Source organism: Castor canadensis, chromosome 2 (genome assembly GCF_047511655.1).
Source record: "Castor canadensis chromosome 2, mCasCan1.hap1v2, whole genome shotgun sequence".
NCBI lineage: Eukaryota > Metazoa > Chordata > Mammalia > Rodentia > Castoridae > Castor > Castor canadensis.
In genome coordinates this window covers 184933326-185005414 of record NC_133387.1, presented here as the reverse complement: position 1 = coordinate 185005414, position 72089 = coordinate 184933326, and positions in this window count along the sequence as shown.

Below are 72089 nucleotides of genomic sequence, written 5' to 3'. Positions count from 1 at the left end.
TATACAAGAAAATCACAGCATGCTGGAGGTAGAGGAGACAACCCCGGATCAATTTAATTATAGTTACACCTTGTTTTAAACTAAAAATGGTGTTTTCCAACCTTAATCTCACTCTCTGTTCACCATTCTTGGCAGAGGGTAGCTTTGGGTTGCTTCCAACCATCAAATCCACCCTCCTAGGTTGAAGCTGTGCCACCAAGGAAGCTATGTAAAGTCATGTGCAAAGCAACAGGTGCTTCTAGTGCTCCCAGAACGGGAGCTGAGTAATGGGGTAGGTAATGGAACCACTTTTGGAATAAGCCCTTAGTCTCACTTTGAAGTTATGTTCTGTCATGATCAGTCATGCCAAGCCTTGTTCCACAGAGTGAAATTGCCAGGAATGCGTCTCCTGGGCACCTTGTAGATGCTGCAAATGACACACTATGATGGCCACCCTGTATTCAGTGGTCCTTTCTCAAATATAGGAAATCCAATACAGCTGAGAGGGAGTTGAATATGATAGAAGTACATCATTTTTATTACATATATAATATATATGTGTGTGTGACATATACATTCATATTTTGAAAATAGCATAATGAAACCCATTAAAAACTGTTTAAAAGAAGGGGAAGTGAGGGAGAGGATTAAGAAAGGATGTAGACAGTGAATTTGATCAAAGTACATTATATGCATGTATGTAAACATCACAATGAGACCCTCTGCACAATTAATTTATGCTAATAATAAATTTTAAAAAGCAAAGAAATAATGCATGGACAATTGAATATCCATGCATAAAAAGGTGACTCTTATCCTAACTTACACCGTGCACAAAAATTAACTCAAAGCCGGGCACAATGGCTCACCTATAAACACACCTATAATTGGAATGTGGAGATAGGGAGGCCAGCCCAGACAAAAAGTTTGTGAGACCCCATCTCAGCCAATGGTTGGGCATGGTGGCATGCACCTGTCATTCCAACTATTCAGGTAGCGCAAATAGGAGAATCACAGTCCAAGCCAGCCTAAGCATAAAGTGAGACCCTATTTCAAAAAATAATGAAAGCAAAAAGGGCTGGTTGTATGTCTCAAGAGGTAGAGTGCCTGCCCAGCAAGTACCTAGCTCCTGAGTTCAAAGATGCTCATGCTGTAGTCCCTAGCACCTGGGTGTAAGTTACCTTACATGGCAAAAGGAAGCGTGCAGTGTGACTGAAGTTAAGAGTCCAGGAATGGGGAGGTCCTCCTATATTATCCAGGTGGGGTCAATTTAATCACACGCATCCTTAAAGTCAGAAATCTTTCCAGGTTGTGTTCAGAAAAAAGATGTGACAATGGAGAAAGGAAAGAGCGATGCTACTTTGATGGCTTTCAAGATAGAGAGGGTGCTACAAGCCAAGGAGTGCAGATGGCTTCTAGAAGCAGGAATGTCAAGGAAATAAGAGTCCCTCAGAGCCTGCCGACACTTTGATGTTACTGCAGTGAGATCTGTGTCAAACTTCTTTTTTCACCTTTGGCGGTACTGAGACCCTTGTGCTTGCTAGGAAAGTGCTTTACCACTTGAGCCACACCTCTAGCAAGTATATCTGTGTCCCACTTCCAATCAGTAGAACTATAAGGTAATAAATTTGTTGTTTTAAGCCACTATGTGTGTGGTATTTGTTACAGCAAAAATATAAATCTAATTCACAAAATATTTTTAAAAGACTCGTAACTCAATAAGAAGACAAATAATCCAACATAAAAACCGGCAAAAGGTTTGAATAGTCATTTTACCAAAGAAGATACACAAATAGCCAGTAAGCACAAGAAAACATTCAACATTGTTAGTCATCCAAGAAAAGTAAACCAAAACCACAGAGAGGACACACTTTACACCTCCCTGGATGTTTATAATCAAAAACGCTACAGGACAGGGGGTGTAGCTCAGTGGTAAAGCCCTTAGACCTCGTGAGCAAGGCCCTGAATTTGATCCTCAGCAACACACATGCACACGCACACACACATGCATGCACACACCTGGGCACACACAAAAGACTTATAGTAACAAGTGTTGGTGAGGATGTGAAGAAACAGGAGAGCCCAAACACTTCTGGTGGGAATCAAAATAGTGCAACCACTTTGGAAAATAGCTTGGCACTTTGTTAAAGTGATGAATACAGAGTATATGAATACACAACTCAGGAATCCCATTGCTAGGAACATCTACCCAAAGGTCTAGTAAGAACATCAGTAGGCAGTGTTGCACCTAACAGTTAAAGAGTGGTTAGCGGAGCATTGGTTGCCCTCAACGCAGAGAAACTAAAGCAGATACCTTAAAAGCAACTGAGGCCAATAGGAAAAGGGGACCAGGAACTAGAGAAAAGGTTAGATCAAAAAGAATTAACCTAGAAGGTAACACACACACACAGGAAATCAATGTGAGTCAACTCCCTGTATAGCTATCCTTATCTCAACCAGGAACACTTGTTCCTTCCTATTATTGCTTATACTCTCTCTACAACAAAATTAGAGATAAGGGCAAAATAGTTTCTGCCGGGTATCAAGGGGGTAGGGAGGAGAGGGAGGGGGTGGGGTGGGTGGTAAGGGACGGGGTGGGGGCAGGGGGGAGAAAGACCCAAGCCTTGTATGCACATATGAATAATAAAACAATAAAAATTATTTTTAAAAAGTGGTTAGCAGAAAAAATCAATTGGTGAGCAGATAAAAATAAACAAATAAATAATAGTGTGTGAATAATAACAAAGAACAAAGTACTAGCACACACTCCAGTATGGATTGACCTCAAAAACATGCTGAATGAAAGAAGCTAGTCACAAAGGCACGCATATTGTAAGATTCCATTTAAATGAAATGTCCAGAACTGGCAAATCTGTATTAACAGAAAACATATTAATAGTTGCCTCACACTTGGGGGTGGGAGCACTAAGAGTTTCTTTCTTTTTCTTTCTTTCTTTCTTTTCTTTCTTATTTAGGTATTTTAAAACAGGGTTTTTCATTTAGCCCAAGTTAACCTTGAACTCACAATCTTCCTGCTCGGCCTCGGCAGCGCTGGGACTGCAGTTGTGTACCACCATGCCCAATTTGAGTATAGTATTTCTTAGTGGAGTTATAAAATGTTCTACAGTTACATTGATAGTTGTACAACTCTGGAAATACACTAAACATTAGTGAATTGGACTGTGAAAGAAAGAGGACAAGTGGAACTCTGCACTGTAGAGTTGCCCAGCCTGCCCAGGGAGGCCTTCCTCCAGGCAGGGATAAGTCTTTCAGCCCAGGAGCCTGTACACACATTCATGAAGAACTAGCTGGGTGAATATAAAATTGTCTTTTACTTCAGCAGCCTATGGCAATGGACCAGTTTAGTGACAGCTTCCCAGGGATAAGTAAGGAATTTCTTTTGGGAATTGATTGCCCAAACAGATGAAGTTGAGCGGTGAATTTGGCAAGAGAAAACGATATGGCTACTGGATCCACAATTCCCAACCAGACAATAGGGCACATGCGAACACACTCAGGGGACAGTGACAAACCATATGAAACCAGGACTAGCCAGACAGGTTCAGTCATGTTAGCCTCTGCCTGCAGTTTGTCTGTCCCTCATTGGTTCAAAGAAGAAAATCCAGGCTGGCCTGGTTTTAAAAGGGCTCAGCTTCCAAGCCAGGATGTAGTTTATACCACCACCTAGTCAATGGTGCCATCCTCAAAGCAGGGACCATACTGAGGCTGCCTGAAACTCATCCTCATCCATCTACCTTCACACCTAAGAGAGAAGGTGCCATAACAAGCATCTTGATATATATGTGTCTACAATCTGGTTATGAGGTTATCAAGCAAAAAAGACGCCCCAGGGGAGTGCATATGGTTTTTTCATAGAGGAAGCTGAGAGTAAATAGCTGGAATTTATCTTGAGGGAGATAATAGAAACGCTTTTTTTTTAAATGTAGAAAAAACAATATTTTCCTGCAGAGCATTAGAGCCTTTCCAGGTTTTGATCATGATTCTCATTTACGCACCTCCTGGCCAGATTCATCTCAGGTGCATGGGACAAGGAGGGAAGAGGATTTGCCGGATTTGCCTGGTCAGTGGTTTTAATACAAGCCAAGTAGAGGAGGGAGCGGGGGGAAGCAAGTGCTACCCCAGACTGGACCTCCATTTCTGCCCGACCCCAAGGATCTTTGGAGATAACCCAAGGGCACACCCTGCTCATGACCTCAAGGTACTGGAAGTTTTTGGAAGAAGGCACCACCTCTAAGTCTGCCTGCTGGCATCTCTCTGTGTCGTCCCTTCCTCCCCGCCACCATAATGTAAATAGTACACTGAACTGTTTGTGTGGTAACTGAGTCTGTGGCCTGAGACATCGTCAATGACAGGATACATATAGAAGCCTCAGTGAACAGAAAGCACTGGAGGGGATGGGGGAGAAGTGGTGGGGCAAGCATTTGTTGAAAACATTTTAAGTGTCAAAGACTTTTCTGTAGGTTATTTCATTAAATTCTTTTTAAAAAAAAACTCATGAAACAAGCATTTCCACTTACATAAGGAGAAACTGAAGCTCAAGAATGTAAATAGCAATGAAGAATTTGAACTCAGGTCTATCTGACTCTAAATCTGAAGCTGATTCTGAAGGCTGGTGACTATGTGACTGAAAGCCTCCTGGGGCTGGTGGGGGGTGGGGGTGCTGGGTTCACTTTCTGAAGCTGCAGGTGAACCACAGAGCTGCCTGGTATACAAGGATACCCTCCACACACTGTCCCTATCACATGGTCCTGGTGTCACTGCAGCTCTACTTTAGAAATCCCATTGGCTCCCCTGTTGGGGAAGGAGTCCCTGCTTCAGTCCCCTAGTAAACCCCACCCCCTGGAGAGAGGCAAGGGAGGTCCTGTCCCTGGCTTAGCCATCGGGTCCTTTTATAGGCACATTCTGTCACCTTTCTGAGCCTTTATCTCCAAGTTAGAAAATTGGACCGGGTGGGTGGTTTTCAAACTTATTCATCATGACTCACAGTAAATAGTGTATTTTCCGTTATAACTCATTTCACATGTAACTATGTTTTTTGGCACAAAACAAAGCTAATTCTCACTGTGTGTGATACATCCTCCTATTTTTCTATTTTATTCTGTTTTTTCTATGCGTTGGTTTTCACACTGGTCACAGCTCATTAATCCATTTCACTACCCTAGTAGGTCATGACCCACAGTTTGAAAGCCACTTCTAGATGCTCTCTAATGACCATTCCAACTGTGACATTTGATGGGCCCTAACCCAGGCTTCTCCTGCTCCAGAGAGGCCCTCAGAGCTGATGAGCTCCTCTAGGCCTGCCCCTGCTCTGCTCCTTCTGCTTCCCTAGAATGTCTCTTCTGGCCATCTGTTTCATATGTGTGCACGCATATCTTCATGAATTCCCTGAGGTTAAAAGACTTTCTCAAGGTCACACTGCTTATTGGAGAAAGGACCTTAGCTTGCATACCCTGGCCTCAAGGTCCCAAGCTTTCCACACTGTCATCTGCATTCTGGGACAGTGTCAGGTAGTACCCGGGTCTCTGAGAAGAATGCCCTCCCCCTCACCTGTGCAGGCCCTCTGGCTCCTCCAAAGAGCAGAACTTAGCTTCTTGCCCTTCTGCCTCCAGCACTCCTCCCGTTTCCTGGTTTCCAGGACACCCTCCAAAGCCTGTCTCTCATTTCTGTTCAGGTACACCAGAGTCAGACGTGTGCTTGGGGATGAGGGACAGGTAAATAAAACCAGTCTATTTTGATTTGCCCTGACCATGGGCAGTTTTCTTTATTTCCAAGGGAGCAGACATTCTGCCTTGAACAGATTTTAATTGGACAAACCAAATGTATGTCATTTAACCTATGCTTCTCTTCTATCCCAAGAGTGGACTTTTGACTCTTCCTGTCAAAAGTTCTCCCTGGATCTGTGATGTGATATCCAGGATTCTCATGGATGCAAGAGCTAAGGATGCTGGGAGGGGTAGAGATGGTCTGTGGCCTCCCTAACTGAATACATAGGAACCTACCATGGGTAGTATGACCCAAACTTACACAGTGTCAAAAAGGAACCTCTCCTCTCACAGGGACTTCTGTAAGCAAAATAACAGCTGTGCTGGCCTTAGGTAGAGAGGGAAGATGGGGGATGATAGCTAGACAACACTTGATGGATGTTAGATAATGGATAGTAGCTGTTAGATGGTAGGTAGCTATAGACAGTAGAGAATAAAAAGTGGCTCATAGACTGTAGCACATGGCAGATCATAGATAGTAGCTGGTAGTAGGTCACAGATAACAAATGGAAGATACTGGATAATGGCAGAAGATAATAGAAGCTGATAGCACATAATAGTAGAGAGTTGATAAGAGTTGCTAATAATGGATAATAGGAGGTAGATGATAAGAGAAGCTAATGGTGACTAATAGTTGGTAAGTGGTAATAGTCGCTAATAGAGGACAGAGCTAATATAGCAAGTACTGTAGGTCAGAGCAGAAAGCTCATAGGTAGTGGTCCTTCAGGCCACTACCTACTGAACATCTCCAGGTTCCATCTATCATTCTAAAATGGCTTCAGGACAGCCTTGGACACCCTAATCTAAGCCTGTTTTGAAGTTTCTCTAGACCAAGGTGGAGGGAGCAGGGGACACCAGCCCACTAGTCACACAAGCTTGTTTCCATTTTAACTTCTTTCATTAACCAGCTGTGGGATCTTAGACTCACCAAGTGACCCTAGGTTTCCTCATCCTCAGGGGAGGGAATGGGTCATAATCCCTGCTCAACCCACAGCAGAGTGCAAAATGCAGACAGATCTATGATAGGGGTAAGCACACTTTGATATCTTACAGTGTGGTATAAGAATAAAGTCAATAAAGAGGTGACAGGCCAGCCCTATAGACAGCTGGCCCTGGACTATGGACAGAGAGGATAAACGTGTTTCCCCTTCTTGGTTCCAGCAAAGAGGCTCATCTGGGGCAGGAACAACACGTGACTGAGAGGCTAGCCCAACTGCTGATGGACCAGAGGCACCTTTCCTGGCCTTCCACAAATGCTCCCAAAACCGCTTCTGCTGTTTTGCTGACAGCTTCCCCCACTGTACTTGGAATAAAACCCAAACACCTCAGCAGATTCTTTCTGGTCTGGTATTTTTCTAATTTTCTGACCTGGGTCCTACCCCCACCCCCCTCATTATTCTCACTGCTTCAGGAACTTCCGCTTGTTCTTCAAATGAGCCAACCTTCCCACAAGTCTTTGCACTGATGCTCCCTCTTCCTAGGATGCAATCCCTACATCAGCATACCTGAGCTGTGGGCATGGCTGGCTCCTTCTCACCATTCGCCTCCTCTGGGAAGCCTGCCTCACCTTCTCACTCTCCATGTCAGTCTCTTGGTTTCCTCTGTAGCATTTAGCCCTATTTCAAATTATCTTCTCTATTTACTTGTTCACTTGTTCAGTGTCTCTCTACCCCACTCAGATGTGACTTCCATGAATGCAAGGCCCTTCTATCTATTCACCAAGGTTTCCCCAGCACCTAGGCACTTCCTGGCACACACTACCATCTCAGCAAATATTTGTTGAATGAATCAATGAACAGAGAAAATGTCATCACAACTGCTGGAAGGTGGCAGCCATGGGGCCAGACAGGCCATGATGCCGAAACTACTCTACTTCAAACTGTTTTCTCAACTACAAGCACTGGGGTGATATCAACAACACTGAACTTGATCAGAGTCCCATGCTCTGAAAAGTCAGGAAATCTCCACACTGCTTTGTGTTGCCCCAAATGGCTAACCTCAAAGGACCATCCTGATTCATCTATTCTAGGTAAGACCCACCTCCTTTGTTCCTCGGTGAACCAGAAAAGACAACCTTCATCCTTACCACGACTTCCACGTGACTCACCAATGGTTCCATTTTTTACCCGCCCGTATAAAACCCAAGCCCCCCTTCCTTTACTTGGAGATGTTCCTCATTAATGAACACTCTCCCCATTGTAAATAGCCTTAATAAAACCATCTCCTTAATTAACCTGTGCAGTCTATCTTTCACAATATTTTCCCCTTGCAGAGTTAATGTGAAAATTAAGTGAAATAACACACGTAGAAGTTGTATTGTACAACACCTTCAACAGAATTTTCCTCTGTGGGATCTGAATGCTCTCCAGTGACTCTCCAGATTGACACAGACTATTAGATCACCCACAGGTCACAGAAAAATAAACCACAAAACATAATTATAGTTCCTCAGGAAGTCAGCCCCCCCAATACCTCTGCTCCCACAAAAAGGAAAGGAAAATGCCTACTTAATTTTATTTTACATCTGTGTATCTTCCATTTACACATCCATGCATGTGTATTTTTCCACGTGTATATATCCATACACATCTATGCATATAAACACTTTAAAATATTTTTCCAGTGTGTATATATATATGACATGCATTAACATACAAGTATCATGCTTAATACATATTATATTAGGAACCATTTTGGTATCTCCCATATACCATACGATAAACACCATGCATTAATTATTATTATTCCCATTTTCAGGTAGGGAAACAGTCTTAGAGAAAGTAAGTGACTTATTTGTCCAAGGCCACACTACTAGTGACAAAGCGCTGGGATTTGAACCCAGGGCTAGCTGACTCCAAAATTCATGCACTTTTCCTCTCTTCTGTTGTCTTGCTAAATGTTATTCATTTAACAAATATTTTAAGTACCTTCTCTGGATTTGCCATAAACAAGACATAAAGGATTGTTTATACAAATGTTGCCCTCAGAATGGTCCTGGTTTGCTTTTCTGGGGCAGGGCAGAGCTCCTGGGACCAATGAAGAGATATACAACAGAGTGAGTGAGTACAATCTCAGCAGTGAGGGTCAGAAAAGGTCAAGATCAATGAATACCAAGGAGACTGGCAGTGTACTGCTTTATGAGTGTTCTCAGTGGACAGATGGACGAATAAATGATTTAATTAATGTTTGGTGACAGGTGGGCTTTAATTTGGACTTTCCTTATAACTCACCCCACCATGTCTGGCCCTTTCTTTGGATAAGTATGGAGTAAGGAGCCTTATCCTGCCCTCAGTGGACTTTCCCATGTAGCCTCTTCCTGCTGCTGCTCCCCAAGGGCTGGGTTTCCTTTTCTGGGGACAAGACCCTTGGCTAAGAGCCCTGAACCTTTTACAGGCAGCACTGTTTCTTCTTGCTCCCCACACGTCTCCTAAGAGCTGAAGACTTTTAAGTTATGGAAATTAAGGAGCAGGCATATTCTTTCATTCCCTGCATGCCACAATGGTCATTAACCAATTAATGGCTGGGCAGGTGCCAGCCAGTACCAGGTAATTATTAGATGGTAATTACCCTATCATTAGAAGGTAAATATGGGGTGGGACTGTCATCTACCCTGTAGAGGGCAACTGGGAATTCATTTTATTCCTATTAAGCATAATTACTCCCCAGTCTCTGGGAATCTGTGATTTCCAACATAATTATATAGAGTTTACCAACTCCATCCAAGAGGGAATGAGTTCAAAAACAGACAATGAGGGGCAGCTAGAGAGGGATGGGGCAGGGGTTTAAAACTCACATCAGAATTGGAATTTCAAAGTTAAGTCAGTTGGGCACAGCCAAAGACAAAAGAGCAAGTAAGGAAGGGCAGGGAAAAGGAAGGTTCATTGGGATTTAATGGAATAGTCCTCTCAGGATGTCTAGAACAGGAGCTACACAGGCCTGCATGACCCTCCCATAGATGGTATCACTCACTGGTTCATTCCACCAAAGCCATCAAGTAAGCATTATCAAGCATTGTAGGTAGAAAGTAAAACAAAACACAGGGCCCTTGTTTTTAAGAGTCCAAGGGTGTGCTGTCTTCATTTCACAGGTAGGTAAACTGAGGTTCCCTGGTTAGCAACCCTTGCTTAACTCTCTCCAAAAAATAGAATTTATAATCCAAAAGCAGAAAGTCATCTGTAGTGCTAAAAGTTCTTCTAACTAGCAAGATAGGAGCCATGCAGATGTGACAATTGGGACACAAAGTTGATAAAGAACCATAAGTGCTGAGAGGCAAAAGCAACAGGAAGTCATGTTCCCAGTCATGGCAGATGTGAAACTCTGACCAGGTGCAAACTGGGAGCTCTGGAGACACCACTTTCCACACTAACATGCATTAATGCCATCTTTCACCTTTAAAGCAAACTTGACTCTAATAAACATTTACACCAAAACTATTTCCTATAAATAAAGTAACAAATCCCTGGCCTTTCTGAGACTTGCTTTGTATCTGGGAATCTCACTTTTAAATCAAGTATTATAATTTGCTTCAGAAATCTTTTGCTGAAAGGTTAAAGTATATACACTCAGAGCTTGTCAATCTCGTGGGTTTGTGGAAAACTTTCGGGTTTTTTTTTTTTTCTTTATTATTCAAGTCTTCTTTCAACTTCCCAACCGGTTACCCAGTAGTTCTCTCAGGCCATAGGTCCTGGATTGGACAGGGTGGGTTGGAGGTTTACCTAAAAGAGGGAGGGGATTAGCTAAATCAGAGGCCTTTGATTGCCTGTCAGTGATAGGAGGAATAGGAGGAAGTGAAGAAGAAGAGAAGGAGAATTATAACAGCAGAAATAGTGTACATGAATAAACACGCTAAGAATCAGCGTAGCAATAGGAATGAAATACAGAACTAGGAGCCCTGGCCTCATGGAATTTATGGTTAAGCAATTTACAGAGACCTTTATGACTACTGTCACATTTAATCCTCACTACCTGGTAGGATTATATTCATTCTGTTGATGACATTAGGCAAACCATTCAGCTTTCCATAGCTAGAAATGGGCAAAGGAGGAATTTCAACCCAGATCAGTGTGGTTTCAGGCCTGTGCTCTTCCTACAACCCCGCATCCCTCTCCTGGTACAAGGAACCGTAGTTCTCAGAACATAAAACAATCCTCTACCTCAATTCCCAGGTGGCTACAAGTGTGACGTGTTGTCTCCTGTCTACCCAACCTGCCAATAACTACTCTTCAATTGTGTGTTTATTATCTTTGTGGCATACAGTTACCGTAGCAGTAAAATTTATGCTCAACAATACAATACCACTATGATTTTCAACTAACGGAATTACTATTTTTGTTTGTTTTAAAGCCATAGCAATAAAATTGGGTCCCAAAAATACTTTTACAGTTTTTTATGTCTTTAAAATTTACTGGAAGTGATAACTATAACAGCAGAATGCCTATAAGCATGCAAGTGGCCTTCCTGGAAACAGAGGGGCCTTAGCTTCTTTCATGGTGGGACCAAGAGAATGAAAGACTGATAGAAGTTTAGACAGTAAAGGTTGAGTACCACAGCAACCATGGAGGTCCAGAGGAGCCAAGGTCACATGAATCCAGTCTTTGATGTTTGATGATCTGAGACAGAAAAAGCCATCCATTCTTCCTACCAGGAGCATCCAAGAAAGCCCCAGGTAGAAAAAGAAGTTGAGGAACTGTTGGATGTACCAGGAGTTTGACTCTTCCTCGTCATGGTCTTCCTATGGGGAGAGCCAGTGAAAGCATGCAAGTAATATCCTTGTTGTTTCTATATAGAAATCCTGATTTCTAGTTTGAGAGGGTCAAGTAAAAATTGGAGGGCAAAGGCAGACAAAGGAAAATCATAGTGACCAAGATGGTAGGCCTGATCTTGAACTCTTGCTGGGATTATGACCACCTGGAATATAACAATTTCAGAAGATGTCCTCCCCAAGAATGTCAATCTATGGCTTCAAAATTTAACCTGGAATGCTCATCAGTTCATTGAGTTAAGACACATCTCCAGAAAGGCTATGCCAAATTACTACCATTGACATAAAATATTCCAATATAGCTCAAGTGTATTTAGGTACATGGGCCACTGGAGACCCTAGAATGAAAACTAGGGGGCCATAAAAACCAAAGCTTCGGTGAGGTGTTCAAAGAAATGAATCAGAGGGGAGTGCTTTGGAAAGAACTATGTCCAGCACCGCAGAAGGGTACAAGGATAGAATAGCCAAAACTCAGATCATAAAGAATAAATCAGCTTGCCTCATTAGTTTGGTCATCTGAGTCAAGCTGAATTAAGTGGCCAGGATGTGATTATGAAACTTATCAACCAGCAAATATTCTACACCAAGAATTTCCTTACTCACAACTGATGGACCCAGCTCTGGACACATGGTGTACTTCTAGGAGGTGAGGCAAAGTATTCATGTAAGAGGGCAGAAGTCATTGTTACCCTGTGGTCCTCCTTAGTCTGTTTCAATATCAGAAATGGGGTGCAAAGGAAAAAGCTGAAGACTAGACATCTTTCCAACCTCGTTCTTCTCTAGCAAGAGCAATGCATGCACCTGCTCCCAGGCGCCCACAGTCTGTCTGTATCATCTATACCTTCATCCCCATCCAGGTCCTGAAATTATCTAAATCCACCCACGGTTCACCAGCAACATTCAAGCCTGACTCTTTCATCCCCACCATGGGGCTTCAGATGGCTGGGAAGAAACCATGCTCAAAGCCTTCTCTGAGGGCCCTTAGGAGCCCCACTTAACTGGGCCAGGACTCAGCAGTACACGTACTACCTCCTCTAACCCAGCCTTGGATGATGTCAGCTTTGATCAAGCTAAACCTGAGATTTGATGAGCAAGAGGTCCAGGCTGGGAGCCACTGGCTAGTCTGCTTCAAAGCACAAAAGCAGACATAGCACAAGCTAAGCAGCATGGAGAAGCAATTTCATGCCCAATGCAGCAACAATCTTCCAAAAACAAGAAAGAGGCAACCTGGTGCATGTTTTAGTACACACTTGTATCTGCTGCTGAACCGGTTGGTGTAACCAATAGTCACTTCTGCAGCTATGAGGGAAAATAACCAATGACCAACTTTTAGCACTCCCCATGCCCAGATTCTCTTCCGATGGTCCAACCCCCCACTAGGATCACCTACCTCCTCTGCCTCCTCAAATACATTCTTTACTTTAATCCCTCTCCCTTTATGAAAACTTCTCAAAGATTCCAACCCCAGAAATAGCAGCCTTGCAGCCTCCCCCTGCCTCTTTTTATCATATGGTAATTTTCTTTCTTTCCTTTTTTTTTTGGAGGAACAGCCACACTGTTTCCCCATAATGCCAAAGCAGCCTCTTGTGACCTGTAAGAACCCATACTGAGTGTCTCAAGTGGTAGTGAGCCTGCCTGGCAAGCACAAGGCCCTGAGTTCAAATCCCCAGAATCACCACCCCCAAAAAAGGAACTCATATTGAGGATCTCCATGTATGGCTTTGTCATGGTCTCTCCTGATTCATTTTTCATGTTCTGTTGTCACAAGTAGAGTGTCAGCTCCTGAAGGTCAAGGACAATGCTGTAGTATACTGCTCTAGTGTTCTCCATAGCATATAAATAAATGCTTGTGGTACCTAATATTTCGTGTAGCTTGACTAGGCTAAGGGATGCCCAGCTATCTGGTAAACCATCGTTTTGGGACATCTGTGATGATTATTAGCATTTGGATCAGTACACTGAGTAAACAAAATCACCTCCACCAATGTTGGCAACACCATCCAATCATTGAGGGCTTCAAAAGAACAAAAAGACAGATGGGCGAATTTTTTTTGTCTTTTTGAACTGGTAACACCCATGTTCTCCTGCCCTTGGAGATCAGCACTCTTGGTTCTCAGGCTGAGCTATGCCACCAACTGCTTCTCCAACTTGCAGGTGGCAGCTCATGGAAATTCTGGCCTCCACAATCACAACTCCTACTTCTCTCTCTCTCTCTCTCTCTCTCTCTCTCTCTCTCTCTCTCTCTCTCTCTCTCTCACACACACACACACACACACACACACACACACACACCCCACTGGTTCTATTTCTCTGAAGAAGATTGACTACAACAATGCTCAGTAAAAAGTTCTCTGTGACTCAGTATCAATAAGGATGGTGACCTCTTCAAGATAAGGCCCTGATAATAGGTCAAGTTCTGGCTGTTTTCTGCTCAGAGAGCTCAAGCAATTTATTTGACATCTCTAAGCTTCCTTCTGTTGATGGGTACAATGAAGAAATTAAGCCCTCCCTCATGATGTTTCAAGCCCAGTGCAATAATACATGTTAAAGAGTTCACACACCAGTGGACATGAAACAGATGCTCAGGCAGAACCAGTCTGGTCTCCCCACGTTCGCATTTGTTCAGTCCTCTCTATTTCACGCAACTCTTTCTCATGCATCATCTTAGATGACTTTCACAACAACTCTGTGAGGTTTATTCTATTCATAGGCCCATTTTACCAGTGAAAAAGTTGAGGTCTGGGGAGCTTATGTAATTCTAAGCCAACATGATACAACTAGGGAATCTCAGAAACAGCCTTCCATTGGCATCCACCTGACTTCAAGGGAGTGCCTATAGGTGGCACCTGATAGATGCCATCTTAGGTCAGTGCATGATCAACACATGAATACAGAGAGCTGGGCAGGGAGTCAAGGGCTGTTGATTATGCTCCAGCTGGGTGGGGGCAGCCTTCTCACTCTGACCCACAATCCTGCAGCAGTAAGGGTACAGGGCTAGCAAGACTCAGGTATCCCCAGCATCCTGCATCAGGTAACATGGTTTGTTTTACGTTAGTTGAGTGCTGAGGAATTCAGTGTATCACCACAGTGATGTAATAGAAAAGGCACCGAGCCCTCCTGCTAGGGACAGAGACAAGACTTCCAAGCCTCTTCCTGACACCCACACCCCAACCCACCGATGCTTTTCCAGATTCTAAGCCATTCTTACAGCAGCACCATCACACCAGCATAGGGGAAAGGGCAAAGTAAGAAAATCCAGTGGAGCTAAGAAAGTGTCCATGGTCCCAAATGTCTCCTCCAAAATGATGAGTCATTTTAAGGCTTCAAGAAGGTGGGCGAGGGGAGGGGGCATGGAAGGAAGATTTCATTGATGGACACCAACTATACGTCAAGCATTGTACTACATCCTTTGGGTCCATTATCACCTTTGATTCACAGCTCTGATGAGGAAGAATTACTATCTCCAATTTATAGGGTAAGAAGACAAAGACTCAGAAAGATTAAGCACAATCAGTGTTTAACTAAGCTAAAATTTTATCCCAGGCCTGTTGGACTCAAGGGACCCAAGATCTCTGACTTTGGGGCCAGGGTGTGTAGTTCAGTGGTGAGGCACTTGCCTGCACAAGGGCTTGGGTTCAATCCCCAGCACCAAACAACAACCAAAATCTGTGATTTTGAAGGAGTAACACATTTCATTTCATCATCCTACCCTTTTGGGTTGGGGCTTATAACTGTGGTTGAGAAAAAAGCTGAGGAAATAGAACATGTGCACCAGCAGAGCAAGGTTACAGGGGGAAGACAGAGAATTGTCAAGGAAGTACCAAAGGCAAAGTTCAACTAGAAGGTCATAATTTAGCCCGTACTCCTCTTCACCTTAGTCCCTTTTCCTGGGATGGTAAGACACAGGAGGAAGGTGAGAGATGGAGTGTCTATGTTGGCACCCCCTTGGACAGATCAAGTGGGGTAGAAGGGGAAGAGAAAGGTCAGACCCCTCTCTTTGAGGCCCTGTACCCTCCCCTGCTATAGCCAAGGAGAGACCATTCCTCCACCCTTCTACAGACTTGCATTAAAAAGAATCAAGGAAATAATTACAGGATAGAGAAGATTTATTAAATTGGATAAGTCCTGGCTACAGCCTTTCTTTTAGGCTTTGAGTGGTGTGTGTGTGTGTGTGTTTTTTATTAAAGCTGCATAATAAAATAATTGCATAATTAATGAGGAATTTGTTACCTTTCTAGGAAGCGACTTTAATTCCCCTGAAGAACACCAGGCTCTGTCTCTATGCTGGTGTGAGGAGGAATTAAGAGGAGAAGAGGAGGGCCACACAGCCCATCAACAACCCCGAGGGATGGGAGAGCGTGACCACTACCCCCACCACCACCTCCAGACTTGCCAAGTCTCCAGCTGAATGACAGAAGCAATGATTGCTGAGGCGGGTCATTATGTCCACCATCCTATGAGGCCCCTCACTGGCCTCTACCAGGGTTCTCAAATACATGAGAGTGCCCATCACAATCCAGATAATATGTAAGTTCCTGGATACCAATGCCTACATAACCCAGGTGAGGAGCAGAATTGCAGGTGTCCCCATGAATCACTACTTGACAACTATTGTTCATATCAAAGCTTCATTATCTCTTGTCCATTCAGGACTCTATGCAGTGAGACAGGGTGTCAAAAAGAGGAAAACCTGGCACTTGGGGGGAAGAGAAGAGTTGTGTGCCCCCTACATTTCCTCTACAACAGGAACAGTTGGGAAGATCCTTATTTATTATGAAACCAAGCTACCATCCCTTCTTCTATTTGGTCCTCACCTTTCCCACCAATATAATGGGATATTGTGCCAGGTATTCTAAGGTCCTTTCCTAGTCTGCAATTCTTTGACTCCATGTCCTACTATCAATCAGCTCTTATCATCTATACCTTCTCCTCTGATATGTTATCCCTCTGGATTCAAGAGGTGACCTTGTGATGTTTTAATGAAAGAAAGGCTCATGCCTGCAATCCTAGCTACTCAGGAGGCAAAGATCAGGAGGATTGCAGTGCAAAGCCAGCCCAGGCAAATAGTTCTTCGAGACCCTATCTCAAAAAATCCCATCACAAAAAAGGGTTGGTGGAGTGGCTCAAGGTAAAGGCCCTGAATTCAAACCCCAGTACCACACACAAAAAAAAAAAAAAAAGAAAGAAAGAAGGAAAGAGAAGTCAAGACGGGCTAATCCTAAAAGAGCTCTCTCGCAGAGCATCTAATCAAACAGAAACATTCCTGGGAAGGGCTACAGTTTAAGTTGTCACTAGCTTCGTTGTTTTGACCTCAGGTCTTATAGGAGGCGAATGGAGGGAAAGATACAGATTGCTCAGATATGAAAGAAGTAAGAGGATGAAAAAATATGCTAGAGGTCCTGAATTCCAGTCCCAACACTGCAATATATAACTGCATTTTATTACTCAGCTTTTTGTTGCTATAGCAAAATACCTGAGCTAGGCTACTTTGAAGAAAAAAGGCTTTATTAGCCCACATCCTGAAGACTGAAAGTTCTAACAGCATAGCATCAGCTCTGGTGAAGACCCCATGACAAATGGCAGAACATGTGCAGGAAGAAGGAATCATATAAACAGACAAGAAGCCAGGGAAACTCAGGGCTCAAGCTTCTATAACAATAATGTTAGGCAAAAACTATCTCCAGGCCAAGCATGGTGGCTCATCCCTGTAATTTCCACACTCAGGACACTGAGGCAAGAAGATCACAAGATAGAGCCAGCCTGGGCTACATAGGGTGACCCTGTCTCAGAAAAAAACAAAGAAAAGAAAACAACCTCTTTCCAAGAACAGTCCTCCAGTGATCAAGGAACTTCCCACAATGCCCTACCTGTTAAAGAGCACATTACCTAAACACCAGCACCCTGAGGACCAGGCCTCCAACACATGAGCTTTTGGAAGGACACACTAAAACCATAGCCAAAGTGTAACCTGCCCTGTGATCCCAGGAAACAGTCATGGTTCAGAAACCCCCACCCTCTGTATCCTGGAAACCAACTGACTACAAAAAACAAGCTCTTTCCCCATGACTTACATAATTCAGATGTCCCCATTTTGCCTGTGACAAGCCAGAGACAAACCCTCCAAAATCCCTTTCTTTGCCTCATAAATGATTGGCCAATCAAGATTACAAGTTCAAGGCCAGCCTGGGCTGTATAACAAGACCCTGCTTAAATGAATAAATAATAACTGGCCAAACTACTTGTCCCCACTGATCAATTAGAACAAAATGCTTGTTAACCAAACATTGGTCAAGCTTCTCTCCTTCCTCCAGGCCCCTGAACTTTGGCCACTCTCAGCACCTCGGGGAAGAAGTCGCTTCCTCAGCAAATACTATGATCAAGATACCCTTTTGTCCAACTTGCTCATGCCTAGTTTTTTTCTGGCTTGTTTGCTCCTCTCTATGAAAGAAAACCCTTAGCCTCCAAGAATTGGGATACCTATGGATCTCAGGGTCAGAGTCCTTTATCTTAGGGGATCACCCTATGCCAATAGTCCCTTTCCCACCTTGCAATAATCCTTTTGAATAAGGTCTCCTCTTACTAAGTCTAGGTTTGTTTTTTTTTAACAGTGGCCATGAGCTGGCAGAGTGGCTCAAGTGGTACCACGCCTGCCTAGTAAGCCTGAGGAACTGAGTTCAAACCCTAGTACTGCCAAAGGAAAAGAAAAAAAAAAAAAGTGGCCACTGGGTAATCATTTCACTACAGTTTCCTCATCTGTATAGTAAGCAAAATAGGTCACAAAGACATAAAATCAAAGATATAAAATGAAAGACACAAAAGTGCTCCTAAAGCCAGTATATTTCCAGAGGATGCTCAAGTCCTTGGCCTGGATTCCTCTTCATAAATATATTCCAGGACCCCCCCCCCTTCTTCCACCTCTCCCCCATTCTCTGCCCTCTGGCCTCAGACCATCCAGGCTCCCATCCAAACTCCCCAGTTTCCAACCAGAAAGCCACCATTCCCTTGCCCAGGCGCATCCATCCCTCATTCATCACTGTCACATCCTACAGAGGACTTTTATTTAACAACCAATTTATTTCCAATTTAACTAATCTGAGGATGGGCCATCTCTCCCTCACGCAAAGCGACGATACCTGAGTTGTAAATAGACTTACAAACACGCCTGCTGCATAGTCTAAACTCTAACCACAGTGCCTCCAGGAGGGAAGGCAGCTGAGGTGGGGGTCACAGAGTGCTGGGTGATAAAATTTGCAAGCCCCCAAGATAAACAACCCCTCAGCCCTCCTTCCTGGCCCCTGCAACTCAGCACTGCCTGGAATTATTTATTTATTTGTCTCTGATCCCTGGCTCACCTTGAGCTCAGGACAAATGCTTCGTAAACAATGGATGAGATGCTAATGAAATCCAGGTGGGGTGGGGACACGCAGGTGGTTGGGGAGGTGGCCATTATCTGGCCCCTACTCCATCCTGCCTGGCCTGGAACTGTGTCACATACAGCATTTCTGTACTTGACAAAACAATGGCCTCTGTTAAGGGTGTCTTTGCCCTTTGAAGGGACAGATAATCTGTAGTCTACAAGACCCAGCCTGCTCATGGAACACATACTGATCTGAAGACACCAGAGAGCAGAAGGGCTGTGTTTACAAGCTGGGGTGCCCAGCAGCTGACTGGGTGGGCTGAGGTTTGTCTCCAGCAGGCCTGAGTGCTTCTGCTCCAAGGCCTCTTCTTCCTCCCATCCAGGTTCAGATCCCCAGGTCAGGGAGGAAATATCCAGTTAGAAATCAATCATGTTTTAGGTGGAGTAGAGCCTCTTTCTAGCTTCAGTAAAACCCCTCAACTCCTGCTTGGCTCCCTATCCTGAAAAGGAAGGCCTTGAACTAGGATCCTTTGGGGCCCCTTCTGGCTCTAACCTCTTTGGGAAATCACAGAGAGGCTGACCCAGCTGCCAACATGACTTTAAATTACACCTAAACTTTGCTTCACTCGGCACTTTCTCAGGCCACCCTGGAGGGCAGAGTAAGTTTATGTTAAACAAACACCTCTTAGTTATTAGAAACATATTTATAGTGGCTGTGCAGCTTCTGGGATGGAGACAGATAGATTCCCAGGCCGGGCCTCCAGGGAGGACCTCAGCAGCTACACATCTCCCTCAGGACCAGGATGGAGGGGCTCCGCAGCCCACATCAATTGCACTTTTGTTTCTTCTCTCAGCACCCACGGTAACTGCAGGCCTGTATCATGTGCCTGGAGTTGTCAGGGGTGGGGGAGCTGAGAAGGAGGCAACTTCCAGGCCTGCTGATTCCATTTAAGAAGGATGATGTATGGGAGAACCACTTTAAGTCAGAGAGTCAACTCGATCCTAAGCCAATTAGAAAAGGGTGTGTTTATTGAGAGTCAGGAGCATCTTTTTCTGAACTGCCTCAGGATCCTGGTTTGTGTTAGAACTATGGGCTTCGAATGAGAACCCTGTGTTTCCAGAGTGGGAAAAGGGCCCAGGAATAAGAGAAGAAGGGCAGTGGGCCCTCCTAGCAGAACCATAACTCTTTGTGAGGAGGAAGCTGAGGACAGAAAGGAGAAAGAAGCACCAAGCCTCCACACCCCTCCTCCCTCTACACCCCAATGTTACATGGCTGGATTCCTCTAGTGGACAGAAATATTTAATCGAATGCTTTTGTTTGGATCTTGCATCCCTGGTAACCTGAAGATGTTACCATGGCAATCCCTGAGTAATACATCTCGATTATTTATGGCCTTGCAAATGGGGTGGGGAAGCACTGCAGGCCCCACAGAAACAGTGGGAAGGTGGAAGCTTCATTTGGAAGCTTCATTTCCTCTTCACACTGTTCGCTGGCAGCCTCAGAGGAAGGGCAGAAGAAGATGCCATCATGGTTGTCTAGAAATAGTTCAGAGCCTTTCAGCACGAGGGCCACCTCCACATTCCCCTTTTGTGTCTCTTAGAATCCTCCTGTTTCCCATCCTTTACACAGTTCTCCTAAGCCATTCACTATTCCCCAGAACAGAGGCTCAGGACACATGAGGAAGCTCACAAATATCTTGGGCCCCCAGTTTTAATGTGAGCTGAGCTGGCATCTTATTTACACCACCTACTGCACCTGTGACCTCAGGCACAGGACTTGACATCCCAAAGGTTTTGTTCTTTTTTTATTATTTATTTCTTTGGTGGGACTGGGGTTTGAACTCAGGGCTTCACACTTCCAATGCAGGCACTCTATAGTTGGAGCCACACCTCCAGTCCCTTTTGTTCTGGTTATTTTAGAAATGGGTTCTCACAAACTATTTGCCCAGATTGGCCTCAAACCCTGATCCTCCTGCTCTCAGTCTCCCAAGTAACTAGGATTATAGGCATGAGTCCCGGAGCCTGGCCAAGGCTTGGTATTTTAAATGCCAAATGAGGATAAGCAATGATAACTTGTGTCTCAGACTTAGTGTAAGGAGTACATGAAATAATGCATATAAAGTCATTATAGACTGCCTCACACACAGTAAATGCTCAGTAAATCATAGTTGTTTTGATAATCATTACATCTGCCATCCTAAAATACCAGTGCTTGTGGACAGAAGTCAGTGTCAACAAGGGACAGGAAGACAAACTGGGGATAGACATGTGTGTGCCTGCGGGAAAGGGAAAGTGGATTTCCAATTTTCTTCTCTTGACCAGTCCTCCAGAGTCCTCCCTGCCAGCCTAACCAGGGCCTGCTCCTCTTAAGACTCCTGGCTCAGTTACAAAGTTAATCCAGAAACGCACCCTTGCCACCATTCCTCCGGCAAACCCTGATGCCGCCAGCCTTGTCTTCCTCCTCACTTGGGGTCTCCTGTCTTTCACACTCCTTCTACTTTCCCACCTACTAACTCCTTCTCATCCTCAAGTTCTCATTTCCAGGTGGTCTTCCCCAGATAGTCTCCAGGCTGGTAATATTCCAGCCCAAGTGCCAGCCATGAGCTCCATGAGCGCAACGGCCTTGACTCCCTAGTTCCTAATACATCCCCAGTCATCCACCCAAGATTGGCCTGGCACACACTAGGTGTTAAATATATTTCAAATGAATGAATGGTTCTTCAAGGCTTATTGTGCTTGACTCATGGTGTAAGAAACAGAATTCAGTCTACACATAGTCCAGATGTGAAGAAAAATCCTCTCACTTACATCAGCTCATGCCTCTATGGGTCTATGGTGAGGCGAGATTAGAAAGTTATGTTTCTGATGAAGACTAAAGTACACTCTGTTACACTAGAGCACGATGCTCGTGGGCACACGTGATTGTATGTATGCACACAGATCCGTGCGTGGTCTATGTCTGCATGCATACACACATGCACAGATCAAGGTGTAAGTGTGTGCACCCATGCATATGTGTGTGTGGATGCCACACTGCTGTTCTGTCCTTGGCAGTGGTGGTGGTTGGGGCCAGGGCATCATGCAGCCCCCTGTCTGTGGAGGCAAGCCACCTGCACAGGTCACAGAGTCATGGATGCCTGAGCAGAGAAGATAATGGACATCTGAAAGATCTAGACCACTGGTCCCAATCTTCAGTCCTCAGACCCCTACAGGTGCCCACAGGTAGTAATAGGGACTTGTGAGCTATTTTACCATTTCTGTATGCCTAGCAGAAACGACACATTTACCAAAGATAAGGCTGCATAGACCCCTAACTGAGACGTCATTTCTCTGCTTTTGGCTGGAATCATATCAACGCAGCATGATAACACTGCTAATCTCATGCTGATCAGAACCCCTGATTGGCAGTCATACATGGCTATGATTAATAAAAAACAGAAAAACAAATTATTACTTGATAAAGGCAGTTTGTTTGGTAGACAAAAGTCTTTTTTAAAAATGTGGGGCACATGGTACAGAAGGAGGGAGATTATGTGACTGTTAAAACCACAGGCTCAGGAGATCAAACGCCTCTGCACGATTCACTGAACTAAGCCTCAGTTTTTCATATACAAAATGGGAGTCAGAATAATAGCCATCTCAGGCTACAGTTCTCACAATGACTTAATTCTCAGTCATTGGGAGAATTAAGTGAGATGATACAGACGGAGCTCTTAGCTCCTTGCCTGCCATATAGGAAGCATACATTAAACAGCTGTTCCATTGTTACCACTTTTTCTATTAGTGGAGATGAAAAAACGCCACCATTATTGAGTTTCAAGACACATCTGTTGAACTGGGCATGGTGGTACATACCTGTAATCTCAGCATTCAGGAGGCTGAGGCAGGAGGATCATGAGTTCAAGGCCAACCTGGGCTACATAATGAACCCTTATCTCAAAAAACAACAACAACGAAAGATGCATCTATCATCACTGCTCTTTAGGTGAAGTAAGAATGGGAAGTAATTGACACTCAGTCATAGGTAGGAGCTCATCGGGTTGTAGGAAGTCTCAGAGGCCTGAAATATTTGAAGAAAAGAGATGGGCACTTAGCTTACCTGCCCCCGTGGTGATAACGGCATAGATTTTATCTGCCAAGTGAGGCAGAAATTAAGAAGGATGGATTCCAGGCCAGATGACTGGGTAGTTGATTTCATGTGTGGGTTTTCTATTGCTGCATAACAAATTATCCCACATCCACTGATTCAACAACACCCATTTATTTTCTCGCAGTCTGCAGCTCAGACAGAGAGGCAGGCTCAAATGAATTCTCTGCTTAGAGTCTCAGAGGCCAAACTCAAAGTGTTGGCCAAGGTGTGTCCTTATCTGAGGCTTCAAAGCATCATTCGAGCTGTTATCAGAATTCAGTTCCTGAGCTGGTAGAGTGGCTCAAGTGGTAAAGCACTTGCCTAGTAAGTGTAAGGCCCTGAGTTCAAACCCCAATACTGCCAAAAAAAATGCAAGACAGGAATCAGTGAGTCACTCCTATAATCCTAGCTACTTGGAAGGCCAAGATTGGGAGGATCAAAGTTTAAGGTCAGCCTGAGCAAAAAAAAGATTGCAAGACTCCATCTCAACAGAAAAAAGCTGGGTATATCGGTGTGTCATCCCAGCTATGGCAGGAAGCATAAGATAGAAAAACTGTATTCCAGGCCAGCCTAGGCAAAATTGAAACCCAATGTCCAAAACAACCAGAGCAAAAAGGGCTGGCAGCATAGCTCAAGCAGTAGAGCACTTTCCTAGCAAGCTCAAGGCCCTGAGTTCAAAATCCCTGTACCATCACCACCAAAAAAATCTCAGTTCCTGCTGTTGCAGGACTAAGGTCTGATGCCCTTGCTAGCTATCCTTGGCAATGGGGAGCCCTCACTCTGTCATTGGCACTGGTGGTTGTTGGGGGTGGTGGAAGAGCAGTACATCCCTCATGTTGTCCACACCCTGAGTCAAGCCTCTCAATCTTCAAGCCAGCAATGACCTATCACATCTTTCCTGGGTCTCTTCTTGTAAGTGGCTTGATCCAGAAAACTCCATAAAAACATGCAAAACAAGAGGCTTAAATCTTTGTGTTTGCTTTAAGAACACCTGCCTGGACCATCAGGGGTATGCAGATCCAAAAAGCCACCATGTAGCTGAAAGATGTCACATGCAACAACATGTGACAATTTGTGGTTATTACAATGGTGGAATTGGCAGGTATGCCCAAGTGGGGCTGGTTGCAGGGTTAGTGCATCTTTAAAAATGCAGAGGGGTTGGGAGGGTAGCTCAGTGGAAGACGCCTGCCTAGCATGTGCAAGGCTGGTCCTAGCACAGCCAAAAAAAAACAATCCCAGAGAGTAATGCTGAACTTAAGGGTGTAAATCTTGGGTGTCACTGAACAAAGCACACTAAATGCACCACTGTTCTTGTGGAGTTCTGGATGAGCTTAACCCACAGTGAACTTCCCCTGCCACACTGAGATAATCCTGCTGAAAACTGTTCCCAAACCAGAGTTTGCACAGAAGAAAAAGTTATCCCAGAAGAAACTAAAGAATCAAAAACTTCAGCACCAGAATAAAAGCAGCATTAAATAAATGCTAATAAAAAGGTTTTTTGGGGTGATATTGGGATTTGAACTCAAGGACTCACACTTGCTAGGCAGTACTCTACCACTTGAGTCACTCCACTAGCTCTTTTCTTTTGAGTTGGGTATTTTCAAGATAGGGTCTTGCAAACTATTTGCCCAGGCTGGCTTTGAACTGAAATCCCCCTGATCTTTGTCTCCTAAGTAGCTAGGATTACAGGTGTGAGCCACAGCACCCAGCTAAAAGTTGCTTTTTTCTAAGTCCTTCTTGTGCTTCCCTCTCACTTCTTTTGCCACCAGCTGGAGAAAACACTGCTTTTTAAAGGACTTATTTTAATCAGATCGGCCACCCGAACAATCCCCCTATTGTAAAGTCCACTGTGCACAGGAATGCCATATGTGATATGGTATTCCTGGTTTCCACTCCTACAAAGGGAAAGCATTATCCCAGGGTGAGGGCACAGGGCTCTTGTCAATCCTGCCTCCCACAGTCAGGATGTGAGAGAGTTGTGGGCCCAGGATAAAGGATGGGGTTCAGCAGCCCCTGTCTTGCTTGCCCCTGAGGGACTGTGAATTTTCCCTCATTTCAGGGGGAAATAGTCATTATGAATAGGAGAGCTTTCCCCCATCCACCAATTCCACCACCAGGGACCCCCAAAGCAAGTGGAAGCTCAGGGTTTTGGGAGCATATGTGTGCTGGGGGTGACAGTTGCTCAGATGCTTCCTGGCTTCATTCTCCTTCCCTTTGTCCCTCCCATCTTCCCATCCTCCCTCTGTCAGCTCAGGCTGAGCTACAGGGTCTTCTTCCCTTCTGGCATGGAGATGGAAGCCCTTTTCCTTTTTTTATTTAGTCACCTTCTTCTCTTCCTCTCTGACTTCTGTTGAAAGCCTGGATAATTCCCCTCCCCGTGGTGGTCATGGTCCTCCACTCTGTCAGGAGAGTTTCTCTTATTTCCTGGGCCCGCAGAGTCAGCCTCGAGCTAACCCCTAGTGGATCCAAAACACTCCTTCTTTTGCCAGTTCATTCTGGTATAAATCTTCTGTGTCCAGTGTGTACCTCCTATACTACCTATGTGCTATGTGCCCAGCCAAATCTCACACACTCTCCAACCAACCCTCCAGATCAGCCTTCCACTCAGGCGTCTTCTGAACCACGTGATCACCCTCGCACAGTCCCCCTCCACCCACTCCCAGCCCGGTATCCATTGTGTGGTCAGTGTCCTGCTGCATAATTCAGTCATCTGTCCAGAACCTGCTCTCTCTATTCCCCTGACACACATCAGATAAGTCACCTGACTATGCTGGTCTCAGTTTCCAGATCTATAACATAGGGACAGGGACAAGACTAGATCAGCAGTTACCCATTCCAGTTGTTTCAGAATGACCTGTGGAACGGCTCAGATACAGATTACTGGGGCTCACTCCAAAAACTGATTTGAAGCTCTGAGGTAGAGCCCAGGCAGTTCTGTGTCTGCCAGCTCAGGAGCACTGGCCCTTCCAGATCTAACTTATTATCTTTCTGAAAGCCTTTGATACATGGACGAGCTGGGCAAGTCCAAGACCTCTACCTAGAAGGCCCTTGAGCTGGAGACACACAGCTCTTGAAGAGCCAGGGGCATTTGGCCACCAGGCTCTCTAGAGTGTTCTGTCATTCTCCATGTCTGTTTTGCCTTGGCAACAGGACTGCCTGAGTAAAATGGCATCTTCCTGTTCTCTGGGATGAAGGGAAGTGACCTCACTATTGGGAAGTCTTGTTGGGGAAGGACACAGGGCATTCATTCCACTAGAGTCATCCTCCAGGATGTCGTCCACACCCATTCCCGTGCTTTGCTGGGAAGCTGCTTCCAGCCAAACTGCTCTGGATTGTCTCATTCGCCTGGTTGTTATGGAGAGACCCACATTCAATCAAAGCCCGCAGCTCACCTGCAGGAGGAAGCGAGTGAGGGCCAAGTGTAATAGTGGAGAGAGGACAGACATTCCATGTCACTCTGCTCACATTATCCCCATACTAAGCTCTGCTGGACTGCTGCTCCCCCAGCTCACACAGGTACAGCACTCACTGCCGGCCCTGCCTGGGAGCCTAGAGGAAGCCTCTTGAGGTCTCTGCCACTGGGGCTGTGGCTCTCCCTCTGGGCTCAAGATTCCCCCTCCCTCATTCCCCAGCACCGTGAGCAGCAGGAAAACAACCATCCATTAGACAGAAGGCTGATTACCATGTGGCAATGAGCAGGGTCACAAAAGTCCCTCACTTTGCACATGGGGAAATCAAGGCACCTTGGCCAGTCAGATTGGAGCTATGAACCACTGGCCTCTGAGCTAAGATACCTGATATGTGTGCAAGTGGGGGGATGGGGTCTCTTATTGTCGGACAGACAGACAAAGCCTGTGATCACACAGCACCTGATGACAACACCCAGTATTTTAGGAATTGTTCCTTGAAGTGCCAAATTCTCAGAGAAGACCAAGAGCTTGGTAAAGATTGCAGGGAGAGGAAAGTGGTGCTCGGCTCTGGAGGAGAAGCCAGGTGGCCAAATCTGGCTACGGTGTTGCTGTAGGGGAATAACCAGTCAGTGCCAGCTGTGGGTGACAGAAGGGCCAACCTGGGTCCCCAGTGTCATCCTTAACCAGCTCCTGCCCCAGGACAGGCAAAATATAGCTGACTGGGTCAGGCCCAAAGTTCTAAGAGATCTGGAGGCTTTCTACAAGTCTAAGGGTGGAGCCAGGAGATGGGTTTCTGAGCCTTAGGTGAGCTACTTAACCTCACTGTACCTCAGCTACCTCCTGCAAAAGGAGGGTGGGGCTCTTTCCATGGGTGCTAGGCTGCTAGTGGACCTCAGATGCAGCAGTAACAAGGACACAGCTCAGGCCTGCCCGCAGTCTGCTCTTCTTTGGGGCACCCAGCGGCACCTACAGTGCTTTGGCATTCCTTGAAAGAGATCTCTCCCCAGCTACTACACTAGGATTTCCCCAGCAGACCTCAGAGGAGCCTGCAGGTTGCAAAATATCAATTCTTTGTTTTCTTTCCTCTCCCACAGGCATAGCAAATCTCCCCTCTGAGTGTGCTGCTACAGGCAGCCATGTCTCAGATTCTGAGGGGAAGCCCTGGAGAGCAGAGACCTGGGATGAAGCAGGGCATGGAGGGGCAGGGAGGGACCCCTCAGCTGCCTGCTGCCCTGGAAATCTGCTGTCCTGAGCTCCCAGGGCTGCCCATCTCAGTTCTGCCTCTCCTCCCTCTTACGAAGATAGGGTAGACCCATTGAGGCCCAGCCCAAGCAGGCCAGGCCTTTCCAGCTGGACCAGCACAGAAGGAGAGGGAGACAGACAACCTGCAGAGAGCAAGAAGCAAGGGCTTGGAAGAAATCTCAGTCATTTCTGAACATTAAATGAGTTAAGTTCAAATGAGATGCAAATGGTATGCAAATGAGCCTGTAGTATTTTTTAAAAGAGGCACTAGTGGTTTGGCTAAGAGAACAGCAGTTGTTAATCTCTCAGCCACCAGAGACATCCAAAGTGACCTCCCCTAGAGGACAGTCTACCTCATTCAGGAGCTACCTGAACTATCAAAGCCAGGTACCAACCCCTTGAGGGTCAAAGTGTACCCCACCCTACCTGCCCACTGCATGGAGCGTCCCACAGAGCACCTGCCCAGATACCAACTCTGTCTTTGATCTCCACAAAGGACTAGGGTAAAGGCACCCCCAGATCTAGAGTTCACAGGACCATGAAAGTCTAGGAAGGGGCACAGGCATCACCAGGCCTCTATTCTACACGTAAGACTTGACTGAGGCCACACATCAGGTTTGTGCCACAACTAGGGCTCCAAGTTCCACCCACTGTTCACTTCAGGGTGCTGTCTTGCCTGGACCTCATTTGCTGAACTTGAGTGAGAGTGGAATTTCCCTTCTGAGGCCACCGGGACGTGGGTCCTCACTGGGTCGCTCAACTCCTTGCAGTTCTTACAGCTTCCAGGTCTCTGTGGAGACCTAAACCCACAAAGCCTCTTGCTTTCCCAGCCTTCCTCAGCCTAGACCTGCACACACATTCCCAGATGGAGCCTCCAGCTAGAGTCTGGGAGTGCCAGAAGGAAGACAGAACACAATCAAATGGCAAAGAAGTGTTCCATTCAGGCAACAGGATTGGGGATGGACCTTTCTCTTTCAGATACTGAGGTGCCAGAAAGGCCCTCCAGAGGGCACAGGGGAGCTGGCTGAGCCTCTTTCAGAGACCTCAGAGAGCAATGGGGAGGGCTGGGTGCTGTTTGGGAAAGAGAATCCCACAATCTACAGCTGCTCTGGAGGCTCCCCCAACCACAAAGTGCCAGGTGCCCAAAGGCAAGGGCCTCCCCACCCCCAGCCTACTGTCCCCCTTCCTGCTCTCAGTGCTCCTGGCTCTGCCCTTCCCTGCAGTCAGTCCCATCCTTGGACTCTGATTCCCCAACTGAGCACAGGAAGAAAGGGACCAGGGAGAAACCAAAGGATGGAGCCCTGAGAGTCACAAGCTCAGAAGCACTCTCTGAAAGGCATCCCTTGAGTTAAAGGCTGGCCCTCAGTGCACTTAGTGAAAGATTGATAAGTGAATATACAAATTGATCGTTAAGAGCTTCCTGCCAGTGAACTCTTACCCCCTCCCCAGCTCCTGTAGTCTTCTCACAGAGCAACTCCCTCTGGCCACCCAGGGTGCCCCAAAGCCACCAGGGTGAGGGAAGGGACATGGGCTCCAATCATGCACACATGTTGCAGACTTGCATGAGTCAGCCTTGACCTCTGCTCCCCAAAGGCTCTGAGAACTGGGGGTCACGGAGAGTGGGAGCAGATGCCACCTCTCCATGATCCAGACATGATTCTCTAGCCCATGTTTCACAAACTGTTTTATTCCCTCTCACTAGGGACAGAGGAGGTGGCACCAAGCAAAGGGGAAAACCCTCCAAACTCCAATCCTCTCATCCTCAGATTCAGTGAGAACCTGGACCCCAGAATGCAAGATTTGCCCCATGTCACAGAGCTGGCCAGCAGCCAGAGGGCCAGCATGAGAGCAGGAAGCAGAGAGCTGGAAAAAGAGAGTTTTCTGTGTATTCCTACCCGCCAGCCCACTTGGATCTGCTCTCCCCCTGCAGACTGCTGAAGTGCTGGGAAACACAGAAGCCACATTGCAGGCAGTCACCGGCCTGGGATTACTGGGTAATTTATCATCCAAATGGGGGCTCTTTCAAAAGTGAAAGAGGGGTCCTATTAATACTCCCACTAGACAACAGGTACAGACCTAAATGTTCCAAGGAAGCAGGGGCAGTTGGAGCCTCGCACCTCTTCATCATTTAATAGTCACCAAAGATAGTGACCTCTTCTGGTGGGCTCATTGTAGGGAGGTGGTGATCAGCCTGGGATCCCACTTAGCAAAATGTACCGTGAAGAGTCGGACAGCTGTTCACAACACAATTTGCATTTTCCATTCATTCTTTGGTAAATATTTGCAAGTGTGCAGTATGTCCAGTAAAATGCAAGGCATTGGAGAAACACCAGCAACCCTGTGTTTAGACACCACTAGATACACTGAACATTAATTAAAAATCAAGTTGTGTTCTCAACAAGGAAACGCTAGTGAATGTGGGAACATTCACAAAACACAAGGGCTGGGTCTTGACAAAGGAAGTCTTGATTGATTCTAGCTCCAAATTCAAATCAATTCAGTATGGAAGATAACACTTAGGAGTCATGTGACTTTGAGGTTTCGCACTTTTTTGGCAGAGAGGGGGCAATAGTGGGTTTTGAACTCAGGGCCTTGCACTTGTTAGCCAGGTGCTCTACTACTTGAACCACACCCCTGCCTTATTTCTTTTCTTTAGCTACTTTTCAGACAGGGTCTTGTTACATGGCCTCCCATATAGCTGGGACGACAGGCTTGAGCTACTATGCGTGACCTCTCTGAGCCTTACTTTCTTTCCTTGGAAAGGAGACTCATATCTACTTAATCTGAAAATTAGATGATGAATACGAAATGCTTTGCATAGCACCTGGCATAAAGTAGGTACTCAATAGATATTAATTCCCTTTCTTTTAATTTCCAAATTGGTTTACACCTTAATGCCTCCATTTCTGCTGTTTTCGCAGAAAATATTCTCTCCTTTCCAATATCTAGCCCAGGAAACATTTACTCGGTCTTCAATGCATAGATTAGTGAAAGCTAGTATAGAGTAGTAACTAAAAGTTCAAGCTTTGGACACAGTGTTCTTGGGTTTGAATTCTGATTCTTCCAATTGCTGTATGATTTTAGGCAAATGACTTAACCTCTCTGAATATCAATTCAGATATTGATATCTGAATATCAATTCCCCTATTTCATAGGATTACTGTGAAGATAAAATGAGATATGCATAGTACACTGAACCAGAATCTACTTTATAACAGGTGCTGTGTGAATGTTTTTTTAATAAAATGGCCAGCTGTGGCACCATCTCCAGCTTTACAAATCTGAAGTGTTTCCTGGGGTGGTATGTGCATGACAGGGCAGGGTGACAGCAGAGCAAAGGGCAACAAGTGGGCCAAGAACTCAGAAAGGGGACAGAGCATGGCCTTTAAAGAAGAATGGTCTCACCTTGAACTGACTTGGGTACACAGAAGCCAAGGGTTCTATGCAAATGCCAGGCCTAACTAACACCCCCCCCACACACCCCAGGTACAGTGCAAAGTTAAAAAGCTGACAAACAGGGCAGATGCTTCTCTGAAATGACCTCTCCTTTCAGAGATAGCTTCTCAATGTCATTATAAAATCCTGGATCCAAGGTCCCTCCCTGCAGCCTCTGCTTTCCTCCACAGCAATGCATCCCGCCAAGACCCAACTCTAGCTCAAGAATTCACTCTCAGGCCATCCTCTGCACACTGCCAGCCCTCTGTCACCCAGAGCTGGCAGCAGTGGCTGTCAGAAGATCCTATCTGGTCCTGGCTTGACATTTCAACAACCCAAGACCTGAAGATAAAAGTTGTCACTGAACAAATTCCTTCACCCTCTCCTTCTCCCTCCTCCTTGTCGGAGACTGGACAGGTATCAGAGTGGGCACTGACATGGTTTCTGCCTCTTGCTGATGCGTTTGGGGGGTGAGGAGAGACCTTCACAATTGATGAATAGGAAAAAAACAGTTTGTGCTTTTATGATTGCAGCCACTAAGGGGGAAAAGATGTCCTTTCAGATAAGCATTTGAAAGAGGGGGAGAAAGATTTTCAAAGCTTCCTTTGTTATCCTAGAGAGCCATGCCATGGAGTTCTGGCAGACAGCCCAGGAGAAAGGAGGATTCTAAAACATCATTCGAGCTGGCTTCCAGACCGCTCTACCATCCCTGTCATCAATTAGGGCTGTTACTTAACAAGGGGTTTGGGCCAGCATCTCACTCAGCCTGCTCTCCCTAATTGGTTGGACACAGAGTGGTGATAAGTTCTTGGAAAAAGGGCTTCATGCTGCAGAGGGCTTCACCTGGGTCCCCTGGCACTCAGGCCAGCTTAGGCTATGCTGGCAAGGGCCTCTGGGACACAACGCTGGCAGGGAGATAAGGAAGGACTTTCTGTAGCCCTGCAGCAAGGAAGACAGTACAGACCCAGAACTGGGATCAGGGCAGGCTGCCAGCCACACTGAAAACAGAAAGTGGAAAGCCAGGGGGAAGAAGGGAGGTTGATTCTGAGTCCCTGGACATTCCTGTTCCTGCTCCACAGCAGCCAGAGGCCCTTCACTGAAGACCTTGCTCCAATCAAAGCTCATGGAGCTTTAGGGGCTCAGACCACAAAGGAATGGGTCTTGAATCAGATTGAGCTGCTGCATACACAACAAATATTGCACCCAAGAAGCCTGTGGACCCTGAGTCACAGCCCCACGAAAGATCTAGAAATGGCCATATTCCTTCACAAAGTAAAACCAAACATCCATGGTGTGCAGAGAAGACAAGTCCTTGGGTACAAGGGAATCTGGTCTCACAGTTCCCTGAGAGTCTCACCTTTGGAAATGATGCAGCCTGGGGTTTCATGATGCTCCCCTTCACCCTGCCTAGGGTGGGCACAGGCCTTTTTCTTTCCTCTCTGCAGCATAACTGAGATCAGGCTGGGATGTTTAAAGAAAACTTTAAACTAAACTAAACTCTCAGGTGCAACGGAAGAGGACAATACAAATCCAGCCAGTCATGTCAATTCATGTTCAACTCAGAGCCTTCGAAATGCTGCCTCTGTAGCAGGATGGACTCCAGGATGGCCTTCCTTGACAGAGGCCACCTTTCCCCAACTCTCCCAGGATCCTGGAGATTCAGCTGAGCAAGTACAATGTGGTTTTCCTACCAAGCTTTTCAAGCCCTGCCTCTGCATTCTATCTCTGCCCCAGCACACACCTCTTGACTGGATTATTAAAGTAGAGAATCTTCACCATGATTCATATGACCTTGCAGGCCTCTAAATATCAGCACACAAACCCACAGCCTCACACATATTCAGGAAATGCATGTGTGCTTTAAAGCAAGAGGTTACTTCTCTAGTTCAAGTAGGAATAGCCCACTTGGTCTTCAGCCTAGGTTTCTGGCTCAGCTCTCCAGTTCTCTTTGGCAATAGAGCACTGCTCTGCCTGGCTGGAGCCCTAATGCCTCCCTGCCTAGCTCTTGCCAGTTCCCTGTCGATAGTGTCCCAATGGTCTGGACACTATTGCCTAGAACTCCTGTTTGCTGACAGAACCACTGCACTGACCAAACGGACCATCCCTATCCACAATGCAAGCACCTGCTTGACTCCCTGAACTAACAACTCCTGGCCACACTCTACTGCTGTACCCCTCCCCCATTCCCCAGCTCACTGAGGTTACTGACATCAAAAGAAACCTCAGGTCATGCCAACCTATGAATCAAGTGTTGAGCAGCCCTCACCAGGAGCTGCCATATTACCAAGTCAGATAATAATATGAAGTAACCAGAAGAGTGCTTCATCCTCTTGAATTCTCCTCAGGACAAACATTCTATAAGTCCCTATACAACATCAATGGCCCAATAATCCTAGAAATGAGTAGAGTTATTGTATATGAGGCAAGGGTCAGGGTTTACTTGAAGACAGAAGAGAAGAGAGAGAAGACAAATGGACAGATGGGCAAAGGCTGTGTTTTACCAAGTGAATTGAACAATATATTATTCAATTCCTGATGCTTCCAAATTTTCAGGAAGTCTACAAAACCCAACAAATACCAGATGTGCTCAGATAGCACCTGGAAACCAGGGAAGGGGGTTCAGGCAGTCTTGGGAGTGGAATATCAGAAGAATGAAAAGACAGAACTCAATAAATTATGGGGAGGTTAATGTCTAAGAACCTCCCAGAATTGAGGTCTCAGTCAAATTTAATAGACTCTGAAGGTCAAGAGATCCTAGTTCATATCTTCTACTTTCAAATTCAGGGCCTTGCAAATGCTAGACAAGCATTCTACCACTAAGCCACACCTCCAGTCCCCCCACTCCCTTTTCTTTTTTTGAAGCAGGGTCTCAATTATTGTTCAGACTAGCCTCAGACTTACAATCTTCCTCCTAAGTGCTGGAATTGCAGGCATATGCCACCATGCCCAGCCCCTGTCCACATCTTATAGTACAATCATTATAATCACCATTTTACTATACACCTCCCATATAACATAGCCAACTTCATATACTTTTTTAATGCTAAGAACCCTATGAGATAGGTATTAAACCCATCTTAGAGTTGAGAAAACTGAGGTTCAGAGTGATTAAGTAAATTCCCCCAAGATCACACAACTGTTGCCTCATAGAGCTAGGATGGCAACATCCAAATTCATGTTCTTCTATTATAATGTGTTGGGCTCCAGAGTCTCTTAATTCTCTTCCATCCTCATCTTGGTCCCTTCTCATTTCCTCTTAATCTGCTCCAGTCAGCCTAGCATGGTTCTTTGCTGAGATTACCTAAATTAGACCATAGTCAGTCAACACATATTTTTCAAAATTTTACCATTTGCCAAGAATTGTGCAAGGGATTAAGGATCCAAATGCAAGTGTAATATAAACAATAACCAAGTGTTGGGTGCCATGACAAACTGCACATATGGGACAGCATAAGGGGAGCCTAGGTTCTGCCTTGGGACACATAGCAGAGAACATGTGATTGGAAGTACAGAGGGGTTCTTTGGCCAAGATGGACTACATAGAGTCTCCTGATGCCAAGTACCTGGACTTAGAGTCCCCAGAAAATATAAATAGTCCACACACACACACACACACACACACACACACACTTCACCCTTTGCCAATTAGGGAAAACCAGAAAGTGTGCAGAGCATAGACTCCCTAACATACTCAACTTTCCATTGAAGGGAGAAAAGTCAAGATAACATTTTCTGAGTTTCTCCCCAGGACTCCTTACAGCCCCACTTTGCTGAAGGAGTAAGATTGGTGAGATAACTGGACCAAGGTGTCTTCCTGCTAGAAGTCCAGCCCAGTCCCACCTATTCCAATCCCCCACCCTTCGCCAGGGCTGATGATGTCACTATCACTGCCTCACTGTTCTGAACGACTGAATGATAGAACTGCAAGTACAGCAGGTAGCAAGTGCTACATGGGGTGTTGCCAACCTTGCTGTGGTTCCTCCAGTCAAAAGACATGAAATAATGAAAACTCTGAGGGCTTGTGGCCCCTGCTGTTCCCTCTCTTCAACCTCCTCTGCACCTGAAGACCCTCTCTCTCCCCCAGACAACCTCCATTCCCTTTATCTCCACCTCCCCTTCCCAGCCAAGAAATCTGAGTACCAGCCTCAGGAAAATGTCAGCCAGACCTGGCCAAGCATATGCCTGTGTTGTTGGCACCACAGGGAGCTCCAACAGTCGGGAGGTTTAAGAACCCAGTGCCAGGGGTGGGGCAGATGGCATTTCATCAGCCCTGTCACCGCTCTGAGAACCCTCAAACCTAATTTTGGCTTCCCCTCTGAAACAAGGGCTGCCTGGGAACCTTCAGCCTCCATGCCCACGGCAACCCACACAGCCCGCAGTGGCATGCCAACCCATGAGCTGGCAGAGACACCAACACAACACGCTTCTCTCTGCCACCTGCCTGTTGTCACTCTTCACTGAGCATCGTTGGCCTTCCACAGGGCTGTGCTCCCAGGCTCCAGGCTTCCAATCTGCTCTCTAGGAGGCTGACAGAGGACAGGCAGGCTGGGGGAGGCCTCCCTGCCTCATTCCCACCAGCTCCTTGCCCAGGGCCTGGATGTTGGAACAAATACTAGGAACCCAGATGGTAATTGCTGCCATCTAATTATGCATGCATTTGATATTAGCCAAAAGCATTTGACTAGCTCCTGCGGTCTTGGGCAGATCAAATGGAGAGGCCGCACGGGTTCGAGGATTACTCCAGCAAGATAATGGTTGACAAGACTGCCTGCTGTCACTCAGGCAGCCACTGGCAGGCTGTGGTCCCCTACTAGAGCCTTTACTCTTCACCTGAGGAAAGAGAAAGGGGGTGCTTAGTTCCTCTTGGACCAGCAGGAGCTGGCATCTCCCAAATCTCAGAGCGCTTGGTCTTTCTCTTATCAGTCCTACCAGTCACAAATCGAAGACCAGGACAGCACTCTGTGCTCATGGGGAATTCTGCGCATGTCTTAGTAATCACTAAGACACCGCCTATTCTGAAAGCAACATCTCTAGCTCCCCAGTTGATACCCATTTGTCTAGAAGGAAGCTGCTGCCCACAGGGGCTTCCATTTCAGTAACTGGAAACACTATTGCCTTTGCCTGGTCCCATTTGCTGATGGACAGATACTCTGTCTGGTTGGTTGGTTGTTTTTTCTGGAATGTACAGTGCCTTGCACACATTAGGGGTTCAAGAGATGTTTATTGTGCTCAATTTCATAATCTTAGTCAGCTATTCTCCCTCTCAACTCTGTAACAGGCACCATACTAGATACTAGGGACAGAAATATGAACACACCATTTTCTGCCCTAGATAAATAGACTATCTGACCCACTAGCATCAAATGTTAGTCATATTTTGGATGACTTGGGGAAGGGAAGAAGAATCCCCAATAAATAAAAAGGTAAGTGAAGCTAAAGATAGCATAAGGCATTATAAAAAGGATGAGTTTTGCTGTTAACATTTGCAAGTCAACAAGCACTAATTGTACCCCATATGTAAGAAGCAAGTAATTCACAGATATGAGAAGATATTCCTATAATCACCATGAACAATGTAAGAAGGTAGTATGGCATGGAGAAGCCCTGAAGTTCTCCTGGGCTCTCAGGATTTGGCAGAGAAAGCAAGGCCCTAAGAGCTGGATGGGGAGGAAGAAAAGAAAGAAGGAAGAGAGGAAGGAAGGAAGGAAGGAAGGAAGGAAGGGAGGGAGGGAGGGAGGGAGGGAGGGAGGGAGGGAGAGAGGAAGGGAGGAAGGAAAGAAAGGAGGAAGGGAGGAAGAGAGGGAGGAAGGGAGGAGGGAAGGAGAGAGGGAAAAAGGGAGGGAGGAAGGGAGGGAAGAAGAGAGGGAGGGAAGGAGAGAGGGAGGGAAGGAGATGGAGGGAAGGAGAGAGGGAGGGAAGGAGATGGAGGGAAGGAGATGGAGGGAAGGAGAGAGGGAGGGAAGGAGATGGAGGGAAGGAGATGGAGGGAAGGAGATGGAGGGAAGGAGAGAGGGAGGGAAGGAGATGGAGGGAAGGAGATGGAGGGAAGGAGAGAGGGAGAGAAGGAGATGGAGGGAAGGAGAGAGGGAGGGAAGGAGAGAGGGAGGGAAGGAGATGGAGGGAAGGAGATGGGGGGAAGGAAAGAGGGAGAGATAGGCTATGAACTGGTATTTTCTTACCCTGGGTGGCTAGTGCTGCAGAAGTTGTCTTAGCTGAAGGTAATAACCATGAAGCCTCAGTCTAGTAAACAAGCAGTACGAAGCAGCTGCCCTTAGTCCTGATGGAGGTCCAAGAAGATATGGGCGTAATCCTGAAAGATTCATGTTTGAGGACTGGGATATAGTCCTAAGAATGGTAATTGGTAGCAACAAGGGACAAGGCTCTGAGCTCACTGCTACAACAGAAATTGAGGCACATAACCAGTCATCAGAACTTACTTATGGCCTCAATGTGAGGATCAGCAAAGAGAATGTAGCAGTTCTCTTCTGGATCCCCTTGGAGCCACTCACCTGACTGTGGCTGAGCCCAGGAAGGGTCTTCAAATGATAGGTGGTACCTTAGCCTAAAGGATGTAGCTGCAGGGGAACGCATTGTTGGCAGCAGCATGGACTAAGAGTATGCACAGAGGTGGGTACATTTCTGGTCCAGATAGAATGTGTTCTGCTACAGCATGGTATTTACATTAAAAATGACTGTTGATTACATTTGGGGATCGGGAATGGGCTAGACTATGAGGAAAGTCAAATATCAGACTGAGGAGTTGGAGAATCACAGAGGAACTCCAACATGGAGGAAAGAGCTAAGGTGGAGGTGGAGGAATAAATAGAGATAAGGTGGCTCTGGAGATGTCAAATCATCCTTGGGAAATCCGTGAAGTAACACACTGCACCTCTGTGTATTGCTGCAAACCAGGCAGAGAGTTCCAGGTACAAAAGAAAGACATTCACCCAGACAGCAGGGAGTTGGGGTGGAGCAGGGTGCAGAAGGAGCTGAACAATGCTTACATAGTGCTCACTGGGGTCATTCCATACCTGGTTTTGGGCCTTAGGTTCAACTCCAGGGATTAGACGTGTGATATAAACAAGGTCATGCCAAGGTCCAGTTCCCACTTTTCCCTCTAGTAGCCATGTTCACTTCTGCTCTTCTTGCCTCATCTCCAGAGAGTACACCACCCCTGACTCTCCCTCTACCCTGACCCTAGCCCAGGACTGTCTTCAGCCACAGAGAAGTGGAAGTGGGTGTATTGGATTGTAGATCCCACACATAAGATTGACATCTTATGGGTAATGAAGAGAGAAAACACATCAGAGGTGTTTAGGGGAGATGACAGCTGATCACAGAGGCCTCTGCCTTCCCCAGATGTATTTTGTCAACTGATCACTGACAGCAGTCTTGAGAGAGAGCTCACTCCAGCCCCCCTGGGCACTCTGGAGAGAAGGGGGCTCTTTTGATCCCAGATGTGCTTAACTCTGGTCTTAGCTATCCTCCCGCTGCTCCCCAGTGGGGTGGAGTGGCAGAGGACAGGCTGTCTTTGAAGTTCATCCTGGGACAGGGCATAGCTTCCTTTCCCTGTAGAAAAATAAGAGCAACAAGCTGTGGTGTGCTTGGGAAACAAATCCCCCAAAAGCAATGTAGCAAACAGTTGCTGGCCAGGGATACTGTGGCTTTTGCATAGCCCCAAATTTTCCAGGACTCTAGCCTGCGTGGAAGGCTATAAGCATGTGACCTTGAAAATCCACTGAATCTCTCCAAACTGCAACTTCATTATCTATTAAATCTAAGACACCAGATTGTAAGACTCACCATTTTTTTATTTATCTCTAAGAAAGAAAATAGGGGTTACCAATTAAACTGTGACATGTCGTCCATTGTAACACAAATCCTGATGTCAGAGATGTTAAAATGAGAAAAAAAATCATTGTGAGAATTTATGAAGGATGATAATGAGTCTTACTGCACAAGGCTTTGGAGCGGGCCAAGTGGGCTAATGAGAATCAACACACTTTGGAAACCATGAAGCTCTGTGAAAGCATAAGCTGTGCTCATTATTAGACTGTCAGTGGTAGTCAAGGTCTTGATTGCACTTGACTGTGAGCTTCAGGAGGAGGATATGTGGTCTTTCTCCTTCACCACCACATCCCCAGTGCCTACAATAGTGTGGTAGATAGTAGGCTATAAATAAATATTTCTAAAGAAGTGAATGATGAGTGAGTGGTGACGTCTAAGGCATCACAGGTTACCTTCTGTGCTGCCAGGTCAGGTGTTGAATCCAGGTCTCTGCCTCTTCTGTAACCCTTTCTGGCCCCCTGAGTATATACAGGCTCAAGGTCAAGTCCCCCTGAGAGCTGATGCCACCCTCCCTCCACAGTTGGGCTTGGTTTGCCTCAAAAAGAGGCTGGAGCAACTACCTCAGTGAAGAGGTGGGGCTCATCCCCACTTCTGAACAACACGACATTTCAAAGCATTTATTGCGTGGCAACTATAGGAACACCCAGGGGATGAGGCCTGGATGGGAAAGGTAGAAATTGAACTTCTTTCCTCTGGAGTTAACCATTGAGTGAGGACAGAAGACATACTAGGAAGACATAGAGAACAATTATAGCCAGCTGAGGCACATGCCTGACTCAGGAGACCTGCTGGATGGTCCCTTGTGTGCTAGGATTGCCAAAACAAAATGCTGCATTTGGGCTTAAACAACACAAATTTATTTTCTCACAATTCTAGAAGCTAAAAGTCCAAGATCAAGGGCACATGAGGGTTAATTTCTTCTGAGGCCTGTCTCTTTGACTTGTAAGTGGCCATCTTCTCTTATCTGTGTCTTCGCTGTGTGTGTCTGTGTCCCAATCTCTTCTTATAAAGACACCAGTCATATTACACTAGGGCCCACCCTAATGACCTCATTTTACATAATTACCTCTTTACCCCACTAATTACCTTTTTATACCTATCTCCAAATACTGTCACATGCTGACATACTGGGGGTTAGAACTTCAACATGTACAGGGACACAATTCAACCAAAAATAGTTACTTTGTTAACTCACCAAACAAAATTCACCTACAGTATGCCAGGCACTATGCTAAGTGATGGGAGCAAATAGAAAAATAAGGTGTCCTCAAGAGGATCGCAGTCTAGTGAGGGAAGCAGAGATCCGGGTCTGGAGGTAAGAGACCTGAGCAACTGCCTTCCTTTGAGGAAGTGCAATGACAGATGTATAAAACCTGCATTACAGGAGTTCTAAGGACCGACACCGGTCCTAGCCTAAGGGTGGAAGGGGTGAGGAGAGGTACCCTGGGGACATCACTTTCCTCCTTCCTGGTCCAGCTCTGCCAACAGTGTTTCCAAGGAACCAGGATTGCTGAACAACGAGACAAAGCAAGGACCATGCAGCAAGCAGAACAGTGAAGAGAGCTGGTGGCAGATTCTATAGGAGACTGTCATCTGTCATGCCAAGGAGCCTGGCCTTTGTCCTGTGAGTGATAAGGAGCCAAGAGACCCAGGATGGATCCTTTAGAACCATTCCTTCACCTCCTTAACTGGGTGGACTCATATCCCATTGGGTAATCGTGAGGTTTAGCCACAAGTCACACTGCCCGGCGTGTGACTGGAAGCTCAATAGATCATAATTGTCACTATTATTATTCTACCCAGATGGCTCCTTATCTGTAGAGAAGAAATAATAAGACCACCTCATAGGGTTGCTGCGAGGATTAAATGAAAGGACCTGTGTAACAAAGACTAAGTGAGACAAACTGTGTAACAAGCCTCTGAGGTGCACCTTCAGCATCTGCAAAACAAGGATCTTACTAAATTTAAGATGCCGTTGATGGCAAGACCAATTTTTCTTATATATTTACCACTAAGAAAGAAATGAGGGCTAAATGAGATAACCTATGTCATGTGTTCAGCACTGGACTTGAAGCATAGTAGGTGCATGAAGAGGAGGCAGGAAGCCGCCTCTGGCTTTGACTTCTACCCAGTTGCCCAAGCCAGAAACCTGATCTCCATTGACTTTCATCTCTCTTACCTCCTCTCCCAATTAAACACCAAATTTTGGTGTACTACCTCCCTACTATTCTAGACTCTAGCCCTTTCTCTTCACTCCTAGTCTCTAAATCCAGACCACCAGCATTTCTAGGCCATTGTACTGTTGCTGCTCAAGTGGTCTGTCAAGACGAGGTCATACCAGAGTAGGATATACCCCTAATCCAATATGATTGCTGGCCTTACAAAAAATAGAAATTTAGACACAGACATGCACCAAGGAAAGACAATGAAGAAGTATATAGGATAGGGAGAAGGCCATGCAACGATGGAGGTAAAGACCAAAGTGATGTAGCTGCAAGCCAAGGAATCTCACATCACCAGAAGCTAGAAAGAGGCAAGGAAAGACTCCACACAGAGGGGACATGGCTCTGCCCACACCTTGCTTTTGGACTTCAGGCCTCCTGAGCTGTGAGAGAATTACTTTCTGTTGTTTTAAGTCACCGGCTTTGTGCTACGTTGTTATATCAGCCCTGGTAAAGTAAAAGAAGTATCAACTCCCACAGCACTTGTTGTGGAAGGAAAGAAGGAAGGAAGGAAGGAAGGAGAGAAGGAAGGAAGGAAGGAGAGAAGGAAGGAAGGAAGGAAGGAAGGAAAGAGGGATGGAGGGCAGGGGAGGAAGAAAAAAGTAGTGTCTTTTCTCCTTTGTTTCATCTTCTTCTAAATGAGTTACTAGGTTTTCTTTAGGCCCAGGAAGAAAGATTCCTTCCAGAAAGTACTACAAACATCTGCCGATGCATTCTTCTGAAAGAGGCAGAGAGTGAAGCTGAAGAAACATTTCCTTCAGATAACCAAATTGACAAGATAATAATGTGTTGTTATAAAGCTTGGATATCCCTATGGACTCATAAACCTGAGAGAGAATGAAGCATTTTTTATAAAAAGTATAAAAGGCAGCATTGTATAATTTCACTTAAATATCTTCTGGGCATCGGTAGCCTATAAATAGGCAGTGCATCTGGTGTGGAAACCCTAGGGGAGAATAACGAACGGGGTAATGTCTCAGACAGACTGCAGACTCTGGATCTTTCCAGATTCATCCATCTGCAGGGGTGGATCTGAACCATGTCAGGGGCTGACGGCTGCCTCAAGGGAGTTGGGAGGAAAGGTGCCAGGACAAGGGTAGGCAGAGATGGAAGGAGGGCCTGGTGACTTATGAGGTAGCAGGGAAAGAATAAATCCCCTTTCTCTGTGTGGTGCCCACTGCTGGCAGACATGGGGATAGGAGATTATATTAGTTCCTACCACTGCTGGAATTTAGTGACTTGAATTTAGTGACTTGCTGTAACACAAATCTATTATCTTAAAGTTCTGAGTCAGAAGAGCAAAATGGACTAGACTAAAGTCAAGGTGTTAGCCTGACTGCATTCCTTTCTGGAAGCTGTAGGGGAGATTCCGCTCCCTGGTCTCTTCCAGCTTCTGGAGGCTCACTTTCCTTGGTTCTTCCATTTTCATAGCCAGCAACATTGGGCCATGTTCTTCCACCTCCCTAGTTCACCCTCTCTGCCTCCTTCCTCAAGTTCTTCAAGGGCCCTTATAATGACATTGGGCCCACCTGAAGAACCCAGGACACACTTGCTATTTTGTGATCATCTGATCAGTGGCCTTCATCCCATGGGCAACCTTAGGGAACATATTCACAGGTCTCAGGAGGTAGAATGTGAACATCTCTCAGGAAAGCACTAACCACTGGTCTGCCCTCCACTCCCCAAGTTACATGTGATGCTACCAGCAAAATGCAGATATTCACCCCACGTCTGGTACCAAAATCTATATTAATCAGGGTTCAACCAGATCCACAGAACCATTAGGAGATGTATATTAGGAGATTTACAGCAAGAAATTGGCCTAACCATAATGAGGTCTCTGCTTTCCAGCCACCATCTCCAGGACCTCTCCATCATGAGGTCCTGTACCTTACCATAGACCTACAATAGAGAACCAAGCAACCATGGACTGAGCCAAAATAAGTCTTTCCTTTCTTTAACTTATTTTGTCAGATATTTTGTTACAGTTGAGAAAAGCTAGCTAACACAGTGGGATTATGGGAAATCATCCTTATGGTAGGAGTGAGAGTGGGTGATACAGAAACACGTAAGAACCTTGCCTGCCTGATTTAGGGCAAGTATTGGCTTATCCAGAGACAAGTGACTCCATGAATGAGCTAAAAGACTGGGGACCTCCTATTTCTGCATGTTTCAGATTTGGGGGAAATCCAGGATGTCCTTGGTACTGAGGACTTGGAGAAGAATCTAAAGGGCTTTTGGGGGAACATTTTGTCCCCACCCCTCATTTTACGGAGACTCAGAGAGGGAGAGTGATTTGCTCAAAGCCACACAACCTGCCCCAAGGAGACAGCTCTGAAATTAGAAGCCAGGATTTGGGATTTTTCAGTCTGTGGCATGCCATGTACCAGGATACCCAGAACCCAATCTATGCATCTAGAAGAGTTAGGCATGTTTCTCCAAAATTCAGCTAATACATCCACTGGTAGACAATACAAAAGGTGACTTGGAGATGGTTTTAACACCTTTCCCCAGAATGATTTCCAAAGGTATGCAACTGAGCATGCACTTGAAGTCAAAAAAAAATTGTGATTTAAGAAAGGTTCTCTCTCCATTCTCTGCAGCCAAATTGTCTCCCTCAAGTCCATCCCACAGAGAAATTCTGGAGTGCCCACTGTTTTCAGAGGATCATTATCCTCCTGTTTCCCTGGCTCCAGCAATTTAATGAAAACCAAGCCCAAGTGAAGCCCAAGTTATATTCTGCATATAACTGGATCACTGAGCAAGAATAATTCATGGGCTATAATTATAACACGGTTTATTTTTGATCCCTGTTGTCTCTTCATGATTTATTCAGCAGAAGAAGTTTCCCTTTACCTATGGTTATTAGCTTGGTCCTGGGCATGTCCCATAGTTGGGAGCCAGAATAGGTAGAGTTCTAAAATAGCCCCTAAAACTCTGCCTCCTGCTCTACACAGCATAATCCCATACCTGGAGTGTGGACAGGATCTATAACTATGATGGGATAGACACTCTCTGAATGTTACCCTGTAACAGGGCCACTCTTTCGGGAGTTGTCCTTGGCAGAGAGACTGTTTCTTTCCCCCATCCTTTGCCCTTTCACAATGTTGTGTCCCCTCCCTAATCCTTTTGCAAAGATTATATGCCTTCCTCCCCTCTCTTTTGGCCAGCAACCTAAAACCTAAAGAAAAGCTGTTGGCAATAATGGAGCCGACAGGTTTCGGTTCTTACTGCACCCTTAAGATTCTGTTTCCCAGGGTCACGGTCCTGCCTCAAGTCTAGCTTGAATTCCCCTTCTGCCCTGAGCCTTATCTGAATGACTAAGATATTAACTGCTAAATCATATTTGTTTAAATTTACTTAACCCAGAACATCTGGTCACCTTTGTAGCACCTTAGTCTTCTTATTCATCAACTAACACAATGCACATAAAGTGGCTGTGAGGTTGAACTTGTAGAAAAATAATATGCCTGTTTTAAGAAAATACAGTAACTAGCCAGAGAAGGTCATGGTCAATTGTGATGTTCCAGTCAAAGAAAAAAACAAAAGGAGAGACACATGGCCTGGATCTTCTCAAGATGCCAGCCCTTCAATAAACCTCATTCCTTCCTGCAAACTCTTGTCTCCCAAAATGTTGATCTTTGAGTGTCGAGCAGCCAAGATCTTAATTTAGTAACAATAAATTGAGAAGCAGATTGAACAGTGATTCCTCTGCAATTTTGGAGCATTTAGCTATCATGGTGTAAAGTCACATAATTAGGACTTGAGGGTGACTTCTAGGAACTAAGAAGGACCATGGGTTTGTTGCCAGCAAAAAAAAAAATGGAGATGTCAGCACTGGGGATGTAGTTCAGTGGTAGAGCACTTTCCTGGCATGCACAAGACCCTGGGTTTAATTCCCAGACCACAAAAAAGATATAGTGTACTTTCATTCAGGAGGCTGAGGCAAGAGGATTAAAAGTTTAAGGCTGTCTGAGATGAAAGAAAGAAGAAAGGAAGAGGCAGAAGGGAGGGAGGAAAGAAAGGAGAAAGAAGGAGGGAGGGAAGGAAGGAGAGGAAGGAAGGAGAGGAAGGAAGGAAGGAAGGAAGGAAGGAAGGAAGGAAAAGAAATAGGGAAAGAATAAGAGAAAGAGGAAGAGAGAAAGAAAAAAAGAAAGAAAGGAAGGGAGAGAGGGAGGGAGGAAGGAAGGAAGAAAAAGGAGGAAAGAAAGAAAGGGGGAAGGAGGGAAGAAAGGAAGGAGGATGGGAGGAAGAAAGGAATGAAAGAGAAAGAGAAAGAAAGTCAAAGACAAAGAAATAGGAAAAGAAAAGTCAAGAGAAAGAAAGAGAGAAAAAGGATAAAGGAAGGAAAAAGAGAGAAAGGAAGGGAGAGAGAGAGAAAAGTGAGGGAGGGGAGAAAAGAAAATGGATTTATCAGTTCTGCAACCATAAGGAATTGAATTCTCTGAACAGCTTGGAAGAGGACCATGAGCTCCAAATAAGAATATACCCCTTTAATGTTAATCTCACAGCCTTGTGGGACCCCGACAGAGAACCCAGCCAAGCCATACCTGACTCTTATAATGTGGAAATTGTAAGAAAATAAATGGTTATTGTTTAAGCCACCAAGATTGAATGAATTTGTTCCACAGCAGTAGAAAACTGATGAAGTCACTTCCTGACATTCTTTCTACCAAAGCACAAGGAGAAAATGATGGTAACTAGAGATCACTGATATAAATAAGCAAAATTGCCCAAGGCTGGGCCACTGCCATGAAGGCTCAGATGTCTCCCAGACCATATTCTGCCACCCCAAGGAGCTGAGGGGATAATGTCTAGGTCCACCTGTCAAGAAGCTCTCCAAATAGAAAGTTCTAGGTAGGCAGGTAGAGAAGGAATTATAATAACACAAAGAAGCCAGGGAACAGCTACAACACCTTATACAGGTACGTTTTACCTCCATCATTGTCCTGAAGTAATGGCTGACTGTGTGAGGCTATTTCTTGGCACTGCAGCCAACTCTAGAGGTTAGCCAGAGGCCTCACTTACATCTCATTATAGTAGAAGTTTCATGCTGATACTGCCCCTCAAATCACCGTCTTGGCTCTGAGAATACTTTATTAGCTAAACCACTCCCTATTCCACAGTTCTTGGAAATGCCCTCTTATTTCTTGGAAAACTCCAAAATTTTGTATGTAGTCTTAATACAGTCATTAAGTCCTGCTTACAGAAGTCCCTAAAACATGGGACAGAAGCACTTGACCACTTGGTTAAGCCACCTGCCTCAGTTTCCTTTAGAGGTATATGACTGCTTTAAAATCACTTCTGCCTCAATATAATCTAGCTTTTACTTAAATAAATCTGCTCTATTAAAAGCTCCTCTGTATGTCTTCCCCTGAATTCTTTCTTTGGTGAGACCAAGGACCTGATATTCCTCTCCCCAGAGAGTAGCACTTTAAGTGCTAAATACAGTCTTCCCTCTGAACTGTGGAATATTTGGAAATAATCCCAACTCTCTATTTGCTTTGATGTAAGAACTTTTTCCTCCCTCCAACAGGATCCTGCTGCCTCTGAGCTGCTTGCATTTGGAGAAAAAAGCAAAGTCCTTCTTTCTCTGTAGCCCAGCAGTTGCATCTATTTGTCAAACACTATTCTTACACCAATAAGAACACCTCATCCAGACCATCAGCCCGCACAGCCACTGCCAGACCCTTCTCAGAAGTGTAGGAACTATGGCCTTTTCCCTGCCCTGTACTGTGGGGTAAAGATCCATGAGAGGTTGACACATTCAACCTTTCTGAACCCACCTGCTAGGTGTGGTCCTGCTGGACACAAGACTGCACTCTGGGTGGTCAGACAATAACCATAATCATTGAGGACCTCCCTCCCTTCAAGCATGTCTGGACTTCAGTCACTATATCTGCAGTCCAGGGGGATGGAGCCCTAAGCCACTTTTCAGGTACCCACCAGTTAAAACTTGAATCAAGTTCAATTCTCCCTCCTCCTCCCCTCCTCAAGCATTGGCTGAAATCTTATCTCTTTGGGGCTGAGAAAGAGACTGTTCTTCTCCACAGTCTGGTTTACAATATAAAATCTGTGCTCTGAGCCCTCTGGCTTTGGCTTTTGATATTTAAAGCCATGCTTTTGAAATTCAAAAATACCCTTTTTTCTCTCAAGCACCTTGCCCTTAGAATTGAAATCTGTGGCTCTCAATACCATTGCCTCTACAATAGATTTACAAAAGGCTACTTAAGAGCTCAAAAGCCAGGAAAAGGACCCTTTGTTCTCTCTGTATGGTCCCTACCCTAAGGGTAATGCATGGAGAAAGCCTTTGCTGCCACTCAAATTGTGAGGCAGAGAAGAGAGAGGGTTAAAGGAATTGGAAAGGCATCAAGTTTAATATCAAAATTTTACCATGCAGCATTTATAAAATGCTGAGATAAGTTTCCCCAAGGCTCAGCTAGGTGTGGTTTTCGTGACTCATTCCAGCCAAAGTATTAATAAAAGCAAGCAATTTTGACTTTATAAATATTGACATAAATAGTTGACAGGTAAGTTTATTATGCTTATTTATGAGTTGTGTGAGCTGAAATTTTTAAATAATCTTAGATTGTGTATGATGTGCAAACTTTAAAAACATGATTTATTTTATTCTTGAAAGACTACATTAAAAACATGAGAATCCACACATATATGGACCACTAATTTTTTTTTTTCTTTTATTATTCATATGTGCATACCAGGCTTGGGTCATTTCTCCCCCCTGCCCCCACCCACCCCCTTACCACCCACTCCACCCCCTCCCTCTCCCCCCTACCCCCTCAATACCCAGCAGAAACTATTTTGCCCTTATTTCTAATTTTGTTGTAGAGAGAGTATAAGCAATAATAGGAAGGAACAAGGGGTTTTGCTGGTTGAGATAAGGATAGCTATACAGGGCATTGACTCACATTGATTTCCTGTGCGTGTGTGTTACCTTCTAGGTTAATTCTTCTTGACCTAACCTTTTCTCTAGTTCCAGGTCTCCTTTTCCTATTGGCCTCAGTTGCTTTTAAGGTATCTGCTTTAGTTTCTCTGCATTAAGGGCAACAAATGCTAGCTAGTTTTTTAGGTGTCTTACCTATCCTCACCCCTCCCTTGTGTGCTCTCGCTTTTATCATGTGCTCAAAGTCCAATCCCATTGTTGTGTTTGCCCTTGATCTAATGTCCACATATGAGAGAGAACATAGGATTTTTGGTCTTTTGGGCCAGGCTAACCTCACTCAGGATGATGTTCTCCAATTCCATCCATTTACCAGCGAATGATAACATTTCGTTCTTCTTCATGGCTGCATAAAATTCCATTGTGCATAGATACCACATTTTCTTAATCCATTCGTCAGTGCTGGGGCATCTTGGCTGTTTCCATAACTTGGCTATTGTGAATAGCGCTGCAATAAACATGGGTGTGCAGGTGCCTCTGGAGTAACCTGTGTCACAGTCTTTTGGGTATATCCCCAAGAGTGGTATTGCTGGATCAAATGGTAGATCAATGTCTAGCTTTTTAAGTAGTTTCCAATTTTTTTTCCAGAGTGGTTGTACTAGTTTACATTCCCACCAACAGTGTAAGAGGGTTCCTTTTTCCCCCCGCATCCTCGCCAACACCTGTTGTTGGTGGTGTTGCTAATGATGGCTATTCTAACAGGTGTGAGGTGGAATCTTAATGTGGTTTTAATTTGCATTTCTTTTATTGCTAGAGATGGTGAGCATTTTTTCATGTTTTTTTGGCCATTTGAATTTCTTCTTTTGAGAAAGTTCTGTCTAGTTCACTTGCCCATTTCTTTATTGGTTCATTAGTTTTGGGAGAATTTACTTTTCTAAGTTCCCCATATATTCTTGTTATCAGTCCTTTGTCTGATGTGTAGCTGGCAAATATTTTCTCCCACTCTGTGGGTGCTCTCTTCAGTTTAGAGACCATTTCTTTTGATGAACAGAAGCTTTTTAGTTTTATGAGGTCCCATTTATCTATGCTATCTCTTAGTTGCTGTGCTGCGGGGGTTTCATTGAGAAAGTTCTTACCTATACCTACTAACTCCAGAGTAGTTCCTACTCTTTCCTGTATCAACTTTAGAGTTTGTGGTCTGATATTAAGATCCTTGATCCATTTTGAGTTAATCTTGGGTATAGGGTGATATACATGGATCTAGTTTCAGTTTTTTGCAGACTGCTAACCAATTTTCCCAGCAGTTTTTGCTGAAGAGGCTGCTATTTCTCCATCGTATATTTTTAGCTCCTTTGTCAAAGACAAGTTGGTTATAGTTGTGTGGCTTCATATCTGGGTCCTCTATTCTGTTCCACTGGTCTTCATGTCTGTTTTTGTGCCAGTACCATGCTGTTTTTATTGTTATTGCTTTGTAATATAGTTTGAAGTCAGGTATTGTGATACCTCCTGCATTGTTCTTTTGACTGAGTATTGCCTTGGCTGTTCGTGGCCTCTTGTGTTTCCATATAAATTTAACAGTAGATTTTTCAATCTCTTTAATGAATGTCATTGGAATTTTGATGGGAATTGCATTAAACATGTAGGTTACTTTTGGGAGTATAGACATTTTTACTATGTTGATTCTACCAATCCATGAGCATGGGAGATCTCTCCACTTTCTATAGTCTTCCTCAATCTCTTTCTTTAGAAGTGTATAGTTTTCCTTGTAGAGGTCATTCACATCTTTTGTTAGGTTTACACCTAGGTATTTGATTTTTTTTGAGGCTATTGTAAATGGAATTGTTTTCATACATTCTTTTTCAGTTTGCTCATTGTTAGTGTATAGAAATGCTACTGATTTTTCTATGTTGATTTTATATCCTGCTACCTTGCTACAGCTATTGATGATGTCTAGAAGCTTCTGAGTAGAGTTTTTTGGGTCTTTAAGGTATAGGATCATGTCGTCTGCAAATAGGGATATTTTGACAGTTTCTTTACCTATTTGTATTCCTTTTATTCCTTCTTCTTGCCTAATTGCTCTGGCTAGGAATTCCAGTACTATGTTGAATAGGAGTGAGATAGTGGGCATCCTTGTCTGGTTCCTGATTTTAGAGGGAATGGTTTCAGTTTTTCATGGTTAAGTATAATGTTGGCTGTAGGTTTGTCATATATAGCTTTTATAATGTTGAGGTATTTTCCTTCTTGGACCACTAATTTTTGATGATAGGTTCTGTTGGGGTCCAAGGTCGACCACCCCTCAGAGGAACAAAAGACTCTCACGATAATGTAAGCCACAAAGCAAGGTTTATTTCCAGCCAGCTGGGGTCCGGGTATCCGCCCGATGCAGCGGGTTTCAATGAGGACCCCAAATGCAAAGTTCAGGCTGCTTTTATATTTTTTAAACATTAGTCATAGTCACACAGCAATTTTTATGCCCCCTGGGGTCACATATTTCTGATATCACCCACATCCTGGTGGTGGGGCAAGATTACTTGAAGATTACTTATCAGGAACTTGATAAACACCAGGTGTCTTAACTCATTGACTCACATACCATTTATCAAGATTAACCAGAAACAGTCCCTGTTCCCAGAAACTGCGTCACCTCCCTTTATTCCAGTAAGTGGCAGCTTGGGTCATGTTAGTCATGGCCGGTTTCAGGCTGAGTGGGCTGCAAGCCTCAAAAGTACCCTAACATTTGTACCCTAACATTCCCCCCTTTAGTTGTTCATAATGAGGAATCATGCTCATCTGGTCGACGAGGATAAACATTCTCAGGGCTAGGTAACTTTTCATATTGCTGTCTCAGGACCATTAGTTGGACTGTACTAATTTGATCTTTCACAAAGGTCACTAGCTTATTCAGAATACAAGGACCAAAGGTTAAGATAAGCAGTAGTATGACAAGAGGGCCCACCAGGGTAGAGACCAAGGTAGTGAACCAGGGGGACCTATTGAACCAAGCTTCAAACCAATTTTCTTGGGCTTCCCTTTCCCGTTTCCTTTTTGCCAGTCCTTCCCTCACTTTAGCCATAGAATCCCTAACTACCCCTGAATGGTCAGCATAAAAACAACATTCCTCCCCTAGGGCTGCACATAGTACCCCCTGCTGGAGGAACAATAAGTCTAGGCCCTGTCGGTTCTGAAGCACTACCTCAGATAGAGAGGTAAGGGATTTTTCCAGGTGACTAATGGAGGCTTCTATCCTCTCTATATCCTCGTCTATGGCCGTGCGCAGCGAGGACATCCCCTTATGTTGAGTAGCCAGGGAGGCTATGCCAGTTCCTGCCCCAGCCACTCCTAGGCTAAGTAGAGTAGCAATGGTTAATGCAGAAATAGGCTCTCTCTTTTTTCTCTCACCTGTTCCTGTATCCCAGTATGAATATAAGCTCTCCTCAGAATGATAGATGATGTGGGGCGGCACAGCCACTAGGACACAGAATTCTTTAGAGCCGTTAAACACATTAGTTGATAGGCAAGGGGTTAAGCCCAGACTGCGAGCATACCCACCATCCATTGCCTTTTGGAATTACCCACTTATACCATCGCCCCAGGTGGGATTGTTATCTATAGTAGCGCATAGGTCCTGTTTTTCCGCCGACACCTTCCCTAAGCAGGTTCCTTGGCTGCTAACTTGTTGTATGGTCAGACCTCTCTTACGGTCTCCCCAGGAACATTGAGTGGGGTTTTCACTAGTCGAGACATTGTAGGTGACATTTAGCCCTATTGCCTCATAGAATGGGGGCCTCACATCAAAGCACAGCCAGCAGGAGGTAGTCATTTTAGGGTTGGTGTGGTTCAATGTTAGGAATGCAGCATTTACCAAATTCCAGAGGGGGTCTGTGGACCCGGTCATGAGACTGGGCTTCACCAAGGGAGGGCCTGTGCCTAATGGTCCTGGAGTTCTAATACTAGCCTTTGTGTGAGGCCAGGTAGGGACCGGGGTTGTGCGAGGTCAGAGAGGCAGCTCTACATAGGGTGGCTTGAGTACTTTGTTGGGGCCTACCATTTTGGATGGTGGCCCCATGGGCTCAACTTTTAATCTGATTACTACGGTTGAGCCAGAATGTCCACCATATTTATAAAACACAAGTCCCCACACCTTGCCTTGTATCCACCTGGGGGTGTCCTCTTTGCCACTGTCAGTGAAAGTGACCTTGATTCTATCTGTATCTGTGGGCTGGCATTCATGGGTGGGTAATGGAATTCTGCATCCCCAGGGTACCCCATTTACAAAGGCAAATTTGACTAGGTCCGGTTTTGATATTCCCCCACTTCCATTCACCATCGTTGGATGTGACACATGCCCATGACTTACAGAAGGAGTATTGTATCCCCCCCCACAGTCCTTGTTCTTTTTGTGGCCGGGGCAAGCATAAAAACCATAACATCAGGCTGACTCTGGGGCAGTAGACTTGTAGGCAGGATTGATGTCTCTAAAGCAGAATTGAAGCTCCAGCCACCAAGTTCCTATGGGGGCAGTGCGAGTAGTCTCGTTAAGGGTGGTATGAGTCTCCCCATTGGTGAGTATCCAGGGCTGGTGAGGGTTGGTTTTTGTGAGGTTCCTGCTCTGGGCATTGAGCAAGATCAGAGTGACCAGCCAACCCATCCGTGGCTGCTCTTGAAGACTCTGCATGTTCCCGGGGTCGCAGAAGCTTCAGCTTCAATGGGTTATCTGGGTGCCACCATGCGGTCCACTCTCTAGCATCTTTCTGTTCTTACTGACTGGCTTGACGCATGTGGGAGTGATGGACCCAAGGCCCAACACCGTCAACCTTAAGAGCAGTGGGGGTAACCAGAATGACCAGGTAAGGACCTTTCCATCTTTCTTCTAGAGTGCGGGCTCTGTGCCTCTTTACCCATACCCAATCCCCTGGGACGATGCCATGTTCCAGGTTCGATGTGTCCTTTGTCTCACACAAGGTGCGCACTATGGGCCAGATTTCATGTTGGACCTCCTGTAGGGCTTTTAAGCTGGCCAAGTAATTTGGGGCCGTACTGGGTTCTTGGTCCGGTAGGGTTCAGACAACAATGAGGGCCGGAGCCCCGTATAGAATTTCAAAAGGTGTCAATCCATGTACATATGGTGAGTTTCGAACCCGGAAGATGGCATAGGGTAAGAGGGCCACCCAGTCTCTGCCAGTCTCGATGGCTAATTTAGATAAGGTCTCCTTCAGGGTCCAATTCATTCTTTCTACCTGCCCTGAGCTCTGGGGGTTATATTCACAAAGTAGTTTCCAATTAGTCCCCACTGCCCGGGCCAGTCCTTGTAGGACATTACTGATGAAAGCCAGACCGTTATCAGAGCCTAGAGTTTCGGGGCTGCCATATCTGGGTATGATTTCCTCCAGCAAAACCTTAGCTACAACCTGGGCAGTCTCTTGTTTTGTAGGAAAGGCTCCACCCAGCCTGAGAAGGTGTCTATCAGAACCAACAAATACTTGTACCCATACCTTCCCAGCTTCACCTCAGTGAAATCCACTTCCCAGCTCCATCCTGGCGCCCTCCCCCATACCTGTGTACCTGTATGTAGGAGTCCCTTTTTGCTGGGTTTCATAGCCTGGCACCCGGCACATTGGTCCACAATCTTTTGAATCTGGGCTGTTTGGTGCGGGAACCGGAGGCGGGCTGACTCGAGGAGGGCGAGAAGTTTCTTCTTGCCTAAATGGTTGGCTCAATGTAAATTGGAGAGGAGAAACAGTCCTAACTTTTCAGGAAGGATCAGCCGCCCTTCAATATCACGATACCAGCCTCGCTGATTGGGCTCCAGGCATTGGTGATCTTGGATCCACTGTTTGTCTTCTGGGGTGTACTTGGGTCACGGTGGCAAGCATGGAAGCTCAGGCACAGGTAAGGTCAGCACTAGGGTCGTGGAGGCCAAAGCAGCATTTCAGGCTGCTTCGCCTGCACGCCAGTTCCCCGTAGCTTCCAGAGTCTGGGCAGACTGGTGACCAGGAACATGTACTACCGCAACAGCTTGGGGCTTCTGCACCACAATCAATAGGCTCTGGATCTCCAGGAGGTTACACAGCTCCTTTCCTTCCACTGTAATGAAACTCCTTTCCCGGTAGATGGCACCATGTACATGGATGGTGCCGAAAGCGTAATGGCTGTAGGTATAAACAGTCACTCATTTTCCCTCAGCCCGCTTGAGTGCCTCTGCCAACAGGATCAATTTGGCCTTCTGGGCTGAGGTCCCTGGGGGCAATGGGGCACTCCAAATTATGTTCCCACCTTGGTCCACCACTGCTGCGCCCACCTTACGCACCCCATCTGAGACGAAGCTACTCCCATCTGTATACCATACCAGCTCACTGTTGGGTAGATCTCACTGGAGATCAGGGCGCACTTGGGTGATTTCAGCAATGATCTCCTGACAGTCACGTAAAGGGGCTTCCAGGTCCGGATTTGGCAGCAAGGTGGCCGGGTTCAGAGAGACTGGCTCAGAGAAGAGGATGTGGGGAGCATCCAGCAAGAGCCCTTGGTAATGAGTCAGTCAGGCATTGGTCATCCATCTACCTGGAGGGTGCTTTAGGACCCCCTCTACTGCATGGAGGGTTACCACCTTCAGATGTTGCCCAAAAGTGAGCTTATCTGAGTCTTTACCATTAGGGCAACTGCCGCTATGATCCGCAGGCATGGGAGCCAGCCCGCTGCAACTGAGTCTAACCTTTTGGATAGATAAGCAACTGGACGCTTCCAGGGCCCAAGGCACTGCATTAGTACCCCTTTCGCTATCTGCCTTCTTTCGTCTACAAAGAGGGTGAAGGGCTTTAGAGGGTCTGGCAGCACCAGGGCCAGGGCTCTCAAGAGGGTGGTCTTGAGCTCCTCAAAGGCCTTTTGTTGATCGGGCCCCAGGCCCAAGGGGCCTTGTCCTTAGTTGCCTCGTATAAGGGTTTTGCCAGTTCAGCATACCCCAATATCCACAGCCGGCAGTAGCCCGTCGTCCCCAGAAACTCGTGGACTTCTCGAGCCGAGGTGGGGACGGGGAGTCTGAGAATAGTTTCTTTCATAGCATTTGTTAACCATCTGGTTCCCTCTTTTAGTTCATACCCCAGGTAGGTGACTGTTTGTCTACAAATTTGAGCCTTCTTTGCACTGTCCCAATAGTCCAACTTCCCCAGCTCCTGGAGGAGGTCTCCAGTGGCTTGCCGGCACTCAGCTTCAGATGCAGCTGCCAGAAGCAAGTCATCTACATACTGCAAAAGTGTGACGGAACTGTGGCTCCAGCAATATGAGTCCAGATCCTGATTAAGAGCCTCATTGAACAGAGTAGGGGAGTTTTTGAAACCTTGTGGAAGTCTAGTCCATGTTAGCTGTCCAGGGGTTCCTGTATTTTCATCATGCCATTTGAAGGCAAAAATGTGTTGACTGTTGGGTGCCAGGGCTATGCTTAAAAAAGCATCTTTCAAGTCCAAAGTGGTATACCAAACATGAGAGGGGGGCAAATGGCTCAGCAAGGTGTAGGGGTTGGGGACTGTGGGGTGGATGTCCTCAACCCTCTTGTTTACTTCCCTTAAATCTTGGACTGGCCTATAGTCTTTTCCCCTAGGTTTCTTAACGGGGAGGAGTGGAGTGTTCCAAGCAGAACAGCAGGGCCATAATATTCCGGCCTCCAGGAGATGGTTAATGTGAGGGGCAATCCCCCTCCGTGCCTCAGAAGACATGGGATACTGACGGACTCGGATGGGCTGAGCCGAAGCCTTGATTTCTACTATTACCAGGGCTCGATGTTCCGCCAGCCCCACACCTGCTATTTCTGCCGAAGCCTGGGGGTAGGTTTGAATCCAATAAGCCATTTCAGGGGACCACTCAATAGGTTTCAGGGGAGGGTCCCACAAGGGGAACAAGCGATGTTCATCCTCGAGAGACATGGTCAAGACTTGGAGGGGCTGTCCTGTCCATCTGTCACTTTGATACCGTCTGGCTCAAAGTGAATGTGAGCCCTCACCTTAGTTAGCAGATCGCATCCCAGAAGGGAGGCAGGGCACTCAGGAATGACCAGAAAGGAATGGGTCACCTGATGTCAGTCCAAATCCACCTGACGCTTGCTAGTCCATTGATATGCCTTAGACCCAGTGGTTCCCTGCACAAGACTAATTTTCTGGGACAGTGGCTCAGTAGGTTTATTAAGGACTGAATATTGGGCCCCTGTGTCCACCATGCATCTCACGGGCTTCCGCTCCACATATATGGTTACCCAAGACTCAGGGAGGGGATCCGAGTCCCGTCCCCTCTAGACACTGTCCATTCCGGCTAACAGGACCCGGGCATCATTATTGGGCCTGCTATTTGGTCCCGGGCGACCCTGGAGTTTGGGACATTCCTTCTTCCAGTGTCCATATTCCTTACAATAGGCACATTGTCCCTGGTCTAGCCTGGGTCAATCTCTTCGGGGACATGTGGGGCCAGTCCATCCAGAACTTGGTCCGGCCAGACCCTGGACTCCTGCTAGCAATATCTTAGCCATCTCCTTTTGCTGTTTCTTGTTTTCCTTATTCTGGTGTTCCCTGTCCTCCTTCCGAATCCTTTCTTGTACTTCCTGATTCTCCTTCCTGATTCTATCCTCTTGTTCTTCTGGGGTTTCTTGGGTGTTAAGAACCCTTTAGGCTACTTTCATCAGACCCCGGATAGTCATTTCCCCAAGTCTTTCCTGCTTATATGGTTTCTTCCTGATATCTGGGGCAGCCTGATTTATGAAGGACATTATCACAGCTGACTGATTCACCTCTGCTAGTGGGTCTAGGGGGGTATACTGTCTGTATGCATCAGAAAAACACTCAAGGAATGCGGCTGGTGCCCCACCACTGATGAATGGATTAAGAAAATGTGGTATCTATACACAATGGAATTTTATGCAGCCATGAAGAAGAACGAAATGTTATCATTCGCTGGTAAATGGATGGAATTGGAGAACATCATTCTGAGTGAGGTTAGCCTGGCCCAAAAGACCAAAAATCGTATGTTCTCCCTCATATGTGGACATTAGATCAAGGGCAAAAAAACAAGGGGATTGGACTTTGAGCACATGATAAAAGCAAGAACACACAAGAGAGAAATGAGGATAGGTAAGACACCTAAAAGATTAGCTAGCATTTGTTACCCTCAATGCAGAGAAACTAAAGCAGGTACCTTAAAAGCAACTGAGGCCAATAGGAGAAGGGGACCAGGAACTAGAGAAAAGGTTAGATCAAAAAGAATTAACCTAGAAGGTAACACACACGCACAGGAAATTAAAGTGAGTTAACTCCCTGTATAGCTATCCTTATCTCAACCAGCAAAAACCCTTGTTCCTTCATATTATTGCTTATACTCTCTCTACAACAAAATTAGAAATAAGGGCAAAATAGTTTCTGCTGGGTATTGAGGGGGTGGGGGGAAGAGGGAGGGGGCAGAGTGGGGGGTAAGGGAGGGGGTGGGGGCAGGGGGGAGAAATGACCCAAGCCTTGTATGCACATATGAATAATAAAACAATAAAAAAATTAAAATTAAAATTAAAAAATCAAAAACAAGTTTCACACTCTGAAAAAAAAAAAAAAAAAGGAACGTGGCCAGGCTTTCATATTCCCCCTGCATTATTGCCTTTACCTTAGCCAAATTGGTAGGGCAACGAGCTGCCGCCCGGAGGTCTGCCATAAGAGTCTGGCAGTAGACCTGGAGACGCTCCCTACCTTCTGCGTCCCCATAGTCCCAGTCGGGTCTGTTCAAAGGAAAATGATCATCAATCAGGTTTGGCAGGGTGGTCGGTCATCCATTGTCACCAGGGACATTCTTTATGGCTTCAGTAAGAATCCGCTCCCATTCCTCAGTGGTGAACAGAGTCTTAAGGAGCTGCTGACAGTCATCCCATGTGGGACTGTGACTATGCAAAATGGACTCAAACAGATCAGTCAGGCCTCTAGGGTCCTCAGAAAAAGGAGGATTCTGGGCTTTCCAGTTGTACAGGTCACTACTTGAAAAAGGCCAATACCGATAGGTGCATCCCCCATCGGGACCAGCACCACCCAGGGCCCACACCAGGAGGATGGGGGCCCCGGTGGACGTGGAGGAGGGCTCCTCCTCTGGGGTTTCTTCTTGCTGCCTACAGGGCCTGAGTCCCCTCGTAGGTCCAGAGACCGGGGGTGCAGACGGGGAGGCTGACAAGTGGGGAGGCTCAGGGGGGCCAGCTGCCTCTGGCTGGAGCAGCGCAGCAGCGGCATATGGTGGGGGATTTACTTCAAAATCTAAGTCTATCAAGGACGATGGAGAATCAGTTCTTCCTGTAGAATAGGCTTTTTAGGGGAAGTAACGGGAATGGGGGTGTTCCCCGACACGGCCAGTATCGTAGGCTGGTCTGCAGGTGACTCATGGATAAATGGCTGCAGCCAGGAAGGAGGGTCCTCTACCAAAGTCTGCCACATAAGGACATAGGGATATTGATCAGGGTGGCCATGAAGACCGGGTCTGTTAATGACATCTCGGACCTTCTTAATCGTATCCAAGGAGAAAGTACCTTGAGGAGGCCAGCCTACATTGAAGGTTGGCCATTCTGCTGAACAAAGGGTGTTAAACTTACCTTTCTTAATCTCCATGCCATAATTGTGTCCCTTAGCACGGATTTCTGAAAAATGACTAAAAAAGAGGGTCTTAGGAGTTACCTGAGCCTGTCCCATGATGATCAGGAGAGAGTGACAGAGAAGACAACAAAGAACAAGAGAGACAATTCCAGCAGACAAACAAATTTGCACAGGACTCTAACATGCACAAGTACCAGCCGGCCAACCAGACTACTCTCACAGGCGCAATTCCATTCACACCAGATTCAGGATCCTTACCCAAAGACCGCCCAAACGGTGTCCTCTGAGGACGTCGGCGTGGCTCCTGACCGTTGGGGATGTCTCCCACAACTTCCAATAGTGGAGCCTCCAGGGCTGTAACCCCTTCCTTCCACTCAACGAGAATTCTCAACCAAATTCAGACGGGGACTCTAAGTCCCTCCAAACGGAGGTGGCCAATCCTCCTTCCGCGGTCTTTCTCAACTAAACCTCGGTATCGGAGGCCGTTTGTTCCTCTTAGAGAGGGGCCGATATCTCAGTGGGACCTCCAGATGTTGGGGTCCGAGGTCGACCACCCCTCAGAGGAACAAAAGACACTCACAATAATGTAAGCCACAAAGTGAGGTTTATTTCCAGCCAGCTGGGGTCCGGGTATCCGCCCGACACAGCAGGTTTCAACAAGGATCCTGAATGCAAAGTTCAGGCTGCTTTTATATTTTTTAAACATTAGTCATGGTCACACAGCAATTTTTGTGGTCCCTGGGGTCACATATTTCTGATATCACCCACGTCCTGGTGGTGGGGCAAGATTACTTGAAGATTACTCATCAGGAACTTGATAAACACCAGGTGTCTTAACTCATTGACTCACATACCGTTTAGCAAGATTAACCAGAAACAGTCCCTGTTCCCAGAAACCATCCCACCTCCCTTAGTTCCAGTAAGCAGTGGCTTGGGTCATGTTAGCCATGGCCCGTTTCAGGCTGAGTGGGCTGCAAGCCTCAAAGGTACCCTAACAGTTCAAGACATGATACTCTAAGATATGGTAAGCTGGAAAACCCAGTACAAAAAAACCGAAGGTAAATGGGCTGGCCCAGTCTATCCCTTTGTTTGAGGTCAGATCATGCAACAGAGTTGGCGTGATCTATGATCTCAAAGAATAAATGATTAAGAGTGTTAATGCTGCTGGTGCAGTCTGTGATCAGAAGAATTCTAAATTCTTCAGATCCCACCAGAAAGAATTCAAGGCAGGACACATGCATGTAAAGGGAGCTTATTAAAAGTTAGGAAAGGGAAATACAAACAGAAGCATGGTGGAGTCCAGGTGGGGTCCATGGCCCAGAGTGCAAGTTTGCGCTCTTTAGGTGCTTTTAAAACCTATGACAACCTATGGGAAGGGGCGGACCAGGTGATTTGTCTTCAATAATCAAGGAGTGGGGAGGGACATGGGTGGTTCCTGAACAGGTGAGAGTGATTTGGGCCATCCTCAGGTAATCTACATGAGCCCAAAACTTTTCCTACTTGTAGACTTAAATTAAATAGCTACAGATATAAACACCTATGGGCAATGTAACCATAAAGACCTTTTCAAAATGAAAAGTTAGATTCTCTATCCTTCCTGTTATACCTAACAGGGCCCCTTCTGATGCTCCTATCATCGTTGATGTTCTGGTCAGGCCTTCTAAATCAGATTTGTCTCTTCCAGAATGAAAGCCTTAAGGATCCAAATCATGAGGCAACAAAGCTATCGATCTCTACAAATTAATGAGATCTGCATGAGAAACCTTAACTATGCTAGACAATAATTCAGACACCTGGTGTCCAAATGAGCCCCAAGGGAACGAAATAAGGGAGACAATTTCCCTTTATAGGTAGGGTCTGCCATCCCTTGTCAGCTCAAAGCAGATACTGAAGATGGACTGCCCCCCTTCAGCAACCCCCAAAAAAGAATTTTTTGGAATATTGTCTCTCAGGAGGAATTTGAGGCAGGCTAGATATAGGAAAAGTTTTGGGCGCATGTAGGTTGCCCAAGGATGGCCCAAACCACCCTCACCTGGTCAGCAACCACCCATGCCTTTTCCCACTCCTTGATTATTGAATGCAAATCACCTGGCCCACCCCTTCCCATAGGTCTTCATAGGTTTTAAAAGCACCTAAAGGGCACAACATGCACTCTGGACTGGCAGACTCCACCTGGGCCCCAGCATGCTTTTCTTTGTATTTCCCTTTCCTGACTTTTAATAAACTCCCTTTATACCCATGTGTCCTGCCGTGAATTCTTTCTGATGGCATATGAAGAATTTGGAATTCTTCTGATCTCAGACTGCACCAAAACCATTAACAAGAACACCAAATGGCCTGAACAAAGGGAACATGTGAAAAGGTCCCTAACTGAGACAGTCTAACAACAGGGATTTGGGGACTCTGGTGCCAAGAGACTTTTTTCAGTGCATTTCATGGTAAACTCCTTATCTCAACTCAATGCCATCCTTTGCAGTTGTAAATTTCTTTTCAATTGTAAATCCTTTGCAGTTGTAAGTTTTACTAAAGACAGGAATCCTTGGGAGAATTCCACACTCAATTACCTCTCCGGTAAAAGTCCTCTGCTTAAAACATGATTTTTTTGGGGGGCAGGGGCAGCACTGGGGTTTGAACTCAGGGCCTCGTACTTGCTAGGCAAGTGCTTTACCACCAGCCCTAAACCATGAATATTAATTGCACCTCATACATGTAATTAAAATACCTGAGCGTTAGCATAAGTGCATGTGCAGAGTGCCCCATGTTGTATGACAAGACCTTGTCAATCAAACCTGTCAATCACCCTAGCCTATCCTACAAAGGCTGCCCAAAATGTTCTCATTATTTGCCTTTCAATTAATAAAGTCACTTTGAAACGAAGGCCGGTGCTTCTATGCCACCTATCCAGGGCCCACCACTGCTTTCTATTACTATCATTTTCACGTCTTGCCTGAATTCTCTTGTGGAAACCAAGAGCCTAGGAGTCTTCTAACCAGAGTCTTCCAAGACCACCCATCCAGCAACAATACTGTCTAGAGTAGCAAAAATGGGCCCTATTGAGAAAGTATATAATGTATCTCCTTTTCACCCATGCCCTAATTCCCCAGGTGTGTACTGTCCTCTATTTTCCTCTGCTAATAAAGTTTGCTGGTCTCTTACCTCAACTTGTCCTGAAATTCTTTTCTGCAACAAATTCATGAAACTCACACATGAGAGGAGGTCCTCTCCCTCTGTGGACCTGCTTGGCCCTCCTCAGTCACACTGATGTTCTTATAATGGAGGAAAGGAATAACTTCTCTGAAGACACAGAAAGGTAGGCCTTGCTAAGATTCCCTCCAGCTAATCACCAGTAGATTGGAGCCTCTTTGTCCAATCATACTTCAATACAGCTGTGCACCCTTCACCAAACAGAAGTATAGGAATACAGAGATTTGGGCTGGGGATGTAGCTCGGTGACAGAGCTCTTGCCTAGCATTTCCAAGGCCCTGAGTTTGATCATCAGCAACATAAACAAAACAAACAAATAAATAGAATAAATATATAAATTAAAATCATGTTATATGTTTATATATATATGCATATATGTATAATACTTACACATGTATAACTAATTTTCACTGGTGGAGTTCAGGTCATGCTAACCCAAAATATGATACCTTGACATTTGAGAAAACAGCAGAAGCAGAAAGATCACTCTCACCTTCCCCTTGTGTCTGCATCTGTGTACACACACACATATTTCCCTATTTGTTCGGATTTTCATTGTCACATAACTTTTATTAAGCCGTAAAAAGAAATTGCATTCTCTTCCCTTGGATATTTTTTGTGCGCATTTGTTGTTTATTTTTGTTTTTTGAGACAGCATTTCACAAACTTGTCCTGAACTTTTGATCTTTGTGCCTCGACCTCCAGAACCATGCCCAGTTTTCTTCTGTTGGTAATCTGTCTTTTAATGTAGATGCCACAGCGAACTCACCTGATGATAAGAAAAGATATTACTGGTTCTCCCCTACATTCACAAAGGTGTAGGGATACCTCCTTTACTATGCTCCACGGGGAAAGGATAGTCTTTTCAACAAAATAGTGCTGAAACAATTAGATTTCCATATTCAAAAAAATTTAACCTTGAGCCGCACATCCAACTGTATCCAAAAATAACTCAGAATGAATCACAGTCCTGTATCTGAAACCAAAAACACTGACACTCCTAGAAGAAAATATAATAAAACTACTTGTGCCCTGGGATAGGCAAAGATTTTTTAAATATGACAGCAAAAAGGAAATCCATAAAAGAATAAGTTAATAAATTGAACTTTATCAAATCCAAAAACTTCTGCTCCACAAAAGACACTTTTTAAATGAAAAGACAAATTATGAAGAAACCATAAGAAGAAAATCTTAGAAGACACCTGCAAAAGACTTTGATCCAGGATAAACTAAAAGCTTTAAAAACTGAATAGCAAAATATACGACACAATTTTTTTCAAGTGAGCAAAAGAGGATTGGAGGATTTTATTTTTGTTGATGATTATTGTTTTGATTTGGTTTTTGAGACAGTCTCGCTGTGTAGCTAAGGCTAGCCTGGAACTTGCTGTATAGCCTAGACTGACCTCAAATGTGTAATTCCACTGTCCTAGTCTCTCAAGTGCTGGGATCACAGGCATGCACCATCATGTTCGACTTTTCAAATGAGCAAAAGATTTGAAGACACTTCACCAAAGGAGGTACGTGGCTGGCAAACAAGCACATGAAAAGATGTTTGATACCGTTAATCATTACGGAAATGTAAATTAAAACCACAATGAGATACCATTTCTATCTATTAGAATGACGAACAAGAAAATGCTGACCATAACAAGTGTCGGTAAAGAATTCTCATGAGCTGCTGGTCTAAATATAAAATGGCAAACCACTTCAGAAAAGTTTGGCAGTTTCTTAAGAAACAAAACATGTATCTACCATGCAGCCCAGCCATTCCTCTGTCAGATATGTCAAAAGACAAAACTATAACAAATTCAATTTAAGGATTTTAGATGACTTTATTTGTAATTCTAGAATCAGGCAACAATTCATTCCATCACATAGGATGAGCGTTCTGATGAGTTGGACAGAGGAATTTGGTTTTATAGACAGAGAAGGCTGAGGAAAGCAGAAACAGAACAAAAAGCAGACTGGTTGTCTCAAAGACACTTTCCTTGTGAAGACTAAGGCAGAAGGAACTCTTTTATCATGCCACTAAAACCAGTTTGTAGATTTTGCTCTTATCTCTCACATTCCTCATTTCTCAGAGGTCAGATTAATAATTCAGTTTCAGTGCCATGGCTGTAACTTCAGCCATGAAGTTACAAACCCCGTTTGGGTTTGTCCAGTTGGGTCTAGTAAAAGAGCTCAATGGACTCCTCTAGATTATATTTAACAGTTTCTCCCTCTGGTCAGGCTCTTGCCTAGATAACCAAAATTTAGGGTATTAGCATTATTCTCAGTTGCCATTATTTTAGGTTTCTTCTCTCAAAACGTCATTCACAGGTTACAGTGTCCTCATAATCACGAATTTGAGTTTTTGTCAATCTAGCCAAAGAGAGACCATTTGACATTTGACTGATGGCTTCATACAAACATTTAGACTTTTGAGAATACAATGCATCAGGGAGAACATACTTATGACTATTTGAGGTTGGAATGTGCTCCTTATCTATGGTCCCCATCTATCAACTCAACTAAAATCAAATAGAAAAAAGAATGAGGTAGATGAGGAGTCCACCTGTTTAAACAACTAGTTTGCTATTTTTTGCAACTGAGACTCTGCAATATCTGAAATATCTGTCCTTATACAATGAGAATTATCAGTAAAGCATGTATTTCTCCCCAGTCAAGACAGTAGGTTATCTAGCATGCCATGATTGAGTCCAATTAAAGCAGGGAGTGAGAACAAGTAGGCCTAGAAGTTTGACTCTATCTCATGAAGGGACCATGAGTTCAATTTGTACAAGAGAGGCACATCCAACACTCATCAAGTTACACACAGGAGCTACAGATTACAAATTCTAACTATAGCATTGTTCTGGCAAGAAAAAATGGTAGGCATAAGGAAGAAAAAATTGAGAGGCAACAGTCATTATGATCGGGTCTTGTTCCAACATCTTGGGAAAAGCTAGCCACAGCAAGCAATTGTTAGCTTCTTATCCTGGTTTGCAGTTTGAATGTCTCTGATTATGTCATCAGGTGTTTCAATGAACACACCAAGCATGAGACTGGTCCTTGATAATTACAAGTTGTCTAGCTCATAGAAGGTCAGGGACAGAGTAATCTTGCTCTTGGTTATTCCATGGGAGGAATTTGGATTGCAGGAAGCAAATAGAATACAGGACCTAGTCAAGTCTACAGGTAGAAACTACTTCTTTTTTTTGTTTGTTTTTTATTTATTTATTTATTTATTTATTTTTTATATTCATATGTGTATACAATGCTTGGGTCATTCCCCCCCTGCCCCGCCCCCTCCCTTACCATCCACTGCGCCCCCTGCCTCTCCCCCCCACCCCCTCAATACCCGGCAGAAACTATTTTGCCCTTATCTCTAATTTTGTTGAAGAGAGAGTATAAGCAATAATAGGAAGGAACAAGGGTTTTTGCTGGTTGAGATAAGGATAGCTATACAGGGAGTTGACTCACATTAATTTCCTGTGCGTGTGTGTTACCTTCTAGGTTAATTCTTTTTGATCTAACCTTTTCTCTAGTTCCTGGTCCCCTTCTCCTATTGGCCTTAGTTGCTTTTAAGGTATCTGCTTTAGTTTCTCTGCATTGAGGGCAAAAAATGCTATCTAGCTTTTTAGGTGTCTTACCTATCCTCATATCTCTCTTGTGTGCTCTCGCTTTTATCTTGTGATCAAAGTTCAATCCCCTTGTTGTGTTTGCCCTTGATCTAATGTCTGCATACAAGGGAGAACATACAATTTTTGGTCTTTTGGGCCAGGCTAACCTCACTCAGAATGATGTTCTCCAATTCCATCCATTTACCAGCGAATGTTAACATTTTATAGGTAGAAACTAAAACTCAAACACAATAAACAGGACTGAGGATGTAGCTTAGTGGTAGAGCATTTACCTAGCACGTGTGAGGCCATGGGTTTGACCCCCAGCATCATAAGAAAGAGAGAAAGGAAAAACAATGAGCAAGGCTCCGATATAATAACAGATTTACCATAGTTTTTCTTCTGAACATAATTTTTTCTATCATCACCTCCATTTCTGCCAAAGCTATATTGTCAGAGTAAGACTATTGTGTTTGCAGAATAAGTTTAGTCTCATTTAATATGGCCTGACTATTTGCATAGGAGCAAGACTAGTAGTTGACCACATAGGCTCTTTCCAAGTCTGGTTTGGTGGAACTTTAGGTAAGGAATCTCTTGAAGCTTTTTAAAAATCTCTTGAAGCTAGAAAGCAAAACCAAGGCAGGCTTCAGACTTTGCCTACAGTATCTATAAATTTTTTCTAAGCACATTCTCAAATATAACATTCTAGTCAGAGCCCTGGTAATATAACTAGTCCTTCCAATTACATGCTGTTATAGAGAGAGCTACATTTTTATGTCCAATGTGAACATTTTTTTTTCATTTTTTAACATTCTGTTAACATATAATAGTTATACAGGAGGGTGACATTTTTATATATGCTTACAATGTACTTTGGTAAGATTCATCCCTACCATCATTCTCCCTCTTCCCCCTCCCACCTACCTAAACTTATTTCAACAGGTTTCAATGTTCTATCTTCATACACCTGCATGAAGTACATTGATCATATTTACCCTCCTTTATCCCAGAGAAAGACTCTTCTGGTCAACCCCATGCAAATAACAATGCTGCCTAAAAATAAAAATACTTACAGATAATTTCTAAATTCTGGAGAGGTCAGGTTGGGACAAAAAATTTTTTTTCTTCACAAAAATTATACTTTACCAAATTGCTGTAAGCTATAGATAGCTTTAAAATTGTTTCCTTAAGTCTGAAAATGAAACATTACATCAGCAATGTTTCAAATTTAAAGTCATAAAAACCCACAATTTTTCATCAGTTCACTCAGTCACATGTAATTAATTCTTTCTCTGTTTGATCTCAGTTAGCAGCTTTATAGGTCCATATCAGCTTATTTATTAGAGTGACAGGAATTCTTACTCAGCCCAATGGTATGATCTGAAAATTATTAGAAACCTACTCTTGTCACCATCCTTTCCATCCTTTGCATGAACTTCCTGAGGATTACATACTTTCAGAAAAAAAGCCCGTTAAGTATAAAGAAATTAACTCCGGACAGCAAGACTTAAAATGGCATGACTAAAGCTCTGAAGAGAGATCATTGTAACTAGCAGTTGACAAGGCATTTAGTTATTTACATGATATTCAATATTTTCACATAAGAACAATAATTATGACATCAGATTTCTAGGAATTTCATACAGCTACTGGAGCACGTATGAATAACATATTCACGCAAAGGTTAAATACCATTTCTTATAGTATAACTTAACATATCAGGTAAGCCTAATTGATATAATATGTCTCTTTGCACTTTTAGGGCCCTTCTTGAACATCCCAAAGTTAGCTCAAGGTCAAAAAGACCTAATTCAGATACAGGAAGCTCAAAAAACTAACCTCTCAAGGAATCAATAACCCACTGACTAAATGGGCAAATGAACCAAACGGATAATTCTCAAAAGAAGAAGGTCAAATGGCCAACAAACACATGAAGAAGTGCTTGAACATCCTTGGCCATGAAGGAAATGCAAATTGAGATGACTCTGAGATTCCACCTCATCCCAGTCAGAATAGCTGTCATCAATCACACAAACCACAACAAATGCTGGCAAGGATTTGGGGGAAAAAAGGAACACTTCTACATTGTTGGTGGGGAATGTAAATTGGTGCAACCATTATGGAAAGCAATATAAACTAAACTAAACATAGAACTACCATACAATCCAGAGATACCACACCTAGGCATATATCTGAAAGAATGTGCTCCAGGATACAACAGAGCCACCTGCACACCCATGTTTATTGCAGCACTACTTACAATAGCCAAGCTTTGGAAGCAGCCCAGATGCCCCACAACTAACTGATGAATGCATTAAGAAGAAGAGGTATATGTATACAATGGAGTTTTATTCAGCCATAAAGAAGAATGAAATTTTGTTGTTTGCAGGTAAATGAATGGAACTGGAGAACTTCATGTTAAGCAAAGTAAGCCAGGCTCAAAAAAGTCAAAAGTCACATATTTTGTCTCATATGTGGAAGCTAGACCTGTAAGTTAAATGCATATATAGATACATATATGATCATAGTGACAAAGAGAACAAAATTGTGTTAGTGAGTCTGTCTGAGGGGGCTACAGGAGGTAGGAAAGAGGAAGAAAATGTTACAGAATGAAAAATATTAAAACAACCCATATATGAATATAATATAATGAATATAATATACACATGAATATAATATAATGCACTGTAATAGCTTGTAATGCAAGCTATTGAAACTTAGGGGAACATGGTGATAGAGAATGAGTAAGTAATAGGGGGAGGGGACTAATTTGATAAAAGCATGATATATACAAGTACCAAGGTGAAACCCCCTTGGATTATCAATATACACTTATTTTTTTTAAAAAAAATGAAGGGTAGGAGGGGAAATCTTTTCCAGGGGTAAGTACCAGTAGGAGGGGGGAGGGCACAAGGAAAGGGAGAATGAGGGTGTATTTAGTGGATGTGGTTTGTATCCAAACATGAAAATAGAAGAATGATACCTGTTGAAATTGTTCTAAGAAGAGGGAGAGGGGAAGAGGGAGAATGATGGAGGGAGTAAATCTGACTAACATCTATTATAAATACATATGTAAATACCACAGTACATCCCCCTGTATGATTATTATATGTTATTAAAATCATTTAAAAAGACCTAATTCAGAATCTCATTTTGAGAAGTTTGTCAAAAATGTCAACGGTTACACTTGTTCAAAATAGGACCACAGGGCTGGTAGAGTGGTTAAGGCAGTAGAGCACCTGCCTAGCAAGCATGAGGCCCTGAGTTCAAACCCCTGTGCCGCCAAAAAACAAAACAACAGGAGCATAGATCATTATGAAATCAAACCAAAGGGACAAAAGATTTTAGAGGCAAATACAGGAAAAGTAACACAGTTGTAAAAAGATCTTAACTCTTTTAATATTAAAAAGACTCATTTTTCTTAAGTAATCAAAGGCCTCATGAAAGACAGCAAAAAACACAAGAAATTATCTCATAAAACACAAAATCTTTGTTTCCTAGGTCAGTTACCTAAAAGGTAGAAAAAAATCTTCCACTGTTTCCTAAGAGCACATCAATACTCTAAGAAAACCTTGTTATTTTTATAAAGTAGAACAAATTCTAGTTTCACATTAGAGTACATTTGATGTTGGTGCTAAATTTTTTGAAAAACTTACAAATAATTCCCTTCTTACTTTAGACAATTTGAGCACACATAAATGCCTTTCACAAGACTTCCACAAACTTACAACATTCTGATATTCCTTCAATGATTTGTCCTATACCTTCCCTCTTTAATTTAGTTTTAATTATCATACATGGAGTAGAAATTATTTAATGCTTAGAAACTATTTTACTTGTATCTGTTGCTATAACAAAATACCTGAAGGTGGGTCCTCTATAAAGAAAAGATGTTTATTTAGCTCAAGTTCTGGAGACTGAAAGTCCAAGATTGGGTGGTCTGCAATTTGCTCAGACACCAGTAAAGCTGTATGGTGGGTACAATCACTGTGCAAAGAGAGATCACATGGTGGGACAGGAAGCAGAGAGTGGGAGGGGTCAGTCTCACCCTTTTGATTACAATTTGATCTGTGAGAACTCATAGCCTCAAGGCCAGCATTAGTCCCTCCCAAGTGGAATGAATGCCATTATGACCTAGTCACCTTGCACTAGGTCCTGCCTCTTAAATGCTCTACCTCTTCAACACCATCACCTTGGGAGCCAAGCATAGAAACCTTTGAGGGGACAAACCACACCCAAACCAAAACCTTAATTTCTAGTGAAAACCTCTGAAGCAGGAAATTTTGAACTGTCATACGCCGATATTTCATGAGTATATATTAAACATTTCTAAAAACATATGCTTCCTCATACAATAATTTTTCTATGCTTACAGTAGAACTAAATGCATTTATAAAAAATACCATATGAAAAACAAGATACTTGAACATGATGGTGCATGCCTGTAATCCCAGCATTCAGGAGGCCTGAGGCAGAAGAATCATGAGTTTTGAGACTAGCCTGGGCTACATAGCAAGACACTGTCTTAAATAACCTCAGAGAAAACACAAACAAGCAAAAAAAAAAAATGCCCAAGATGCTGAAGCAATTGATGTTGATGTTCCAATATTTTAACTTCCTTGGGCATGATCTACATATTTCATGAATACGCATGATATAATTTAAATTAGTAAAACTCTTTGGTGTAGTTACCAAAGAGATTCAGAAAAATTTTAAAATAAGCATATTATTGTTAGAATGCTCTATTATAAACCTTGATCACATTTACTACTCATTTAATTTACTCATTTTTAACAATTATACTTAGATTTTCCATGAAAATGTCATGAGAACTTGGGCAAAGCCAGTCATGATCTCAAGTTATTTCTTAATTAGCCATTTTAACAACATGTCAGGCAGTTGTCACCAAAGCAAGAACCCCAAAGCCCAGTACATATTTTTTTGTGGTTTGATTTGGTTTTGTTTGTTTGCTTTGGTTGGGTTGGGTTGGGTTGGGTTGGGTTGGGTTGAGTTGGATTGGGTTGGGTTGGGTTTGGTTTGGTTCAGGCTGAAAACTGAGAACACACAATTGTGCTTCATTAAATGAACAATATTAAACTAGCCTCATTTACCAAAGATTTGTTCAAGTCACATGACCTTGAAAAGCATTTTAGTTTAGTTCCTATATTTCTAGCAGTTTTAGGTACACACATTTATCTCTAAGCCAATTTGAATAAAGCCTTTTACTAACATTTTTAGAAAAACCCTTAAGATGTTTTATTTGCTCATGTGAACAAGAAAGGCAATGGGTGGAGGGGCAGAGCATGTAGTTATCAGGGGCTCAAGAAGGGTCCCAGTCAATGGAGCGATTCCTTTGGGAAGAAGCAGGATTCACAGACGGAGCAGAGAGTGTGCTGCATGTCAGCTCCCTATTCAGCAGGCTTCTGACCTTAGAGTTCCTTCAAAACTCCCCAGCAGGCTGGAGACGCAGCTCAGTGGTAGAGCACTTGTCCATCTAGGGCCTGGGTTCAGTCCCCTGCATCACAAAAGACAAAAAAATCCTTTCTAATTTCTTATTATCAGGTTTCATCAGGACAGGAAGCAAATATTCCTGACAGTATTTAACTTGTTTTCCCCCTCTTTTTGAGGGGAGAGGGGGTGAGTTGTGGGTATTAGTTCCATTTCAGCTAAGAAGAAAAGGTCAAAGTTCCTATCATGCTCCAAATATGAAGGTACACTTGACAAGTGACTCAAGACCGAAACTAATAAGGCAAAAAAGTAACCCTTTTAAATCCAGAGCCATTCCCAAAAACAGTCAGAAGGAAGACTTGGCAGCAGCCAAGACTTGGCAAATGGCATGCCACCACATTTCTTTCTGGCTTTCTCTGAAGGTTCCCAAACTTTTGATTGACTGCCTATATAGGAAAGCCTGGTAACTCGAGTGCATTTGCCAGATGGAAAGTGGACCAAAAGAGAGATAGAGTAAGAGAGAAGTGAGATGGAATGGGAAAGAGAAAGCAACCTTGAAGTGTAGTGTTATTATGTTATATATCTTGAACATTCCCAATCCAAGTCAACCCAACCCAACCCAACCCAACCTAACCCAACTCAACCAAACCCAACCCAACCAAACCCAACCCAACCAAACCAAACCAAACCAAACCCAATCAAACTCAACCCAACCTAACCCAACCCAATCTAACTTAGCCCATGATTAGCTTATCCTAGCACAGCTGTCTTATTTTCAGTTGTGAGTGCTCTAATAGTCCTTTAGTGTTCCAACCCTGCCCACCATCAAGTTGTGGGTTTTGGCTTTGAGATATCCTTGACCAACCTAAGATAATCTTCCACTTTCTATCTGACCCAGTCAGACACCTGAGACCTCCCTTACCTAAGAGCTCAAGAAAAAATAATGAAGAGGATGGAACCCCAATACCTATGCATTCCAAACCCCGGAATGTGTCCCCTACAGTAACAACCACTCACTAGGAGCACTACAAGTTACCTTCAGAACTGTAGCCTAGCCAGGGAGTCCTCAGCCTCCAAAAGCCAAAGGTCAAGCACTCTCTCTGAAGACAAACCAACCCTGAACTCAAAAGCCAAAAAGACCAGGGGTCTCCATGCAAGAGGTCCCATCCTCTC